Source organism: Pecten maximus, chromosome 1 (assembly GCF_902652985.1).
Source record: "Pecten maximus chromosome 1, xPecMax1.1, whole genome shotgun sequence".
NCBI classification, from domain to species: domain Eukaryota; kingdom Metazoa; phylum Mollusca; class Bivalvia; order Pectinida; family Pectinidae; genus Pecten; species Pecten maximus.
In genome coordinates, this window is record NC_047015.1 from 57,102,825 (window position 1) to 57,165,973 (window position 63,149).

Consider the following 63,149-nt stretch of genomic DNA (forward strand, 5'->3'; position numbering starts at 1 on the left):
CTAAACTGATGCGGTACAATGTAGTTTCAAACTCCGGTCAACAATTAGCGTCCTCGCTGTGGGAGAAGAATATAATTTGGTAAGTTGGTGACTTAAAGTTAAGTAGCTTGACAGATTGAAGGGACTTGTGAACCCATGTCATCGCAGACCTTCTTAAAGTACATCGGCCGATTTAAACTATGGTTCACATTAATATGTACCACATTACACTATTTGTCTATGACATTTATCTGGTTTTGAAGGTTGAAAATTTACCGTATAACTCTTTTTATAATTTATACATTTAACTGGTTTTGAGTGATAAACATGTACTGCGAATTTTGGGCTAGGACGGCTACAATACACTTGTTACTTTCTTCCAGGTCGATAAAGTTTTAAAATGTTTACCATATTTCAAACCGTCTTGTACATTAGTATCCATTTTCGTAGTAAAAAGAATATCGTGATAAAAGATATAGTAAGTAAGTGTATCGCGTTACAATTATGACTTCTTTGAAACCGATGAACCAATTTCAATAAAATTTGACAGAAACATACTGTGAATTATAATCACCACCCCAGACATAAATCCAGAACGGGATTGTTTACTAGCAGACTGACGGGTCACGGATGACGTCGAGGTTTTGAAAAGTCAATCGCGATGATGTTGGTTGGCTTATTATTAAAGTACGTTAAGTATATATCAAGTGTCGGTGTCCTGTTTTCATAACGTTATGTACAGACAAACAACACTTTAATAAACTCAAGTACCAGCTACATCCGTGCCAGCATAGCTACATGTACTCTAACTTAACAGTTGTTTACTTTCTCCGAAATATAAAATTCGTTCGACTTTTTCCTGTTTTTCAATGATACGATCGATCTAATTTCAATCAATACGAATTACAAATACAACGGAAGTGACGTACATGTACGAAACACGCGATGAGGCTTATCAGGAATAGGTGTCAATCACGTGAGACATCTAGCAGGATTCAGACATGCGCAATACAAAATACCCTTATTCTAACATTATTTTTACACGGTATATTTATCAGTATGGACAGTGAGTGTGATTTTTATATTGGACAAACGGCCATGGTATAACTATTACATGCCAAGTTGTTATTTATTCGCGGAGCAATGTTGATCCAGTATTTTACAAAATTCAACAAGAAAATCTTATATACTTAATAAGAGATCTTATATAATATATATCTTATATATAAATATAGAGATATCTTATAATATGATTTTAAGATATCTCATATAATTTTCTTTATACATGTATGTATAACAAAAAAAAAAAAAAGGGTAAAAAACTTAGTGAGATAAAATTCCTTATTACATTCTAATTTGTTTAAATATGGTATAGTAAATAGCCCTATGTGCACTTTCTGTAACTCTGAAAGAGAAACAATAATTCACTTGATGTGGGAATGCCAGGAAGTGCAAAATCTATTACAAAATTTTGAATCACTGGTAGATGCACTCTATATTCCTTTTGCAATAAATAAACAGTCTTTTCTTTTTGGACTCACAAACAATAGTATTAATGCAACAGTTGATAATATAGTAATTCTTATCATCAAACAATACATTTATAGAACGAGGTGTCTTAATAAATCCTTAAATTTCAACGCATTGGCAAACAACATAAAATATTACTACAATACGCAGAAATTCATATCAAACGGTCAGAATGATATTTTCAAAGCAAAATTCGCGAATACTTGGTGTAAATGGAAAAACCTTATTTGTCTTGATATTTATTAGCCAAAACTTATTTCTGACAGTTTACAAACACTATTATTTTCTATTTGTAACTAAAGCTATGCCATTATGAATATTACTCCCCACATCTCTACCCTAAAGGAAACTCTTTTAATTTCTATCTCTCTACAGAAATAAATAATTTACTCTATGTACATCTATTCAAATTAACCGCAACTATTCTCCTTGTTTCTATCACTATTTTTTTTCTTTCTTTCCTCCTCCTTCCCTTCTCTTAAATATGTTATGTTCCAGTGTGAGTGGATATGCTAGTATGTATGCATGGGTGTATAGGTGTAAATGAAACAATAAATGAATATTGATACAATGATAAAGTTTTAAAATGGTGTACGTGAGGATATATGTGTGTATGTAGGAATATATATTACGTACTCTATGAGTGAATGAGAATGCAATTGTAAAAATATGAACTTTAATGTAATACTGTCGCTGTGTGTTATGTGTATGTGATTATACATGTATATGTATTATACACCAAGATTTCAAAATAAAAAATGAATTATAAAAAAATATATATCTATTAAACATGAAGAGATTTTTTTTATTTTTTTTTTGTGTGTGTGTTTTTATTTCGAAAACTATATTTTTTGTCATAACATCAACACCTTTTGTTTGGCAGTTTTCTTATTTTGCGGAATTCTACTGATTGATAGCATCCGAAATCAACATTTCCCGGACGGTATAAAAACCAAAAGTATTGTCAAAAGAAAAGAAAGAAATAAAAGCCAAAAGGTAACCCCATTTCAATATATGTACTTACAGATATGGTCCAAGCGAGATATCTTCTGAACAGTCTTTTTCAGTTTCTGTAGCTCTGAGCGTACCGACAAAGGTGGCGCTTGTTCTAAGACTGGAAAGGCCTGATGCGTGTCTGTCTTCTGAACAACTTTGAACGCTGTGCGCGAATCACGTCGTGTCGATGGTTATAAAGGCCATATGACAACGCATGTAAGTCCATAATGCATTGCGTCTCCGTCCAATCAGATGTGCGCGGTGTTATCACGTGATTACTTAAGTAGATGATTAGTAAGCATCTGTCGAGTGTTTGATTCGTGATAAAAGATGATTCACCAATGCTTGGAAAACGGGCTGCATGTAAGCGAACTTTGTAAATAGACCTTATCTAAACGAGTTCTTGACTATTCGAATTCGTGAAATAAATTGAGGAATTATTGCAACTGAACTAAATATGGACTTATTGTTATATTTGGCTGACAAAGTTCGTTCATCCATAACCTCTACTCGCATGATCACTAGTTCAATAGCTTGTTCGATCGACGTCCTTTTTTGCATATCAAAGTGGGCTGTGTTGAGAATAATGTTAAGTTTGATTTTGATTAGTATGATTATCGTGTGTAATAACTACATATATGTACAGTACGAGGAGGGTGATTTGGTACTCAAACGCTCACAGCGCGTTTGCGCCCGTCGAGCGATGGGGATTAAAACCCCGCTGCAATCCCGCCGTAATCCCGCGCAAGCGATGTCGCTGCGATCCCGCTCACGCAGCGATTCCGCTCTGACAAGGCAGCAGCCCCGCTCAGCCAGCGATTCAGTTCCGGAAGGCCTACAAACCCGCTCAGCCAGCGATCCCGCTCCGGCGGGCCAGCTAACCCGCTCAGCCAGCGATCCCGCTCCGGCGGGCCAGCAAACCCGCTCAGCCAGCGATCCCGCTCCGGCGGGCCAGCAAACCCGCTCAGCCAGCGATCCCGCTCCCGTAACATGGACACAAGAAATCCTGCAATCTTTTTTTTTTTTTTTTTTTAAATATAACGATGAATAAGAAGGAACTCATATTTATTTCATCAGAAACGTTCGCAGAATGTAATGTAACGGTTACAAAATATGTTTCGTATTCACTTGCTTGAGTTGTTCTCTGCTTGTGTAAGTATCAAATCAAAAGTAATTTGGTAGCGTAAGTAATGAAGTTTAGTTTAACAAAAATACATTGTATGGATCTTAAAGTATAATCATAGAAAAGGGTTAAACACAAAGTTATTTTTTATACAACATCTTGTATCTAAAAATGTTCATACGGAGAGGGGGGCCGCGGTGGCCGAGTGGTTAAGGTGTCCCGACACTTTAACACTAGCCCTCCATCTCTGGGTTGCGAGTTCGAAACCTACGTGGGGCAGTTGCCAGGTACTGACCGTAGGCCGGTGGTTTTTCTCCGGGTACTCCGGCTTTCCTCCACCTCCAAAACCTGGCACGTCCTTAAATGACCCTGGCTGTTAATAGGACGTTAAACAAAAACAAACCAAATCATACGGAGAGTAGCGTAGTGCAAAATGCAAATGTACATATGATTTTAATTAGATTGAGTATTCTGATATATTTCTAAGTTGTTTTGTCTTTTTGGTGTACATACAGTACATGTACATGTTAGCTGGATCGTATGAAAGAGGAACATGACGCAATTTGGCCTGTTTCGACCTAAAGGTGACCATTTTCAAATAAAAAGTAGTTCTCAGATTTGATATTCGCTGGTGTCAATAACATGGGGGAAGACGTAGTTGATGAAATATTTAAGTTTGGATGTCAATTATACTAACTACATGAATAATAGAAAACAAAACCATCAGTTTATGCAGCATACGGAAGATTAAGAGATCAAACCACCAACATTTATCTATTTTGCATACATATGTACATATCTACAAGTTTCGAAGCTCACAGCGATGACAACTGAGCAAAATATGAGTGCAATATATATGTTTATATCTATTTTGGTATACGGTGATGTAGATTCGCAATAAGTCACGTGATATTTCACATGTACTCTAGTTAAGCTCTCGCTAGCGCTGTGCGCGAACAATCATTTATCTTATATATACATTTGTGCGTGGTATATCCACTTAAAGTATCGTAGTTATGTATGATATATCAAAATAAAGAAGGCAATTCGTTCTGTCAGTGGAACATTTTCTTTGATATAGGCGGGATTTGAAATGTGGTCTAATTGTACGATCGCCAGCCGTTATGTAGCCATGCCCGTCTGAGTTACCTACAAATGTATTCAATGCTCGGTAAACGTCGTAGTATGCACAATGCACGCGCAATGTACAGGGTACCGAGACAGTTTTTCGACGGCTGGCGATGGGGAGTGTAGGACAAAAGCCCCCCCGGACATTAGCCCCCCCCGGACATTAGCCCCTAGGACAAAAGCCCCTCCGGACGAAAGCCCCCCCGGACAAAAGCCCCTTCATTATAAATTTAGCTGGTATACTTTATATAAATCTGTACTTTTGAAAAACAAAAACTGTATATATACTGCTGTTTTTATCTCTGAAATTTGTAATATACTGCAAATATTGATAATCAAAGAAATGCCTACAAAACATGTTGCTCTGTGTTGTAATTTTTTAATTTTAGGAATGATTAAGATCAAAGAAACAATATAAAAACAATTTATACCTGTGCAAACATAGAAATTTCACTGTTGATACACATGAAGCCATTAATGATATATTTCCTTCGAGGAGAATACAACATCAATGAAAAACATACCAAACACCTGTGTAACAGCTTATTGTTTATGTAACAGTAAAATCAATGAAAAACCTACCAAACACCTGTGTAACAGCTTATTGTTTATGTAACAGTTCAAGTAGTTGTTTACATTGCAGAAGCCACTGGTGACTGAAGTCACTTACATATATATGTAGCACTTAATATAACCACTGCTAAAACATATATTGTAATTTAAAAAAAAAAAGAATAAATAAAAACATAAAAAATATAAAAAAATATATAATTTTTTTTATGAAGGGGCTTTTGTCCACTTTTTGATTAGTGTGAAGGGGCTAATGTCCGGGGGGGGGGGCTTTTGTCCTAGGGGCTAATGTCCGGGGGGGCTAATGTCCGGGGGGGGGGGGGGGGCTTTTGTCCGTACCTCGGCGATGGGCAGTATACACTGATACATGTAGGCTTAGTTTGTTGTTCAATCCATTCATATATATATATATATATATATATATATAATATTTATGTAATTCTCTGAATGAAATATTTGAAATGAACTGTGGTCATCCTTATCATTTACATAAGCTGAGACGGTAAAATGTACTGTATTGTAAACTTATTAATCTGTATATCACCCGTTTGATAGGTAACCAGTCTTGACATTTTTCATAAAATGAAAACACATTTGTTTTGAACAACCGGACCCATAACGTATGTCTCATATATACATTATACATGTACATGTACATTTGTATGTGCTTGTTGAAACAAATACATGTACATGATTTATTACGGATAATGTTGTTATTATGAATAGTATTATGTGTATATATATGTAAATTGTATATGCATGTTTGGGTAAAATATCCAAGTTCGTCCTTATTAAAGTAATATGAAGATCAATAAATACAGATGTAAGTGTATCACGATATCGATCTATATAGGCTATGTCTGATGTCCAATCCTATTGACTTAACATCTCGTCAATAAGATGTGTTGAAATTAAAAATATGGATACTGAGTGTTCTATTTTCTTACGAAACCTGACATAAATAGTTACCCTGATTTTTATTTAAACATATTTTTATTGTAACTTATATTTATATATAAGAGATTGGGCAAAAACCACCTTTCCCGACACAAGTATACATGAAAAAAATACAGCAAGATGGCATAATATAATATTTTTTAATATAATATTATTTTTTAACATGTTTACAAATTGGTTTAGCGGGAGAGAGAGAGAGGAGGGGGGGGGGGGGGGGGGGTATATATAAAGATATAGTGAAAGTAATTGCTCTTATTTCAATGCACGTGTATATCTTGATATGTTGCAACCATTAAACCAATACGTACAATGTACATATCATAAATGTATAACTTTCAACAATACAAATTACGTACCTAATTTAAATCTAAAATATATAAATGATTTAAGAATGATTAATACAATTATCATCGCATACGGATTTAACGGGTTTTACTTCCGCTATTACGGCCTCAAAAGGAAAACGGCAGGTGCCTTATTCTAAAAGACCTAAATGTAAGAGGTGAGATACAGGTAGACTAGTAAACATGGAGCATAGGCTAAATCCTTATGTAACAACATTCCGCCCGCAGGTAAAAAAAAGCTGTAGGGGTCCGATGGGGTCACTGCGATACAGGTATACTCGCTATTGTAATCAAAATCTGTGATTGGCAGATGTTAACAGCAGGTGAAAACATTTCTATAACGGTAACTACACTGTACACGACCGGTATTTGTCCTGTGTATAGAGGATTTATCTATATCACATTGATTAACTCCAATCATGATTTGTAAATGACGCGATTTTAACCACGTGGTCTCCATACACACAGTTTTATTTGGATACTATAACACATGGAAATGTGTTACACGAGGAACATTAACATTGTATCACACGTACATATATATGAATAAATAATCCAGGTACAAAAACATAATATTCATAGGATTATATTACATACACGTAATCAAAGAAGAGATTTTTTTAGAAAAAAAGACAAACCATTTAGAACTTCCGTTTATAATTATGACCTTAAACAGACCTTTAGTTTAGTTTTATTTGGATTTGAGCGGTAATAATTTAGAATATGTAATTTCTTTGCCAATTTTCAATGATTGCGTTTTTACAGGAAAACATATAATGATACTCATCTCCTACATTCTCTGAAGACAAGGTTCATATCTTCTCCTGAAACTCTTTGTTACCTACCAGTTTCAATGGAAAACTTCAATTACATGTACGTACACTATCTAATACAATTAGAGTTAATCTAATCTCAGGCTTCATCGGACATAAAATGGACTGGTCAATAGCTCGGTGAAGGAGGAAATACTTCACATTGTTTGGGTGTTAGGTCTTGATAATAATGGTGACTTTCGCATAGTCAGTACGTATTTTTTTTTTTTTTTTTTTACTTCCGAAATTAAAAGGACAGGAAATATTCCCATGTTGTCGTTATAATTTATTAAAATTTGTTTAAAATGTGTTTTTGTTGACGTTTTTATCACATACACATGACAGATGACACAAATGTATTGTTTTTCTCACAAAAAAGAAAGAATATTGGACTACACACACAATCAGTTTGTGGTCTATATAGTTTAAACTGTATTTTATTTGACAATTTCCATTTAATAGCATATATACAACATAAGATATACATACATACGTATATACTATTATGCTCGGTCTTGTAATCAAAGACCGTACTACATGTATTTCTTTGCTGGCAAAAAGAGATCGGGAAGGCAATCGATTATCCTTTACAAAAGTGTTCGATATCTCACAAAATAATTTTGTACCAGGCTGCTAAAATGGTAACAATTTTTTCAATTCTTTATTAGTTTTGCGAGTATACATCTCATCAACATCATACGATTACAAAAAATATAATTCAAGTCAGCTCGAGTAGAGCAATGCACTTGTGACGATTTTTTTTTTCTGATAAGAAAGTAATTAAATGATTAGCTACTATAGTTGGGAAACTATTAGCACTGATTTCGATATCTACCGGTAATAAACATGTAAGTGTATGTCCGTGATATTAGCCATGCAAGAGATGACCCCGATGGACACATAAATAATGATAGTAATAAAAACACAATATCTTTAGGCCGTGGATTTAAAACTACGAAATGTTCAAATAATTGTGAAGTTTATGAAACTTACTACAGAAATTCAAAGATAATTTTCTCAAACGGACATGTTGCTAGCTAAATACTTCAAATGTCTACGTAAAAATAAGTCGAGATCAAAATAACGAGCCCCTTATGTGGCCTCTCCGAGGTCATGCACAAAACGACATCTATACAAAGGTCAGCTAAATCAGAATTGTAATAATGCTGCCGTGGACACGTGGCTCATTGTCCACTATTAAAATGGTTACCGGATTGAGCACATTTCCGTGTTCCCCATATCCCACTCGAGGTGCACAAAAATTCTGACCAAGATCCGACCGTCCTAAGTACTCTAGAAATGATGACAAAACCGTCTTTTGACCCGTCCCCATTCCGTAAGAATGAAATAATGCTACTGCGGACACTTGGTTCATTGTCCACCATTAACCGGAATAATTACCTTTTGTTTTCCCAAAGAAGGCGGTCACCAGTTAGCAGTCACAGGATACATTTACAATGTATTGACTCAGCTCCTAACACTAAATGACGACTATATCCAATATTACTGGATTTATGACTCGTGAGTGATCTTGCACATGCATGAAAATAGTCTATTTAAACTTTAATAACTACAATATTTCCTTACAAATAGTTTTTATCAAAATGGTCGACATCAAGTACACTGTCATATTGTACAACATTGCAGATATTATTCAACTTATAACATAGATTTCATGAGCAATACATTACACGTATGAATTTGTATCTCATAGTTGAGGTACATCATCCAATAAATACTTACGATGGACGATACAACTGAAAACATATACATGGTCATTAAAGTATAATTAATCGACACCAGGCTGTTGAAAGTCTGCCGTCATTACTGATTGAGCGGGTCCTATTCAATTCCGCTCGAGCGGGCCCGCTAAAAACCCGCCCGGCGAGCGGGTCCGATACAAGTCCGCTCGAGCGGGCCCGCTACAAGCCCGCCCGGCGAGCGGGTCCGATACAAGTCCGCTCAAGCCCGCTACAAAACCGCTCAAGCCCGCTGCGAACCCGCTCAAGCACGCTCGAAGCCCGCTCAAATCCCGCGGCAATCCCGCTGCAAACCCGCGCAAATTCTGAGCGGAGGGCTGCGCGGGTCAACGCTCTGTGAGCGTTTGAGTACCAAATCACCCTCCTCGTACTGTACTGCGCATGTCTGATTTTTGAGCTTATGCCATACCATGGCGTCCGTCGTCCGTCCGTCCGTCGTCCGTCCGTCCGTCCGTCCATCAACCAAATTGACTTCTTCTGAACCGCTGATCAGAATTTAACCCAAATTTGTAGGAAGCATCCCTAGGTTGGTGGGATTAAAATTAATACATGTTATGGGGCTGACCCCCCAGGGGCCCTAGGGGCCAAAGGAGTCCATTTGGCAATATTGATATAAACGACTTCTTCTCTGGACCTTAGCAATGTATGACATTGATATTTCAGTGGTAGCATCCTCTTTATGGCTGGAATTCAAATTTATACAAATGATAGGACTGACCCACCAGGAGCCGGAGGGGCGGGGTCAAAAGTGGTCCATTTGGCAATATTGATATTAACGACTTCTTCTCTGGACCTAAGCAAATGTATGACATTGGTATTTCAGCAGCAGCGTCCCTACGTGGCTCGGATTCAAATTTTAAAATGTGATAGGACTAACTCCCCATGGGTCCAAGGGGCACCACGGGGCCAAAAGGGGTCCATTTTTGCAATATTGACATAACAATCTAATTAAAATATAGATTGTCATTCTCGCTACGTTACATGAATATCTAACAACATCCCATAATGGGTCACGTCGGTGTGACCTTTCAGATGTGTGTATTTAACTTTCAGGGCGAATTGTTAATTTTTCGATGTGATCGAAGCAAAACATCTCGTCACAGCATGCATCTGAAGCAAACTATTTCGGCTTTGTGGACATGAAAATTCACTTCCAAGATTCTGGAAGTAGTCATTTGATATGCTAATCCAAAAGGTCACCCCGGCGTGACCCCTTATGGGATGTTGTTAGATGTGTATGTAACGTAGTGAGAATGACCATCTAGATTTTAATTAGATTGTTGACATTAACGACTTGTTCCCTAGACCTAAGCAATACACGACATTGATATTTCAGTGGTAACATCCGTAGGTGACTGGGATAAAAAAAAATATGGGGCCTGAGGGGCGGGCTCAAAAGTGGTTCGTTTTGCAATATTGATATTAATGACCTGTTCTTTCGACCCCAAGGGCGGGCAAAAGGGATCAATTTGACCATATCGCTTTAAAGGACTTATTGCATTTTTGAAACAATTGAGATCAAGAGATGAACACAGTCCTTATGTAAAAATAAGCCCAGAGGCCTCTGGGTCTCTTGTTTTACTATGGAGAGTGTAAGGCTGATCTTTACTCTGCTTTTCTCACCTTTCCTGTCTTTCTCCTAAGCAGTTGCAAGTGGAACCTACATATGTAATCTGAGATAAATTCTTCACTGAGAACTTCCGGAGAAATAATAATGTCAATAAACTCAAGATGGCTACCTGTCAGCCTATCGGCGATTTTTATTTCCCTAATAACTCTCAAAATTGAATTAACACAACTTGGAATGTAGGGGAGCCTACAAATGAAGTTTTCGAAAAATTCTTAAGACAAGGATTGTTTGTGGACGGACGACGGACGGAAAACGGACCACAGACGGAGGACGATTTGAATAGCCAACCATCTGATGATGGTGGAATAAAAACAGGAAACAGTTGTACACTTGATTTATAGTTGGGAGAAAAATGGAGAAAGGCCAAAACGGAACACAGCGATGATGACACCTATGTAGCAAGTACTTGAGTTTATTAAAGTGCTTTATGTCCATGTACATTGTCACGGCTTCATATTCATATCGTATTAACAGATATAGAATGACCACATGGCCAAAAATATATATACATTCCCGTGGTATGGTCCTGCAATTTTTGAACAGTATTATACTAAATAATGTAGACTTGATATCGCCATCAAATAATTTATACCATACCCGTGGTATAACCATACATTTTTGTACGGTATGATATTGATAATGCAGACTTCGTATGCCATCAAATATTATCTACAGTACATGTATCATATTATATAATGTAGTCTTAGTATTACCATCGAATATGATATGCACAGAAAACAAATGAAAAAGGAGGACATTTTAATAGTGTCCTGTCCGGGACTCGAACTTATGTTCTACGGCATAAAACTCTACGACTACGCCATCTTGGCACCCCTCTTAAGAGAACATTGGATGTCACCGTTAGTATTTATAGAAAATTCCGTGTCGGCCAACAATTCTTGATTGTACATGTACATTATTCTCGACAAAAAAAACAGCAACAACAACAATAAAACAAACAAAAGACACACAAAACACAAAAACAAAAAACAAAAACAAAACAAACAAAAAACAAAAATGACGAATGCTAATGCGATATAGATTTACATGTGCAGAGTGAATTCATTATATGTACACGATTAGCTAGTAACATACAAACTACAATTAGTAATATGGTGATGTAGTGATATAAAAACTGGAATAGATGATAAAGTGGTTTTAAAAACCTGGAATAAGTGATATAGTAGTTTTAAAACCTGGAATAAGTAATATAGAGATTTCAAAAAGCGGTAATGAATGATGTAGTGGTTTTAAAAAGCCCGAATAAGTGATAAAATGGTTTTAAAAAGCAGGAATAATTGATATAAAGATTTTAAAATAACTGCAATAAGTAATATGAACAGATAATTATTTAAACTATCATATACCACACTATATACAGGATATTCGTTTTGCAATCCTGTTTTTCTCAGTTCAGTTGACTTTTAAATGAAGAGCCCCAGGCCAAGCAAAGGTATCTACAATCTTTTGGCGATATTCTACATACCAAATTTCTGAGTTATTTATTATGTCATGTTTAAGAAATTTGTATTTTTCCGGAGTTATATCAGCATGTTTTGCTGCAAAAAGTACTATTCTTTATTTCCCATTGGAACATAAGACTGCTCCTAAGCAATTATACACTGAAAGTTCTTCTAGTTCTTTTTTGCCAAATATAAAACATTTCTTCTTTTTTTATTTATTTTACTCTTTGACTATATGATTGTAATTCGATCGATCGTATTATTGAAAAACAGGAAAAGATGAACATTTGATTTAATAATTCCGAGAAAGCAAACAATCGCAAACTTCGAGCACAGCGATGATAACCCGGATGTACATATTGAAGTCATTTGATTTGCTAGTCCAAAAGGTCACCCCGACGTGACCCCTGATGGGATGTTGTTAGATGTTCATGTAACGTAGTGAGAATGACCATCTAGATTTTAATTAGATTGTTGACATTAACGACTTGTTCCCTAGACCTAAGCAATACACGACATTGATATTTCAGTGGTAACATCCGTAGGTTGCTGGGATAAAAAAAATATTGGGCCTGAGGGGCGGGGTCAAAAGTGGTTCGTTTTGCAATATTGATATTAATGACCGGTTCTTTGGACCTCAAGGGCGGGCAAAAGGGATCAATTTGACTATATCGCTTTAAAGGACTTATTGCATTTTTGAAACAATTGAGATCAAGAGATGAACACAGTCCTTATGTAAAAATAAGCCCAGAGGCCTCTGGGCCTCTTGTTTTACTATGGAGAGTGTAAGGCTGATCTTTTCTCTGCTTTTCTCACCTTTCCTGTCTTTCTACTAAGCAGTTGCAAGTGGAACCTACATATGTAATCTGAGATAAATTCTTCACCAAGAACTTTCTGATAATGTCAATAAACTAAAAATATTTACCTATCAGCCTTTCGGCGATTTTTATTTCCCTAATAACTCTCAAAATTGAATGAACACAATTTGGAATGTAGGGGAGCCTACAAATGAAGTTTTCGAAAATAATCTTAAGACAAGGATTGTTTGTGGACGGACGACGGACGGAAAACGGACCACAGACAGAGGACGATTTGAATAGCCAACCATCTGATGATGGTGGAATAAAAACAGGAAACAGTTGTACACTTGATTTATAGTTGGGAGAAAAATGGAGAAAGGCCAAAACGGAACACAGCGATGATGACACCTGTGTAGCAAGTACTTGAGTTTATTAAAGTGCTTTATGTCCATGTACATTGTCACGGCTTCATATTCATATCGTATTAACAGATATAGAATGACCACATGGCCAAAAATATATAAACATTCCCGTGGTATGGTCCTGCAATTTTTGAACAGTATTATACTAAATAATGTAGACTTGATATCGCCATCAAATAATATATACCATACCCGTGGTATAACCATACATTTTTGTACGGTATGATATTGATAATGCAGACTTCGTATGCCATCAAATATTTTCTACAGTACATGTATCATATTATATAATGTAGACTTAGTATTACCATCGAATATGATATGCACAGAAAACAAATGAAAAAGGAGGACATTTTAATAGTGTCCTGTCCGGGACTCGAACTTATGTTCTACGGCATAAAACTCTACGACTACGCCATCTTGACACCCCTCTTAAGAGAACATTGGATGTCACCGTTAGTATTTATAGAAAATTCCGTGTCGGCCAACAATTTTTGATTGTACATGTACATTATTCTCGACAAAAAAAAAACAAACAAAAAAAAGCACAAAAAAAAAACCCAAACAAAACTCCCCCCCAAAAAAACAAACATAAAATGACGAATGCTAATGTAATATAGATTTACATGTGCAGAGTGAATTCATTATATGTACACGATTAACTAGTGACATACAAACTACAATTATTAATATGGTGATTTAGTGATATAAAAACTGGAATAGATGATAAAGTGGTTTTAAAAACCTGGAATAAGTAATATAGAGATTTCAAAAAGCTGGAATAAATGATGTAGTGGTTTTAAAAAGCCCGAATAAGTGATATACAATGTTGTTGTTTAAAAATGCAGGAATAAGTGATATAGTGGTTTTAAAAAGCAGGAAAAATTTATATAAAGATTTTCAAAATAACTGCAATAAGTAATAAGAACAGATAATTATTTAAACTATCATATACCACACTATATACAGGATATTCGTTTTGCAATCCTGTTTTTCTCAGTTCAGTTGACTTTTAAATGAAGAGCCCCAGGCCAAGCAAAGGTATCTACAATCTTTTGGCGATATTCTACATACCAAATTTCTGAGTTATTTATTATGTCATGTTTAAGAAATTTGTATTTTTCCGGAGTTATATCAGCATGTTTTGCTGCAATAAGTACTTTTCTTTATTTCCCATTGGAACATAAGACTGCTCCTAAGCAATTATACACTGAAAGTTCTTCTAGTTCTTTTTTGCCAAATATAAAACATTTCTTCTTTTTTTATTTATTTTACTCTTTGACTATATGATTGTAATTCGATCGATCGTATTATTGAAAAACAGGAAAAGCTGAACACTTGATTTAATAATTCCGAGAAAGCAAACAATCGCAAACTTCGAGCACAGCGATGATAACCCGGATGTACATATTGAAGTCATTTGATTTGCTAGTCCAAAAGGTCACCCCGACGTGACCCCTTATGGGATGTTGTTAGATGTTCATGTAACGTAGTGAGAATGACCATCTAGATTTTAATTAGATTGTTGACATTAACGACTTGTTCCCTAGACCTAAGCAATACACGACATTGATATTTCAGTGGTAACATCCGTAGGTGACTGGGATAAAAAAAATATGGGGCCTGAGGGGCGGGGTCAAAAGTGGTTCGTTTTGCAATATTGATATTAATGACCTGTTCTTTGGACCTCAATGGCGGGCAAAAGGGATCAATTTGACTATATCGCTTTAAAGGACTTATTGCATTTTTGAAACAATTGAGATCAAGAGATGAACACATTCCTTATGTAAAAATAAGCCCAGAGGCCTCTGGGTCTCTTGTTTTACTATGGAGAGTGTAAGGCTGATCTTTTCTCTGCTTTTCTCACCTTTCCTGTCTTTCTCCTAAGCAGTTGCAAGTGGAACCTACATATGTAATCTGAGATAAATTCACCAAGAACTTTCGGAGAAATAATAATGTCAATAAACTCAAAATGGCTACCTGTCAGCCTTTCGGCGATTTTTATTTCCCTAATAACTCTCAAAATTAAATGAACACAACTTGGAATGTAGGGGAGCCTACAAATGAAGTTTTAGAAAAATTCTTAAGACAAGGATTGTTTGTGGACGGACGACGGACGGAAAACGGACCACAGACGGAGGACGATTTGAATAGCCAACCATCTGATGATGGTGGAATAAAAACAGGCAACAGTTGTACACTTGATTTATAGTTGGGAGAAAAATGGAGAAAGGCCAAAACGGAACACAGCGATGATGACACCTGTGTAGCAAGTACTTGTGTTTATTAAAGTGCTTTATGTCCATGTACATTGTCACGGCTTCATATTCATATCGTATTAACAGATATAGAATGACTACATGGCCAAAAATATATATACATTCCCGTTGTATGGCCCTGCATTTTTGAACAGTATTATATTAGATAATGTAGACTTAATATCGCCATCAAATAATATATACCATACCCGTGGTATAACCATACTTTTTTGTACGGTATTATATTGATAATGCAGACTTCTGATGCCATCAAATATTATGTACAGTATTATATTAAATAATGTAGACTTAGTATTACCATCGAATATGATATGCACAGAAAACAAATGAAAAAGGAGGACATTTTAATAGTGTCCTGTCCGGGACTCGAACTTACGATCTACGGCATAAACTCTACGACTACGCCATCTTGGCACCCCTCTTAAGAGAACATTGGATGTCACCGTTAGTATTTATAGAAAATTCCGTGTCGGCCAACAATTCTTGATTATAAATGTACATTTTTCTCGACAACAAAAAACAAACAAAAAAAAGCACAAAAAAAACCCAAACAAAAACTCCCCAAAAAACAAACAAACATAAAATGACGAATGCTAATGTAATATAGATTTACATGTGCAGAGTGAATTCATTATATGTACACGATTAACTAGTGACATATAAACTACAATTAGTAATATGGTGATTTAGTGATATAAAAACTGGAATAGATGATAAAGTGGTTTTAAAAAGCTGGAATAAGTGATATAGTGGTTTTAAAAAACTGCAATAATTGATATAGTGATTTAAAAAAGCTGGAATAAATGATGTTGTGGTTTTAAAAAGCCCGAATAAGTGATATAGTTGTTTAAAAAAGCAGGAATACGTGATATAAGGATTTTTAAAATAACTGCAATAGGTGATATGTACAGATAATTATTTAAACAAACATATACCCTACTATATACAGGATATGCATTTTGCAATCATGTTTTTCTAAGTTCAGTGGACTTTTAAATGAGAACCCCCACGCCCAGCAAAGGTATTTACAATCTTTTGGCGATATTCTACATACAAAATTTTTGAGTTATTTGTTAAAATTGGTAATTTTTAAGAAATTTATATTTTTCCGGAGTTATAGCAGCAGGTTTTGCTGCAAAAAGTACTTTTCTTAATTTCCCATTGGAACATAAGACTGCTCCTAAGCAATTATACACTGAAAGTTCTTCTAGTTCTTTTTTACCAAATATAAAACATTTCTTCTTTTTTTATTTATTTTACTCTTTGACTATATGATTGTAATTCGATCGATCGTATTATTGAAAAACAGGAAAAGCTGAACACTTGATTTAATAATTCCGAGAAAGCAAACAATCGCAAACTTCGAGCACAGCGATGATAACCCGGATGTACATATTGAAGTCATTTGATTTGCTAGTCCAAAAGGTCACCCCGACGTGACCCCTTATGGGATGTTGTTAGATGTTCATGTAACGTAGTGAGAATGACCATCTAGATTTTAATTAGATTGTTGACATTAACGACTTGTTCCCTAGACCTAAGCAATACACGACATTGATATTTCAGTGGTAACATCTGTAGGTGGCTGGGATAAAAAAAAATATGGGGCCGGAGGGGCGGGGTCAAAAGTGGTTCGTTTTGCAATATTGATATTAATGACCGGTTCTTTGGACCTCAAGGGCGGACAAAAGGGATCAATTTGACTATATCGCTTTAAAGGACTTATTGTATTTTTGAAACAATTGAGATCAAGAGATGAACACAGTCCTTATGTAAAAATAAGCCCAGAGGCCTCTGGGTCTCTTGTTTTACTATGGAGAGTGTAAGGCTGATCTTTTCTCTGCTTTTCTCACCTTTCCTGTCTTTCTACTAAGCAGTTGCAAGTGGAACCTACATATGTAATCTGAGATAAATTCTTCACCAAGAACTTTCTGATAATGTCAATAAACTAAAAATATCTACCTATCAGCCTTTCGGCGATTTTTATTTCCCTAATAACTCTCAAAATTGAATGAACACAATTTGGAATGTAGGGGAGCCTACAAATGAAGTTTTAGAAAAATTCTTAAGACAAGGATTGTTTGTGGACGGACGACGGACGGAAAACGGACCACAGACGGAGGACGATTTGAATAGCCAACCATCTGATGATTGTGGAATAAAAACAGGAAACAGTTGTACACTTGATTTATAGTTGGGAGAAAAATGGAGAAAGGCCAAAACGGAACACAGCGATGATGACACCTGTGTAGCAAGTACTTGAGTTTATTAAAGTGCTTTATGTCCATGTACATTGTCACGGCTTCATATTCATATCGTATTAACAGATATAGAATGAATACATGGCCAAAAATATATATACATTCCCGTTGTATGGCCCTGCATTTTTTTAACAGTATTATATTAGATAATGTAGACTTAATATCGCCATCAAATAATATATACCATACCCGTGGTATAACCATACTTTTTTGTACGGTATTATATTGATAATGCAGACTTCTGATGCCATCAAATATTTTCTACAGTATTATATTAAATAATGTAGACTTAGTATTACCATCGAATATGATATACACAGAAAACAAATGAAAAAGGAGGACATTTTAATAGTGTCCTGTCCGGGACTCGAACTTACAATCTACGGCATAAACTCTACGACTACGCCATCTTGGCACCCCTCTTAAGAGAACATTGGATGTCACCGTTAGTATTTATAGAAAATTCCGTGTCGGCCAACAATTCTTGATTATAAATGTACATTTTTCTCGACAAAAAAAAAAAGAAAAAAAAGCACAAAAAAACACACAAAAAAACTCACAAAAACAAAACAAACAAACAAACAAAAAATGACGCATGCTAATGTAATATAGATTTACATGTGCACAGTGAATTCATTATATGTACACGATTAACTAGTGACATACAAACTACAATTATTAATATGGTGATGTAGTGATATAAAAACTGGAATAGATGATAAAGTGGTTTTAAAAAGCTTGAATAAGTGATATAGTGGTTTTAAAACCTGGAATAAGTAATATAGAGATTTCAAAAAGCTGGAATAAATGATATAGTGGTTTTAAAAAGCCCGAATAAGTGATATACAATGCTGTTGTTTAAAAATGCAGGAATACGTGATATAGTGGTTTTAAAAAGCAGGAATAATTGATACAATTGTATAAAGATTTTCAAAATAACTGCAATAAGTAATATGAACAGATAATTATTTAAACTATCATATACCATACTATATACAGGATATGCTTTTTTCAATCCTGTTTTTCTCAGTTCAGTTGACTTTTAAATGAAGAGCCCCATTCCAAGCAAAGGTATCTACAATCTTTTGGCGATATTGTACATACCAAATTCTGAGTATTATTATGTCATGTTTAAGAAATTTGTATTTTCCGGAGTTATATCAGCATGTTTTGCTGCAATAAGTACTTTTCTTTATTTCCCATTGGAACATAAGACTGCTCCTAAGCAATTATACACTGAAAGTTCTTCTAGTTCTTGTTTGCCAAATATAAAACATTTCTTCTTTTTTTTTTATTTATTTTACTCTTTGACTATATGATTGTAATTCGATCGATCGTATTATTGAAAAACAGGAAAAGCTGAACACTTGATTTAATAATTCCGAGAAAGCAAACAATCGCAAACTTCGGTCACATCGATGATAACCCGGATGTACATGTTGCACGTCCTTAGTTTATCAAAGTGGTGTTTGTATGTATATCACGTTATATATGAAAACAGGACAATGACACTTGATCTATATAATATATTAATTGTAAAGTTACCAAATATATACATCGTAACCTTGCAATGACTATTAAAATCCCTGACGTCGTCCGTGATCTGTCAATCTGGTTGTAAACAATCCCTTTCTGGATTTGCGTTTCATATGATATTGTAATAATTTGATTTTATGCTCGTCCTTTCTGCAAAATAAAACGAACTTTTTGTCGCCTTATAAAATAAAAAAGACCCTACAAAGTCATCAGGGATATCAATTGTCACGACAGGAACCCGAATAGACCTAGAATATTAAGCCTAAGTCGTCCGTCCACACGGCCTGCTGGCCACCCGTAAACAATTATTGTAATTGATATTTCTTGAGAAGTGCTGAAAGGAATTTTGTTTAACTTTATGATTATAAAGGCTTCGCTCGCTTCCTAATTGTGCAGAGTGTATTATGAGTCTGATCCAAAAAAAAAACAAAAATACCACCAGACGTCCATCGTTGATTTTGACATTTGAAGTTTGTAACGCTTTTCCTAGTGAAGTGCTGGGAGGATTTTACTTAAACTTCAGATTAATCCGAAGGTTACAGATTTTCAAAAAACCTTCGCATTAACTTCAGATTTACGTTTTAGGTCATCTGATCCAAACGGTCAGGATCCCTTGGGTGGATTACTTCCAAATTTGGTTTGAAGCATCATCGGGGAGGGCAATCATATTTTATATAATTGAGGCTGGTGTGACTCCTGGGGCCTGAGAGGCGGAGCTTCAAAAAGGGAACTTTGATGAAAGTTTGCTGTAAAATCATACTCCTCCTTAACTCTTTGGTGGATTTCAACCAGAATGGTGTGAAACATCATTGGGGGGGGGGGGGGGCGGTCATATTTTATGTAAATGTGGCTGGTGTGACCCCTGGGACCAGAGGGGTGGGGCTCAAAAAGCGGAACTTTTTTTTTGATGAATTTTTGCTTTAAAATACTACTCCTCCTAAACCCAAAAGTGGATTATTACAAAACTTGGTGTGGAACATCGTTGGAGGAGGACAATCATATTTATATAAATGAAGCTGGTCTGACCCCTAGGGCCTGAGGGGCTGGGCCCCCAAAGGGGAACTTTGGTGAATTTTTTGCTATAAAATCCTACTTCTCCTTAACTCTTTGGTGGATTTCAACCAAATTTGGTGGGAAACATCATTGGAGGAGGGCAATCATATTTTATATAAATGAGGCTGGTCTGACTCCTAGGGCCTGAGGGGCGGGGCCCCAAAAGGGGAACTTTGGTGATTTTTTTGCTATAAAATCCTACTTCTCTCTAACCCTTGGGTGGATTGATACCAAATATGGTGAGAAACATTCTTTGGGAAGTGTGGTCATATTTTAAATAAAGTCTAAAGATGTGCTGTACATACTAGGAAATTCCAATTACACATAAATGTAATATATTCTTAGTTCACTCTGGTCTTAATATCTAACAAATATCCAGGTCCCGTGGTCTTAAATTCTAACGAATTTCCAGGTCCCTGTGGCCTAAATATCTTACAAATTCCCAGGTCCCTGTGGCCTAAATATCTAACAAATTCCCAGGTCCCTGTGGCCTAAATATCTTACAAATTCCCAGGTCCCTGTGGTCTAAATATCTAACAAATTCCAAGGTCCCATGGTCTTACTATCTAACGAATTCCCAGGTCCCTGTGGTCTTACTATCTAACAAATTCCCAGGTCCCTGTAGTCTAAATATCTAGCAAATTCCCAGGTCCCTGTGGTCTAAATATCTTACAAATTCCCAGGTCCCTGTGGCCTAAATATCTAACAAATTTCCAGGTCCCTGTGGCCTAAATATCGAACAAATTCCCAGGTCCCTGTGGTCTAAATATCTAACAAATTCCCAGGTCCCTGTGGTCTAAATATCTTACAAATTCCCATGTCCCTGTGGCCTAAATATCTAACAAATTCCCAGGTCCCTGTAGTTTAAATATCTAACAACCCTGTGGTCTTACTATCTAACAAATTCCCAGGTCCCCGTGATCTAAATATCTAACAAATTCCCAGGTCCCTGTGGTCTAAATATATAACAAATTCCCATGTCCCTGTGGCCTAAATATCTAACAAATTCCCAGGTCCCTGTGGTCTAAATATCTTCTGAAGTTCAGTATGTAACCATTTTCATATGCCCGTCAGACTTTGACGTTGTACGTCCGTCACTTCGTCCGGGCGGACGGCGTATATTTTCATTTGTCAAGGTATTCCGTTCATTTTTCAACTAATCTTTTTGGAATTAGAGACATCACATAGACATAGCCTAACATAAAATTATATACATGTGCCGCTACATAAATCAATAACATTTACCAACTTTCTTTTCATTATATTAGACGTGATGTCACATTTGTTGTTTTATACCCCTCCTCGATTTTGTCCACTTCAACAATGACATTATGTAAGTAATGGATATGGGTCAAGAATGAAATATGGCTGGTTCAGGATATAGTTTTGAATTTGAAATGTAATGTGAATGTGTATTATGCAACCTTTTATAGCATGCATGAACTGAAATTGAAAAACAGCGTCTGCAATTCATAAACCTGGGTGTGGCGATTGGAAATAGTGTATTAGTGACACTGTCAGGCCAGGTTGTTAAAGTGAGAAAGAACGTCACCAATTAACAATCCAGTAACTTTTATTACATAAAAACAATGATTGATATTTACAAATGGCGTCTAGACCTATAATTATTGGGATTATACCAAGTGTTTGTGGGTAAAACAGGTTTTGGACGATCCACTTGAAGAGGTAGGGGAAGTCAGGTTATCCACAACCGCGGTTATGTAAATGTGTATTGATACATGTTCTAAAATCTCGGACTTAGATAATCATGTCTTATATTACTAACATTTTCTTATGAATGTTACAACAAATCGGTGAAAGGATAACGCAAACATATTATAACATTGTTAATAAAATATATCTCAACAGACATTGTCGGGAATAACGATCAATATCAAGTTAATATTGTTTAACCTACTGATATAAATTGTCAGTATCCTCACACAAGGTTGAGACGCTCAGTCACTTTAATACTTGAGGAGTTTGATTTCCGACTGTCCTGTATGTAATTCGAAATAAGACAACAACACATCAATCTTCAGCATCCCTAGTGATATCTTACCTGATCTTATATCGTCTTTTGTCACTGACATACCGGTATCTAACCTGATGTAATATCGTCTTCTGTCATTGCCATACCCGGTATCTAACCTGATGTAATATCGTCTTCTGTCACCGACATACCGGGTATCTTACTTGATGTTATATCGTCTTCTGTCACTGACATACCGGTATCTTACCTGATGTAATATCGTCTTCTGTCACCGACATACCGGGTATCTTACTTGATGTTATATCATCTTCTGTCACTGACATACCGGGTATCTAACCTGATGTAATATCGTCTTCTGTCACCGACATACCCGGTATCTTACCTGATGTTATATCGTCTTCTGTCACCGACATGCCAGGTATCTTACCTGATGTAATATCGTCTTCTGTCACCGACATGGCAGGTATCTTACCTGATCTTATATCGTCTTCTGTCACCGACATACCCGGTATCTTACCTGATCTTTTATCGTCTTCTGTCAGCGATATACCAAGTATCTTACCTGATCTAATATCGTCTTCTGTCACCGACATACCAGGTATCTTACCTGATGTAATATCGTCTTCTGTCACCGACATACCAGGTATCTTACCTGATCTAATATCGTCTTCTGTCACTGACATACCATATATCTTACCTGGTGTTATATCGTCTTTTGTCACCGATATACCAGATATCTTACCTGATGTTATTCGTCTTCTGTCACCGACATACCGGGTATCTTACATGATGTTATATCGTCTTCTGTCACCGAAATACCAGATATTTTACCTGATGTTATATCGTCATCTGTCACCAACATACCAGGTATCTTACCTGATGTTATATCGTCTTCTGTCACCGACATACCAGGTATCTTACCTGATGTTATATCGTCTTCTGTCACCGACATACCAGGTATCTTACCTGATGTTATATCGTCTTCTGTCACCGACATACCGGGTATCTTACCTGATGTTATATCGTCTTCTGTCACCGACATACCAGGTATCTTACCTGATGTTATATCGTCTTCTGTCACCGACATACCAGGTATCTTACCTGATGTTATATCGTCTTCTGTCACCGACATACCAGGTATCTTACCTGATGTTATATCGTCTTCTGTCACCGACATACCAGGTATCTTACCTGATGTTATATCGTCTTCTGTCACCGACATACCAGGTATCTTACCTGATGTTATATCGTCTTCTGTCACCGACATACCAGGTATCTTACCTGATGTTATATCGTCTTCTGTCACCGACATACCAGGTATCTTACCTGATGTTATATCGTCTTCTGTCACCGACATACCAGATATTTTACCTGATGTTATATCGTCATCTGTCACCAACATACCAGGTATCTTACCTGATGTTATATCGTGTTCTGTCACCGACATACCACATATATTACCTGATGTAATATCGTCTTCTGTCACCGACATACCAGCTGTCTTACCTGATGTTCAATCGTCTTCTGTCACCGACATACCGGGTATCTTACCTGATGTTACATCGTCTTCTGTCACCGACATACCTGGTATCTTACCTGATGTATTATCGTCTTCTGTCATCGATATACCAAGGATCTTACCTGATGTTATATCGTCTTCTGTCACCGACATACCGGGTATCTTACGTGATGTTATATCGTCTTCTGTCACCGACATACCAGGTATCTTACCTGATGTAATATCGTCTTCTGTCACCGACATACCAGGTATCTTACCTGATGTAATATCGTCTTCTGTCACCGACATACCAGGTATCTTACCTGATCTAATATCGTCTTCTGTCACTGACATACCAGATATCTTACCTGGTGTTATATCGTCTTTTGTCACCGATATACCAGATATGTTACCTGATGTTATTCGTATTCTGTCACCGACATACCGGGTATCTTACCTGATGTTATATCGTCTTCTGTCACCGATTTACCAGATATGTTACCTGATGTTATTCGTATTCTGTCACCGACATACCGGGTATCTTACCTAATGTTATATCGTCTTCTATCACCGACATACCAGATATTTTACCTGATGTTATATCGTCTTCCGTCACCGACATACCAGGTATCTTACCTGATGTTTTATCGTCTTCTATCACCGACATACCGGGTATCTTACCTGATGTTATATCGTCTTCTGTCACCCACAAACCATTCATCTTACATGATGTTATATCGTCTTCTGTCACCGACATACCCGGTATCTTACCTGATGTTATATCGTCTTCTCTCACCGATATACCGGGTATCTTACATGATGTTATATCGTCTTCTGTCACCAACATACCCGGTATCTTACCTGATGTTAAATCGCCTTTTGTCACCGACATACCGGGTATCTTACATGATGTTACATCGTCTTCTGTCACCAACATACCCGGTATCTTACCTGATGTTACATCGTCTTCTGTCACCGACATACCCGGTATCTTACATGATGTTATATCGTCTTCTGTCATCGACATACCAGGTATCTTACCTGATGTTATATCGTCTTCTGTCACCGACATACCAGGTATCTTACCTGATGTTATATCGTCTTCAGTCACCGACATACCGGGTATCTTACCTGATGTTATAACGTCTTCTGTCACCGACATACCAGGTATCTTACCTGATGTTACATCGTCTTCTGTCACCGACACACTGGGTATCTTACCTGATGTTATGTCGTCTTCTGTCACCGACATACCCGGTATCTTACATGATGTTATATCGTCTTCTGTCATCGACATACCAGGTATCTTACCTGATGTTATATCGTCTTCTGTCACCGACATACCAGGTATCTTACCTGATGTTATATCGTCTTCAGTCACCGACATACCAGCTATATCTTACCTGATGTTATGTCTTCTTCTGTCACCGACATACCAGGTTTCTGACATGATGTTATATCGTCTTCTGTCAGCGACATACCAGCTATATCTTACCTGATGTTATGTCTTCTTCTGTCACCGACATACCAGGTAACTTACATGATGTTATATCGTCTTCAGTCACCAACATACCCGGTATCTTACCTGATGTTATATCGTCTTCTGTCACCGACACACTGGGTATCTTACCTGATGCTTTATCGTCTTCTGTCACCGACATACCAGGTATCTTACCTGATGTTATATCGTCATCTGTCACCGACATACCGGGTATCTTACCTGATGTTATATCGTCTTCTGTCACCGACATACCAGGTATCTTACCTGATGTAATATCGTCTTCTGTCACCGACCTACCGGGTATCTTACCTGATGTTATATCGTCTTCTGTCACCGACATACCAGCTATCTTACCTGATGTTATATCGTTTTCTGTCACCGACATACTAGGTAACTTACATGATGTTATATCGTCTTCATTCACCAACATACCCGGTATCTTACCTGATGTTAAATCGTCTTCTGTCACCGACATACCAGGTATCTTACCTGATGTTATATCGTCTTCTGTCACCGACATACCAGAGATCTAACCTGATGTTATATCGTCTTCTGTCACCGACACACTGGGTATCTTACCTGATGCTTTATCGTCTTCTGTCACCGACATACCCGGTTTCTTATAATTACCTGGTGTTATATCTTCTTCTGTCACCGACATACCAGGTATCTTACCCGATGTTAAACCGTCTTCTGTCACCGACATATCGGGTATCTTACCTGATGTTATATCGTTTTCTGTCACCAACATACCCGGTATCTTACCTGATGTTAAATCGTCTTCTGTCACCGACATACCGGGTATCTTACATGATGTTATATCGTCTTCTGTCACCAACATACCCGGTATCTTACCTGATGTTAAATCGTCTTCTGTCACCGACATACACGGTATCTTACATGATGTTATATCGTCTTCTGTCATCGACATACCAGGTATCTTACCTGATGTTATATCGTCTTCTGTCACCGACATACCAGGTATCTTACCTGATGTTAAATCGTCTTCTGTCACCGACATACCGGGTATCTTACCTGATGTTATATCGTCTTCTGTCACCGACATACCGGGTATCTTACCTGATGTTATGTCGTCTTCTGTCACCGACATACCAGGTTTCTGACATGATGTTATATCGTCTTCTGTCACCGACATACCGGGTATCTTACCTGATGTTATATCATCTTCTGTCACCGACATACCAGGTATCTTACCTGATGTTATATCGTCTTCTGTCACCGACATACCGGGTTATCTTACCTGATGCTATATCGTCTTCTGTCACCGACATACCGGGTATCTTACATGATGTTATATCGTCTTCTGTCACCGACATACCGGGTATCTTACCTGATGTTATATCGTCTTCTGTCACCGACATACCAGATATCTTACCTGATGTTATATCGTCTTCTGTCACCGACATACCAGGTATCTTACCTGATGTTATATCGTCTTCTGTCACCGACATACCAGGGTATCTTACCTGATGTTATATCGTCTTCTGTCACCGACATACCAGGTATCTTACCTGATGTTATATCGTCTTCTGTCACCGACATACCAGGTATCTTACCTGATGTTATATCGTCTTCTGTCACCGACATACCGGGTATCTTACCTGATGTTATATCGTCTTCTGTCACCGACATACCAGGTATCTTACCTGATGTTATATCGTCTTCTGTCACCGACATACCAGGTATCTTACCTGATGTTATATCGTCTTCTGTCACCGACATACCCGGTATCTTACCTGATGTTATATCGTCTTCTGTCACCGACATACCAGGTATCTTACCTGATGTTATATCGTCTTCTGTCACCGACATACCAGGTATCTTACCTGATGTTATATCGTCTTCTGTCACCGACATACCAGGTATCTTACCTGATGTTATATCGTCTTCTGTCACCGACATACCAGGTATCTTACCTGATGTTATATCGTCTTCTGTCACCGACATACCAGGTATCTTACCTGATGTTATATCGTCTTCTGTCACCGACATACCAGGTATCTTACCTGATGTTATATCGTCTTCTGTCACCGACATACCAGGTATCTTACCTGATGTTATATCGTCTTCTGTCACCGACATACCAGGTATCTTACCTGATGTTATATCGTCTTCTGTCACCGACATACCGGGTATCTTACCTGATGTTATATCGTCTTCTGTCACCGACATACCAGGTATCTTACCTGATGTTATATCGTCTTCTGTCACCGACATACCAGGTATCTTACCTGATGTTATATCGTCTTCTGTCACCGACATACCAGGTATCTTACCTGATGTTATATCGTCTTCTGTCACCGACATACCAGGTATCTTACCTGATGTTATATCGTCTTCTGTCACCGACATACCAGGTATCTTACCTGATGTTATATCGTCTTCTGTCACCGACATACCGGGTATCTTACCTGATGTTATATCGTCTTCTGTCACCGACATACCAGGTATCTTACCTGATGTTATATCGTCTTCTGTCACCGACATACCAGGTATCTTACCTGATGTTATATCGTCTTCTGTCACCGACATACCAGGTATCTTACCTGATGTTATATCGTCTTCTGTCACCGACATACCAGGTATCTTACCTGATGTTATATCGTCTTCTGTCACCGACATACCAGGTATCTTACCTGATGTTATATCGTCTTCTGTCACCGACATACCAGGTATCTTACCTGATGTTATATCGTCTTCTGTCACCGACATACCAGGTATCTTACCTGATGTTATATCGTCTTCTGTCACCGACATACCAGCTATATCTTACCTGATGTTATATCGTCTTCTGTCACCGACATACCAGGTATCTTACCTGATGTTATATCGTCTTCTGTCACCGACATACCAGGTATCTTACCTGATGTTATATCGTCTTCTGTCACCGACATACCAGGTATCTTACCTGATGTTATATCGTCTTCTGTCACCGACATACCAGGGATCTAACCGGATGTTATATCGTCTTCTGTCACCGACATACCATGTATCTTACCTGATGTTATATCGTCTTCTGTCACCGACATACCAGGTATCTTACCTGATGTTATATCGTCTTCTGTCACCGACATACCAGGGTATCTTACCTGATGTATATCGTCTTCTGTCACCGACATACCGGGTATCTTACCTGATGTTATATCGTCTTCTGTCACCGACATACCAGGTATCTTACCTGATGTTATATCGTCTTCTGTCACCGACATACCTGGTATCTTACCTGATGTTATATCGTCTTCTGTCACCGACATACCAGGTATCTTACCTGATGTTATATCGTCTTCTGTCACCGACATACCAGGTATCTTACCTGATGTTATATCGTCTTCTGTCACCGACATACCGAGTATCTTACCTGATGTTATATCGTCTTCTGTCACCGACATACCAGGTATCTTACCTGATGTTATATCGTCTTCTGTCACCGACATACCAGATATCTTACCTGATGTTATATCGTCTTCTGTCACCGACATACCAGGTATCTTACCTGATGTTATATCGTCTTCTGTCACCGACATACCAGGTATCTTACCTGATGTTATATCGTCTTCTGTCACCGACATACCAGGTATCTTACCTGATGTTATATCGTCTTCTGTCACCGACATACCAGGTATCTTACCTGATGTTATATCGTCTTCTGTCACCGACATACCGGTATCTTACCTGATGTTATATCGTCTTCTGTCACCGACATACCAGGTATCTTACCTGATGTTATATCGTCTTCTGTCACCGACATACCAGGTATCTTACCTGATGTTATATCGTCTTCTGTCACCGACATACCAGGTATCTTACCTGATGTTATATCGTCTTCTGTCACCGACATACCAGGTATCTTACCTGATGTTATATCGTCTTCTGTCACCGACATACCAGGTATCTTACCTGATGTTATATCGTCTTCTGTCACCGACATACCGTATCTTACTGATGTTAATCGTCTTCTGTCACCGACATACGGTATTTCCTTTTTAAATCGTCTTCTGTTCAAACGGTTTTGTTAATCCTTGTCACCGACACCCGTATCTTTACGTTAATCGTCTTCTGTCCCGACATACCGGTTCTTACTGTTATATCTCTCTGTCACGACATACCAATTTACTGTAATGACCCCGTTATTACCTCCTTTTACCTATGTCTTCTGTCACGACAACCAGTATCTACCTGATGTTATATCGTCTTTGTCACCGACATACTAGTTCTTACCTGATGTTATATCGTCTTCTGTCACCAAATACAGGTATCTTACCTGATGTTAATCGTCTTCTGTCCCGACATACAGGTATTCTTACCCATGTTTTATGTCTTTGTACGACTCGATATCTTACCTGATGTTATATCGTTTCTGCACCGACATACGGTATCTTACCTGATGTTATACGTCTTCTGTCACGACATACCAGTTCTACTTGATTTTACCTGATGTATATCGTCTTCTGTCACCCGACATACCAGGTATCTTACCTGATGTTATATCGTCTTCTGTCACCGACATACCAGGTATCTTACCTGATGTTAATATCGTCTTCTGTCACGACATACCAGGTATCTTACCTGATGTTATATCGTCTTCTGTCACCGACATACCAGGTATCTTACCTGATGTTATATCGTCTTCTGTCACCGACATACCAGATATCTTACCTGATGTTATATCGTCTTCTGTCACCGACATACCAGGTATCTTACCTGATGTTATATCGTCTTCTGTCACCGACATACCAGGTATCTTACCTGATGTTATATCGTCTTCTGTCACCGACATACCAGATATCTTACCTGATGTTATATCGTCTTCTGTCACCGACATACCGGGTATCTTACCTGATGTTATATCGTCTTCTGTCACCGACATACCAGGTATCTTACCTGATGTTATATCGTCTTCTGTCACCGACATACCAGGTATCTTACCTGATGTTATATCGTCTTCTGTCACCGACATACCAGGTATCTTACCTGATGTTATATCGTCTTCTGTCACCGACATACCGGGTATCTTACCTGATGTTATATCGTCTTCTGTCACCGACATACCAGGGATCTTACCTGATTTATATCGTCTTCTGTCACCGACATACCAGGTATCTTACCTGATGTTATATCGTCTTCTGTCACCGACATACCAGGTATCTTACCTGATGTTATATCGTCTTCTGTCACCGACATACCAGAGGTATCTTACCTGATGTTATATCTTCTTCTGTCACCGACATACCCGGTATCTTACCTGATGTTATATCGTCTTCTGTCACCGACATACCAGGTATCTTACCTGATGTTCATATCGTCTTCTGTCACCGACATACCGGGTATCTTACCTGATGTTATATCGTCTTCTGTCACCGACATACCAGGTATCTTACCTGATGTTATATCGTCTTCTGTCACCGACATACCAGGTATCTTACCTGATGTTATATCGTCTTCTGTCACCGACATACCAGGTATCTTACCTGATGTTATATCGTCTTCTGTCACCGACATACCAGGTATCTTACCTGATGTTATATCGTCTTCTGTCACCGACATACCAGGTATCTTACCTGATGTTATATCGTCTTCTGTCACCGACATACCGGGTATCTTACCTGATGTATATCGTCTTCTGTCACCGACCTACCGGGTATCTTACCTGATGTTATATCGTCTTTTGTCACCGACATACCAGGCTATCTTACCTGATGTTATATCGTCTTCTGTCACCGACACACTGGGTATTCTTACCTGATGTTATATCGTCTTCTGTCACCGACATACCAGGTATCTTACCTGATGTTATATCGTCTTCTGTCACCGACAGACCAGGTATCTTACCTGATGTTATATCGTCTTCTGTCACCGACATACCAGGTATCTTTCCCTGATGTTATATCGTCTTCTGTCACCGACATACCAGGCTATCTTACCTGATGCTTATATCGTTTTCTGTCACCGACATACCAAGGATCTTACCTGATGTTATATCGTCTTCTGTCACCGACATACCGGTATCTTACATGATGTTATATCGTCTTTCTGTCACCGACATACCAGGTATCTTACCGATGACTTCTGTGATATCATATCTTACTGACGTATATTCTTCGTCACATACCAGGTATCTTACCTGATGTTATATCGTCTTCTGTCACCGACATACCGTATCTTACCTGATGTTATATCGTCTTCTGTCACCGACATACCAGGTATCTTACCTGATGTATATCGTCTTCTGTCACCGACATACCAGGTATCTTACCTGATGTTATATCGTCTTCTGTCACCGAATACCAGTATCTTACCTGATGTTATATCGTCTTCTGTCACCGACTCCCAGTATCTACCTGATGTGTATCGTCTTCTGTCACCGTACCAGTATCTTACCTGATGTATATATCGTCTTCCGTCACCGACATATCCAGGATATCTTACCTGATGTTTATCGTCTTCTGTCACCGACATACCGGGTATCTTACCTGATGGTTATATCGTCTTCTGTCACCGACTACCAGGTATCTTACCTGATGTTATAATGTCTTCTGTCACGACATACCACGATATATTACCTGATGTTATATCGTCTTCTGTCAACGACATACCAGGTATCTTACCTGATGTTATATCGTCTTCTTTCACCGACATACAGGTATCTTCCTGATGTTATATCGTCTTCTGTCACCGACATACCAGGTATCTTACCTGATGTTATATCGTCTTCTGTCACCGAACATCCAGGTATCTACCTGATGTTATATCGTCTTCTGTCCACCGGACATACCAGGTTCTTACCTGATGCTTATATCGTCTTCTGTCACCGACATTACCAGTATATTACCTGATTTAAATCTCTTCTGTCACCGACACTCCTATCTTACCTGATGTTATATCGTCTTTGTCACCATACCCGACTTACCTGATGTTTAGGTTCTTCTGTCGATACCGGTATCTTACTTATGTGTATCGTCTCTGTCACTGACTAACCGATTTTCTACCTGTGTATATCTCTTTGCCCATACGGGTATCTTCTGATGATATCGCTTTTACCATAATATCATTTTTACGTCCTGTTCACATATGTATTCTTCTGTCGATACAGGTCATTTCCAATATGTATATCTCTTCTGTCCGAAAAGTATTTACCTATTATCTTCTGTCACGACATACAGATATCTCTACGTTAATCGTCTTCTGTCATCGATACCGGTCTTACCTGTACCGTATATCTCTTACGTCACGACTTACCACTATATGTATCTTCTTCCTGACAGTACTACCAGTCTCTTCTGATTTCAAATCTCTTCTTATACATCCGGTATCGCTGCTGTATTCTTCACCGACATACCAGGTATCTTACCTGATGTTATATCGTCTTCTGTCACCGACATACCAGGTATCTTACCTGATGTTATATCGTCTTCTGTCACCGACATACCAGGTATCTTACCTGATGTTATATCGTCTTCTGTCACCGACATACCAGGTATCTTACCTGATGTTATATCGTCTTCTGTCACCGACATACCAGGTATCTTACCTGATGTTATATCGTCTTTCTGTCACCGACATACTAGGTAACTTACCTGATGTTATATCGTCTTCTGTCACCGACATACCAGGGTATCTTACCTGATGTTATATCGTCTTCTGTCACCGACATACCAGGTATCTTACCTGATGTTATATCGTCTTCTGTCACCGACATACCAGGTATCTTACCTGATGTTATATCGTCTTCTGTCACCGACATACCAGGTATCTTACCTGATGTTATATCGTCTTCTGTCACCGACATACCAGGTATCTTACCTGATGTTATATCGTCTTCTGTCACCGACATACCAGGTATCTTACCTGATGTTATATCGTCTTCTGTCACCGACATACCAGGTATCTTACCTGATGTTATATCGTCTTCTGTCACCGACATACCAGGTATCTTACCTGATGTTATATCGTCTTCTGTCATCCGACCTACCAGGTATCTTACCTGATGTATATCGTTCTTCTGTCACCGACATACCAGGTATCTTACCTGATGTTATATCGTCTTCTGTCACCGACATACCAGGTATCTTACCTGATGTTATATCGTCTTCTGTCACCGACATACCAGGTATCTTACCTGATGTTATATCGTCTTCTGTCACCGACATACCAGGTATCTTACTGATGTTATATCGTCTTCTGTCACCGACATACCAGGTATCTTACCTGATGTTATATCGTCTTCTGTCACCGACATACCGGTATCTTACCTGATGTTATATCGTCTTCTGTCACCGACATACCAGGATATCTTACCTGATGTTATATCGTCTTCTGTCACGACATACCAGGTATCTTACCTGATGTTATATCGTCTTCTGTCACCGACATACCGGGTATCTTACCTGATGTTATATCGTCTTCTGTCACCGACCTACCAGGTATCTTACCTGATGTAATATCGTCTTCTGTCACCGACATACCAGGTATCTTACCTGATGTTATATCGTCTTCTGTCACCGACATACCAGGTATCTTACCTGATGTTATATCGTCTTCTGTCACCGACATACCAGGTATCTTACCTGATGTTATATCGTCTTCTGTCACCGACTTACCAGAGATCTAACCTGATGTTATATCTTATTTTGTCACCGACATACCAGGTATCTTTCCCGATGTTATATCGTCTTCTGTCACCGATACACTGGGTATCTTACCTGATGTTTATATCGTCTTCTGTCACCGACATACCGGGTATCTTACCTGATGTTATATCGTCTTCTGTCACCGACATACCGGGTATCTTACCTGATGTTATATCGTCTTCTGTCACCGACATACCAGGTATCTTACCTGATGTTATATCGTCTTCTGTCACCGACATACCAGGTATCTTACCTGATGTATAATCGTTTTCTGTCACCGACATAAGGTATTTACCTGATGTTATGTCTTCTGTCACCGACATACCAGGTTTCTCTGACGTTTATTCTCTGTCACCAAACCAGGTATCTTACCTGATTTATGTCTTCTGTCACCACTACCGGTATCTTACCTGATGTTATCGTCTTCTGTCATCGATACCTCGTATCTTATATGTTTATGTTTCTTCTTCCTCTACCAGATTCCCTTCTCATGTTTTATGTTCTACTCCGTACACTGTTACCGACATCGTTTTACTAGTTTCTTCCTTGCATACTCTCTTCACCGTTACATATCTTCTGTCACAACTCCAGTATCTACCTGATGTTTCTCTGTTCACCATTACAGCTATCTTACCGAGTTATATCGTTTCTGTCACCGACATACCGGTATCTTACCTGAGTTTCTATGTCTTGTCACACCATACCGGTATCCTTATATTCATGTTTATGTCCCATACCACAGGTATCTTACCTGATGTTATATCGTCTTCTGTCACCGACATACCAGGTATCTTACCTGATGTTATATCGTCTTTCTGTCACCGACATACCAGGTATCTTACCTGATGTTATATCGTCTTCTGTCACCGACATACCAGGTATCTTACCTGATTGTATATCGTCTTCTGTCACCGACATACCAGGTATCTTACCTGATGTTATATCGTCTTCTGTCACCGACATACCAGGTATCTTACCTGATGTTATATCGTCTTCTGTCACCGACATACCAGGTATCTTACCTGATGTTATATCGTCTTCTGTCACCGACATACCAGGTATCTTACCTGATGTTATATCGTCTTCTGTCACCGACATACCAGGTATCTTACCTGATGTTATATCGTCTTCTGTCACCGACATACCAGCTATATCTTACCTGATGTTATATCGTCTTCTGTCACCGACATACCAGGTATCTTACCTGATGTTATATCGTCTTCTGTCAACCGACAATACCAGGTATATTACCTGATGTTATATCGTCTTCTGTCACCGACATACCAGGTTTCTTACCTTATGTAATATCGTCTTCTGTCACCGAGATACCAGCTATCTTACCTGATGTTATATCCTTTCTGTCACCGACATACCAGGTATCTTACCTGATGTTATATCGTCTTCTGTCACCGACATACCAGGTATCTTACCTGATGTTATATCGTCTTCTGTCACCGACATACCAGGTATCTTACCTGATGTTATATCGTCTTCTGTCACCGACATACCAGGTATCTTACCTGATGTTATATCGTCTTCTGTCACCGACATACCGGGTATCTTACCTGATGTTATATCGTCTTCTGTCACCGACATACCAGGTATCTTACCTGATGTTATATCGTCTTCTGTCACCGACATACCAGGTATCTTACCTGATGTTATATCGTCTTCTGTCACCGACATACCAGGTATCTTACCTGATGTTATATCGTCTTCTGTCACCGACATACCAGGTATCTTACCTGATGTTATATCGTCTTCTGTCACCGACATACCAGGTATCTTACCTGATGTTATATCGTCTTCTGTCACCGACATACCAGGTATCTACCTGATGTTATATCGTCTTCTGTCACCGACATACCAGGTATCTTACCTGATGTTATTCGTCTTCTGTCACCGACATACCGGGTATCTTACCTGATGTTATATCGTCTTCTGTCACCGACATACCAGGTATCTTACCTGATGTTATATCGTCTTCTGTCACCGACATACCAGGTATCTTACCTGATGTTATATCGTCTTCTGTCACCGACATACCGGGTATCTTACCTGATGTTATATCGTCTTCTGTCACCGACATACCAGGTATCTTACCTGATGTTATATCGTCTTCTGTCACCGACATACCAGGTATCTTACCTGATGTTATATCGTCTTCTGTCACCGACATACCAGGTATCTTACCTGATGTTATATCGTCTTCTGTCACGACATACAGGTATCTTACCTGATGTTATATCGTCTTCTGTCACCGACATACCGGGTATCTTACCTGATGTTATATCGTCTTCTGTCACCGACATACCAGGTATCTTACCTGATGTTATATCGTCTTCTGTCACCGACATACAGGTATCTTACCTGATGTTATATCGTCTTCTGTCACCGACATACCAGGTATCTTACCTGATGTTATATCGTCTTCTGTCACCGACATACCGATATCTTACCTGATGTTATATCGTCTTCTGTCACCGACATACCAGGTATCTTACCTGATGTTATATCGTCTTCTGTCACCGACATACCAGCTATATCTTACCTGATGTTATATCGTCTTCTGTCACCGACATACCAGGTATCTTACCTGATGTTATATCGTCTTCTGTCACCGACATACAGGGTATCTTACCTGATGTTATATCGTCTTCTGTCACCGACATACCAGGTATCTTACCTGATGCTATATCGTCGTTCTGACCACCACCTGATCTTACTGATGTTATATCGTCTTCTGTCACCGCCTCCGGTATCTTCCTGATGTATTCGTCTTCGTTCACCGATACCAGTATCTTACCTGATGTTATATCGTCTTCTTCACCGACATACCAGGTATTCCTGATGTTATATCGTTCTTCACCGACATACCATTCTTACCAGTTTATATCGTCTTCTGTCGACTACCAGTTCTTACCTGATGTTATATCGTCTTCGTCTCACGCCGGTACTACCTACTTAATGTCTTTATCGTCTTTTCACCAAAGTTCTTCTTACCGCTTTTCACAATAATTTTCTGTCACGACTAAACTCGTTACCCTACTTATCTTCTTTCGTCTCCGTCACCTACCGAGTATCTTACTTGTATCTTCTTCCCGACTACCGTTTTATCTTATGTCTTCTGTCACCGACCAGTATCTACTGATGCTTAATGTCTTCTTGTCACAACCGGTATCTACCTGAGTAATCCTTCTGTCACCGACATACCAGGTATCTTACCTGATGTTATACCGTCTTCTGTCACCGACATATCGGGTATCTTACCTGATGTTATATCGTCTTCTGTCACCGACATACCAGGTATCTTACCTGATGTTATATCGTCTTCTGTCACCGACATACCCGGTATCTTACCTGATGTTATATCGTCTTCTGTCACCGACATACCAGGTATCTTACCTGATGTTATATCGTCTTCTGTCACCGACATACCCGGTATCTTACCTGATGTTATATCGTCTTCTGTCACCGACATACCAGGTATCTTACCTGATCGTATATCGTCTTCTGTCACCGACATACCAGGTATCTTACCTGATGTTATATCGTCTTCTGTCACCGACCTACCAGGGTATCTTACCTGATGTATATCGTCTTCTGTCACCGACATACAGGGATCTTACCTGATGTTATATCGTCTTCTGTCACCGACATACCAGGTATCTTACCTGATGTTATATCGTCTTCTGTCACGACATACCAGGGTATCTTACCTGATGTTATATCGTCTTCTGTCACCGACATACCAGGTATCTTACCTGATGTTATATCTCCCTCTGTCATCCGACATACCAGGATATCTTACCTGATGTTATATCGTCTTCTGTCACCGACATACCAGGTATCTTACCTGGATGTACTATCGTCTTCTGTCACCGACCTACCTGGTATCTTACCTGATGTTATATCGTCTTCTGTCACCGACATACCAGGTATCTTACCTGATGTTATATCGTCTTCTGTCACCCGACATACCGGTTATCTTACCTGATGTTTTATCGTCTTCTGTCACGACATACCAGGTATCTTACCTGATGTTATATCGTCTTTCTGTCACCGACATACCGGTATCTTACCTGATGTTATATCGTCTTCTGTCACCGACATACCAGGTATCTTACCTGATGTAATATCGTCTTCTGTTCACCGACATACCAGGTATCTTACCTGATGTTATATCGTCTTCTGTCACACATACCGGCTTCTTACCTGATGATGTTATATCGTCTTCTTGCATCACGACACTACCAGGTATAGCTTACCTGATGTTATATCGTCTTCTGTCACCTGACATACCAGCTATCTTACCTGATGTTATATCGTCTTCTGTCAACCGACATACCAGGTATCTTACCTGATGTTATACGTCTTCTGTCACGGACATACCGGGTATCTTTACCTGATGTTATCGTCTTCTTTCACCGACATACCAGGTATCTTACCTGATGTATATCGTATTCTGTCACCGACATACCGGGTATCTTACCTGATGTTATATCGTCTTCTGTCACCGACATACCAGCTATCTTAACCTGATGTTATATCGTCTTCTGTCACCGAATACCAGGTATCTTACCTGATGTTATATCGTCTTCAGTCACCGAACAACCCGGTATCTTACCTGATGTTATATCGTCTTCTGTCACCGACATACCAGATATCTTACCTGACGTTATATCGTCTTCTGTCATTGACATACCAGGTTTCTTACCTTATGTAATATCGTCTTCTGTCACCGACATACCAGGTATCTTACCTGATTTTATATCGTCTTCTGTCACCGACATACCAGGTATCTTACCTGATTTTATATCGTCTTCTGTCACCGACATACCGGGTATCTTACCTGATGTTATATCGTCTTCTGTCACCGACATATCAGATATCTTACCTGATGTTATATCGTCTTTTGTCACCGACACACTGGGTATCTTACCTGATGCTTTATCGTCTTCTGTCACCGACATACCAGGTATCTTGCCTGATGTTATATCGTCTTCTGTCACCGACATACCGGGTATCTTACCTGATGTTATATCGTCTTCTGTCACCGACATACCAGGTATCTTACCTGATGTAATATCGTCTTCTTTCACCGACATACCAGGCATCTTACCTGATGTTAAATCGTCTTCAGTCACCGACATACCAGCTATCTTACCTGATGTTATATCGTCTTCTGTCACCGACAAACCAGGTATCTTACCTGATGTTATACCGTCTTCTGTCACTGACATACCAGGTTTCTTACCTGATGCTATGTCGTCTTCTGTCATCGACATACCAGTTATCTTACCTGATGTTATATCGTCTTCTGTCACCGACATACCGGGTATCTTACCTGATGTTATATCGTCTTCTGTCACCGACATACCGGGTATCCTACCTGATGTTATATCGTCTTCTGTCACCGACATACCAGGTATCTTACCTGATGTTATATCGTCTTCAGTCACCGACATACCCGGTATCTTACCTGATGTTATATAGTTTTCTGTCACCGACATACCAGATATCTTACCTGACGTTATATCGTCTTCTGTCATTGACATACCAGGTTTCTTACCTTATGTAATATCGTCTTCTGTCACCGACATACGGGTATCTTACCTGATGTTATATCGTCTTTTGTCACCGACATACCAGGTATCTTACCTGATGTTATATCGTCTTCTGTCACCCACAAACCATTTATCTTACCTGATGTTATATCGTCTTCTGTCACCGACATACCGGGTATCTTACCTGATGTTATATCGTCTTCTGTCACCGACATACCAGGTATCTTACCTGATTTTATATCGTCTTCTGTCACCGACATACCGGGTATCTTACCTGATGTTATATCGTCTTCTGTCACCGACATATCAGATATCTTACCTGATGTTATATCGTCTTTTGTCACCGACACACTGGGTATCTTACCTGATGCTTTATCGTCTTCTGTCACCGACATACCAGGTATCTTACCTGATGTTAAATCGTCTTCTGTCACCGACATACCGGGTATCTTACCTGACGTTATATCGTCTTCTGTCACCGACATACCAGGTATCTTACCTGATGTAATATCGTCTTCTGTCACCGACCTACCGGGTATCTTACCTGATGTTATATCGTCTTCTGTCACCGACATACCAGCTATCTTACCTGATGTTATATCGTCTTCTGTCACCGACCTACCGGGTATCTTACCTGATGTTATATCGTCTTCTGTCACCGACATACCAGGTTTCTTACCTGATGTTATACCGTCTTCTGTCACCGACATACGGGTATTTTACCTGATGTTATATCGTCTTCTGTCACCGACATACCAGAAATCTTACCTGATGATATATCGTCTTTTGTCACCGACACACTGGGCATCTTACCTTATGTAATATCGTCTTCTGTCAACTACATACCAGGTATTTCAAACCTAAGTCTTTTGCCAGAATACAGTTAGCTCGGATCTTTATATTTATTCCATTTACATTATTTTACTTTATTCTATTTGATATTGAAGAATTAGTTTTCTGTCGATTTTGTACTGAAATGAAAAACAGCAACACCGATTCAAAATTCAGTTATATTTATTACATAAAAATGATCATATTTACAAATGCAGGTACATGACCCTGACCTATATTTACCCTATTTCACACACTTGTTATTTCACATGATATATCTCAGATTTACAATTTTGGGTCATACCAAGTTTTTGTAGGTAAAACAAATCTGGAACTATCCACTGCAGGTGGTAAGGGAAGTCAGTTTACACACAGAAACCAGATACTAGGATGTCGATTTCAGATTTCATTTCAGTAGATGCAACATAACAGGTCTAGACTAGACGCGACATAACAGGTCTAGACAGTGTCGTGACCTACTCACATATCTACAATGGTGGTATCATGAATATAAAGTAGTAACATGTAAAACAAGGTTGGGACGAAGGTAGGGGTAACCAGAGTTTCCTCTGGCCCTGACACCATGTCTTGTGTAGGGCCACAGCGCACTACTTTATGAAAACGTGGAATTCTCCGACACAGTTTTGTGTCACTAAGAAAACTGACGGAATAAAACACCTAGATAGGACTAAATGGGTGTTCTGGGGTAAATAAATATCTTATTTATCCATATATGTAAGGTAGGTGTTATGTCACGCCCGATTTTACTGATAGAAAAATGTTAGATTAATGTAATTAAAGTCCACTTATATAAATTGTCTGTATCCTCACTCAAATTTAAGTTAAGTCGCTCAGTCACTATAATACTTGAGGAGTTTTAGTCCCATCTTTCCTGTATCAAACTCTAAGTTTGTCCACAACACATCATCCTTCTGTATACCGACTGCTCCTTGAGATCCTTTGTTTGTATGAAGTGTTTTTATGTACTTCCCTGCTCCACTTATCAGTTCTATTGTTTTCCTTTTCCATTCAGCAATAACAATATTACCCTTACTGTCATATACAACAGCGATTGGACCAAACGTCCTTGATCTCACCTCCCCCCGGGCCTCTATCCCCTCCCCCCGGTAGTGGACCAGAGGCTGGAGTGTTGGGTTGTACACAATGATGTGACGCCTGTAGTTTCCTGGATCACTGCCGTCTCCACTGATAAGTTTACTACTCACTACAGCTATGTTACCTGTAACACAACATTGCGTGATGGACCGTACGACCCCCGCCCCTAACTTCTCCAAAATGGCTTCTTGTAACACCCTCCCGTTGGATGTGAACATCATAACCTTGTACCCCTTTTGTTTACCCTCTGTACCCACTACTACCCGACCTTCCCTGGTCATACACAGACTGCCTGGGTTAGCATCTTTAATATTGAACCTTTTAACTACAGAACAAGAACTAGATATTTCACAAATAGTCCTACTGTCCCAACAACAGAACCACAGACGACCTGTGGTTGGGTCCACACTGATGTTTCTGATGTTGGTGTTGTGTTGAAACGTCGTTATGACCTGACCTTTGTTGTCTATGAGCTTAAGTTTGTTGCTGGTAAAGCTACACAGCCATGTACGGCCAGCAGGTGTCGGACAGATTGATGTGATTTGATCCGGGTATGCAAATTTTGACACGAGAATAGGACGGTCACAAAGTTTGTATTGGACTACTCCAGTGGACGCCTGACCACTCTCTGTAGACTGTTTTGGACGGACTTTTTCAGTGGACGCTTGACCAGTCTCTGTAGACTGTTTTGGACGGACTACTGGAAGTTGGTCGGAGTTACCACTATTTGTTGATTCTGACTGGCGAGTATCGATTTTTATTGTCCCCATGGCTTGCTTCAGGTGACTTCGTCTATCAATTCCTGGAGTAAAATCTGCCATGTCTAAATCAGGTGGCGGTGGGATGTCTGAATCCATTTCCCGGATTTCTGATACCGAGTCGTACATGAGTACAGTTGTTCCTGATTGAACAGTCTGCTTATACTCGGAACAGAGTTTCTTCAAATCATCCAACCTCTCCTCTAGGTTTGTGATGTGTGACTGAATGATGTCCGTGGACACCAATTCCATCTTATCATATATTGAAATATAATTATCTGCAATCTCGTCCAGCTGCAATTTACATTCACTGTCATTTTCAGAGACGTCTTTGCGAAGTTTATCGTACATAGGTTTACATGAAGACATTCTTGTTTTAGATAAAACGATTTCCTTGTTCAGTTTCGGAATGTTTACGTTGTCAGTTTCATTGACAAATTCCTGAATAATGTGCTGCTTTTGTGATTTTATGTTTGAAAGTTCAAGAAAGCTGTCCACATGTTCTTTGTGAATTGATAATGAACATGTTAAGCAAATGAAAACTTTACAATCCTGGCACAGAAAAACTACATCATTGTCTTTGTGGTCGTGGCACTTTTTATTCCCTTTCACTCTGATTGCCATCTGTGCCTGACTTGTTGATTGCTCTGACGACAATAGCCGTTGTCTTTTCATCTTGGCGTACTAAATTGTCGAATATCAATACAAAGACAACGGCTATTGAAGATCTTCTGGTAAGTCTGTAAAACAAAGAAATGGCAAAATTAGTAACATGTATCTTATGAAACTGTATAAGGTATAGTTATATGGAATTCTTGGTAGAAGTTGTCTGTGTGAACAGAATTTAGCGCTCAAATACACGTCGGAGTAGAATAAACAGGCATATCGTTTATCCATACACATCTGTCTAAATCTCCCTTCCAGAGCGAGACGGTTTAAACACGAATATATCAGTCAAGGGTTCGTAATGTCATCAGAAGCCTTGGCTAGCGAAGATGTATAGAAGGAAGCACGACCAATCATGTGAACATGCGGAGACAGAGATCGGGGAACTAATTGGGGAAATAGGGGAACCGGTTTTAATATATTTTACCAAGATGAAAATATTTTACCCAAATTCGACATAGCCCAACCTTTGAGGAAATGGGAAACCCCTGTTGACAGAGGTGCCGGTCCTGATAGGCAAACATTTTGAAATCCCTTTTCTACTGCTTCTACCCCTTGAACAGGAAAGGCAATATAGCAAATAAGTACCGTGCCGTTAACGTGATATAAGATTTCTGTCCAGTAGGCACAGAGGCGAGGCCGAAGAGAAGATATGTTCCGTCTTTTTTGTAGGCAGTGACGGCATTGTTTCAAAATTAAGTCAGAGCCATGCTAACAGAAAGGGAGACTAATTTCATATAAATGATTGACAAGAATTTCGTTGGGACTGAAGGATGGAGTCAAATAGGAAAAATAAAGCACCTTCCCTAAATCTTTTCTTCTGTATGAGTATGTCCTAATTTGATTTTTAAGCATCCTTTAGTGAAGAGGAACAGCACATAAAGTCATACCACGGGTTGATACTTTTGCTAAACAACGGTTAGCAAAGATTAAATGTCATTACACCGTTGTTTTAACGGTATACACAAACACCACTATAATCTAGTAATGGATGCATCCGTACCATCATCGCCGTGTACCATTGTTGCAATTGTTCATTTTCAGCGAAATACTAAATCAAGTGTTAAGCGTTTTCCTGTTTCCTGTTTTTCAATAATACGGCGGCGATCGATCGAATCACAATCAATACGGAGTTCAAATGTAACGGAAGTGACTATCAAATAAGGGATGAGACATTAATCACGTTAGGCATCCAACAAGGTACAGACATGCGCAGTATACGTTTTTGATTACTATCTTTGAATATCATTTTGAAAATTGATCGATATGCATAAGCGGTGGCGAATTTTATGTCGGACAAACTTATTAAAAAATAACCTCTTCACTGCCAGATTTTAAATTTGCAAAAATTACTGACGTCAATAATCTATGAAGCTACACTAACCGTCCTGTACTGACAATTACTACAGCTATGTTATTGACTTTTAACTATTTCACGACTATCATAAACGATCAGACTTATCAGAAATACATTTGTTATATCCTAGCCGATCCATGCAGAAACCACAATAAACAATATATAGTTTCTAATGGAAATTACGCTGCCTTTGTCCAAAGCTTAGATAAAAGAAAGAATCTAAAACGTAACTAAAGGTACCTAACCGATTGTGTTAAAATGTCGTTATTGAAATAAAATTTTACAAATCCTCTCTCTCATACATTCTTCCTCGTATAAAAACCCCCATTCTACAATCACATTCATTACGTAGAGACCCTCCACCATGTATTCACTGCACGCAGACCGTTTCTCACACTCAACATTCAGAATATCCATCGCAAAAACTTCTCCTGGAATAAAACATTGCCTTATCCGTCCTCTAGTACACTCTCTCATACATATCCGTCCTTCCACTCGGAGTCTCTCTTACACACACCATTCCTTCCACACAGACTCTCAATAATACATTCCATCACCCATACCCTTCCTTTCACACTTCCTCATACATATGTGTCCTTCCACTCGGACTCTCTCTTACACATACCATTTTCTCACACAGACACTCCCTTACACATACCCTTTTCTTTCACCCTCCCTAACACACATCCGTCCTTCCACACAGACTCCCTAATACATTCCATCACCCATACCCTCCTTACACAATCCCTCATACATATCCGTCCTTCCATACAGACTCCCTAATACATTCCATCACCCATACCCTTCCTTACACAATCCCTCATACATATCCGTCCTTCCATACAGACTCCCTAATACATTCCATCACACATACCCTTCCTTACACACTCCCTCATACATATCCGTACTCCCACTCGGACTCTCTCTGACACAAACCATTTTTTTCCAAACAGATTCTCCCTAAAACATACTCTTCCTTTCACCCTCGCAAACGCACATCCGTCCTTCCACTCGGACTCTCTCTCTTAAACACACCATTCCTTCTAAAGAGATTATCCCTAACACACACGACGACCTTCCTTTACATACCCTTCCTCATACATATCTGTCCTTCCACTCGGCCTCTTTCTTACACACGGCCTGCCTTACGCACACATGTGAGAACATACCCTTCCTTCCACACAGACGTCTAGACTCTCACTTACGCATCACTTGTATACATCGATCCTCCGGACCCTTACATTCCTCTACACAGACCCTCCCTAACTCACCCTTTCTTGCGCAAAGAAAGGCATCATCGCACTCTTTCATACACACCATTCCTTGCACACGAAGCCTTCATCTTGCAACTCTTCTCAAGCACAGACCTTCTTATATAAATCCACACAGACACGCCCCCTACACACTCTTCTCTCACATACAGAACCTTCCTCATTCACACCCTCGATTACACACAAATGCTCTTTCACACATCTTTTTCTTACACACAGGCCCCTTCTCATACACAATTTCCTTTCCAAACTATTCTTTCCTCACTGACACTCATTCAGAAATTTTCCCTCGCATAAACAGCCTTAATCATTTTTACGCATCGAATTAGTCTCCGACGAAAACACTGACTTTAGTCCTATATTGCATTATGCACTAAATTCACGATTTTCCTTATCATGCTCAAAAGACAATAATTTATTTTTATAATTGGATAAACGTAAAAAGAGGCGCCAAAAGATGACTTCGCCAAATTGAGAACATTTACAATATTTGTTAGTTTAATGTCCCGAAGGAGATTGATCACTTTGATGTAATAATGGGGTTTGAAAATATCTTCAACACAAACAGCGATTAAGAAATGTGTGTGCAACCCCACTTTTCAATCGCGAAATATCTTTATCTGCAATGAGGAATATAAAATTGAACCAGACAGTTCTTTTGTCTTCCTTGTAGTAATTGAGCCTATGTGGCCAAAGAAAACGGTATAAGTCGGCGGACATGAATGAGCTGAAGTGAGTATGGTGTATTGAACAATAATGTACAAAACAGGTAAATATTTCGAATGAATTGGAATGAAAGACCGTGTATACCTAGGCATTATGACTCATTTGGACAATGGCTTATCATTATGCAACAATCAAAGGTACATGTCTACATTTCATAATGAATTTATCTGTGAACCCTACAGTTCAGAACTTTGATCTTTGGAAAAATTTGTACTTACATGTCTAAATGAAATGTATTTCAAAACGTCAGTTTCTTTGGCTCCTGGGAGTGCCGGGGAAGCTTGTTCCGAGACTGGACTGGAAATGAATGCTGACTTGTGTCTTTTGAACAACTTTTAACACTGTGGGCGAATCGCGTCGAGTCGATGGTTATAAAGGCCATATGAAAGTACTTCGACAACGCCTGTAAGTCCATAATGCATTGCGTCTTCGTCCAATCAGATGAATGAGATGTTGTTGTCACGTGTTGTGTTCAATTCGCCAGGAAGTGTATGACTCACCAATATTACCAGGAAAGCAGACTGTATGTAACCGAATGTCGTAAATGGTTGTTAATGTAAACTGCAAAAAGATTGCTAGAACGTTCTATCAGAATTCCTGAAATAAAAGACAAGAATCATTGCAAAAATGTTTTATATCCATTCGTTTGTTTTTTGTTGTTTTTTGTTGTTTTTTTGTTTCTATTTGTTTTTGGTTTTTGGTTTTTATTGTATAGCGTCCTATTAACATCCAGGGAATTTCAGGACGTGTCTGGTTTTGGAGGTGGAGGAAAGCCGGAGTATCCGAAGAAAAACCACCGACCTACGGTCAATACCAGGCAGTTTCGAACTCGCCACCCAGAGTTGGAGGTGATAACGTGTCGAGACATCTTAACCACTCGGCCACCGTGTCCCCTTAATCGTTCGTGTATATGAGGTTATAGGGAGTGTGAACCACGTGACCTTAGGCTTATTTGATATGGACTACAATAGTTTAATGGATTGTGGTAGTGAATTTTGTTTATGTCCTTATATGGCAATCGGGTTCGACCTTTAAATACTCCCCTGTGACGTATCCGGCTCTGTTTCACTAATATTGTATGATATGAGTTTATTATTTCCTGATCAGATTCCGTTACCACTTATATGAAGTTATTGAAAGCAAATACAATTGATATGCTTCGTAAACAAACATCCACACATAGCATTGTTATTTATTTCAGTAAATTTCCTAATTTTACATTATGAACCATACAGTATATTTAGGTGCATGCATTTAAATATCTATGAAGTAACGATATGATTTTCACGTATGGTTATCATACCTCTTTCAGCATGAACTCGAGGGCATAATAAACAAAACTTGATACGGTGTAATTATATCTTAATTATAAAATTTCATTCAAAGGTAAAACATATTGATCACAATATCTCTCTTTGATAACCTAGTATACATTTCTCTGAATCCCATTCCACAAAAGCTTCGATGTCACTGTAAATGTAAACTTTATTTATTTTACAGCAATTGCGAAACAAGTTATATTAACTTATATTAATCTCGTTTGTTGGCTCTGATAGAAGCGCGCGAGGGGTCTTACTGTGGGAGGAAACCGGAGTACCCGGGGAAAACCCACGTGGTCGGGCAGGTAACCCCATACCTTTTCACTTCCGATCGGGGAATCGAACCCTGGCCGCCTAGGTGAAAGGCAAGTGTGCTACCACTGTGCCACCCGACCATCCGATGTTTATGTATTTCGTGGGTAAAAGTATTATCATAGTGAAAGCGGTATTTGTATTTCAGAAAAAAATAACTTATAAGTATTACGTTATTGATAGAAAAAATCATATTTTTTATCGTTTTGAACAGGTATGCTTATTATCTGTATATTTAAGACGTTGACAGGGTATCTACCGCTAAGAATACATGAAATGGGCCTCATACTGTATATTTGTTAAATTTCGCGGGGATAATATTTTACGGTTGTCAGAGTCGGACCTAGATCACGGATACAGAGTTTAGCGCGCTCACATCTTGTAAACACTGATATAGATTTGTTTGTGTATATACTTATTCGCTAGGTATTTATTTTCGCATCATATGCAATGACTGAACCTCTAAAATAATCGCTTTTGGGGTTAATTCTATAAACAGGATTAAAAGACGGAAGGTAGTAGATTTTTAATGCAATTGTTCTATTTAAATTTAGAAGATAGAAAAAAGGCCCAACTGTTTAGAAGGTGATAATCGAGTGTGAAGTATTTTAGTATTGTTTAAAAAACACAATGGCTTATTATTTTTTAATCGGTCAAAGTTTGGCGGGAGAACAGGTACAATCGGGAAAAACGATGTTATGTTTGTAAACTCGTTCAATCTGTTACATATTCCAAATACTTATGAATTGAATAGGTTTATAAACTTGTAATCTTAAATTCAAACATTTAAACAGTTTAAGTTCTTCGTACTTCACGCCTGTGGTGGTGTCACATGACTTCCGGTTCTTTCTGTAATAATATGTACTTCACATATATTCCAGATAACAACTACTTGTATATTGTTATGATCACAAGTGTTTGTAGTTCTAAATGGGGACTATTGTTCGACCGGATTTGACTCCATATACGAATAAACGTTAATGATTTTGACCTTGACATGAAAATTTGCTGTTGTGAATATTATCACACAAATATGGCATTAAGGAAAGCATTTTAATCGTCAAATAAGGTTTAGTTAAACTCTTTGAACATGACAAGAAGACTGTTTTAAGATACATTGTTCAGTCCCTGAGTTTGAGGTAAAGAATGCTGATCGGGGGGGGGGGGGGGGGGGGGGGGGGGGGGGGGGACGCGCCCAAACTCCACAATTTAACTATGTGTCGTCTTGAAAACGTCCTTCTTACTATGATCAGAGATCTTAATGGTATGAAAAAAGAACACTTTTATTCGCTAAAATACCTCAAAATATATTTTGTGTTATGTTCTGAAAACTCTGAAATTCTGAAAAACTATTTGCATTTCAAAACAAAATAAGTGTGCATACGCGTCAAACTCCACAATTTAACTATGTGTCTTGAAAACGTCCTTCTTACTATGATCAGGGATCTTAATGGTATGAAAAAAGAACACTTTCATTCGCTAAAATACCTCAAAATGTATTTTGTGTTATGTTTTTATTCTGAAAAACTATTTGCATTTCAAAACAATATCAGTGTGCATACCTTTAATAGTCTCTAATCCGGTCAAACGTAAACAAAATAAGTGTGCATACCTTTAATAGTCTCTAATCCGGTCAAACGTAAACAAAATAAGTGTGCATACCTTTAATAGTCTCTAATCCGGTCAAACGAAAACAAAATAATTGTGCATACCTTTAATAGTCTCTAATCCGGTCAAACGAAAACAAAATAAGTGTGCATACCTTTAATAGTCTCTAATCCGGTCAAACGAAAACAAAATAAGTGTGCATACCTTTAATAGTCTCTAATCCGGTCAAACGAAAACAAAATAAGTGTGCATACCTTTAATAGTCTCTAATCCGGTCAAACGAAAACAAAATAATTGTGCATACCTCTAATAGTCTCTAATCCGGTCAAACGAAAACAAAATAAGTGTGCATACCTTTAATAGTCTCTAATCCGGTCAAACGAAAACAAAATAAGTGTGCATACCTTCAATAGCCTCTAATCCGGTCAAACGGATGCTCCTCTAATCGACATTTGTTAGCATAACGGCATTATTGTTTTTATGTTAGATATGTGCGTAACTAAATAATTGTTTTCTGCTGTAAGATACAGGCACAATGCTTTTGTTCGTTTTTGTTTGTTTTTTGGGGTTTTTTTTTAACGTCTTATTAACAGCCAGGGACATTTCAGGACGTGCCAGGTTTTGGAGGTGGAGGAAAGCCGGAGAACACGGAGAAAAACCATCGACCAACGGTCAGTACCTGGCAACTGCTCCACGCAGCTTTCGAACTCTTAGGTGGAGGGCTAGTGATAAAGTGTCGGGATACCTTAACCACTCGGACACAGCGGCTCCTATTGCACAATGCTTTGATGTATGAATCTGCAGAAATAAATACTGTAAAAAAATATTTCAGATTTTGGCTACAATATCGATTAAGAACATATTATTATTAGCATATGATAAAGCAAAAATATGACACATATTGAAACGAAACCTTATACGCAAAGGAAAAGAGATAAGTAATACGTTCCTAATTGGTATATGTATATAACCGGAGAAATATAATAAATGTCAAATAGTATCATAGAGCAAGAAATAAGATACGAGAATATTGTTAAATACTTCGTTTTGTAGCGAAAATAAATGAAAAAAAGAAATTGAACAAGTAAGTTAACAAATAATGGAGTATACAATATGCACGTGTATTTGATGTACGTGTTGTATGTAGGAAATTCAAATGATCACGTGACCGCATTTCACCGAGCTGATTGGACAAATGGGGGAATATTTCTGGATATTTCGATAAATGGTGACGGTAAACTTTGTTTATGCAAATCTATAGAAACTCCAACTTTAAATATTTCCCTGTAGTGTTTTGATGTCATGGTATGACCTACATTTGTTATTTCCTCCTCAATTCCTGTTAACACTTAAATGAGGTGATGCTGCCATTGTTATTGAAAGCAAATACAATGTTTGCAGCCTAAAACACTTGACAAACATGCACTCATAGCATTGTTAATAATTTCAGTATATTAACCGTATACCGTACCGTATACGTGATATATATTGGTCAAATTACATGACATTGTATAGGAATATGGGGCCGCGGTGGCCGAGTGGTTAAGGTGTCCCGACACTTTATCACTAGCCCTCCACCTCTGGGTTCTACGTGGGGCAGTTGCCAGGTACTGACCGTAGGCCGGGGGTTTTTCTCCGGGTACTCTGGCTTTCCTCCACCTCTAAACCTGGCACGTCCTTAAATGACCCTGGCTGTTAATAGGACGTTAAACAAAAACAAACAAACAAACAAACAAAAGTATAGGAATAATGCAATCAGAATACCAACGAAAGTCAAGACTCGAAAAAACGTACCGGTCACTGACATTGATTGGCGATAGATATTGTTGTGTTTATGATGAGATTACATAATATCTAGTAACAGTAAAGTCATATGGTCCAGGGGAGATAATCAAATGAAAAGAAAAGCAAGACGTTAATAAAATACATTAAATAATCAGAGTATAATGTTGAGTGTACAGCAGTATAGTATATATTGACCAGTAATCCGAAATCCTGTGATGCACCTTTCCTTTTTTTAGCCTTTTTTTCTGTGACTTCTAAGATTTATGTAACAGCGTCATCAAACTGGAAAAAAATGTTGACATAGTCAAATTTATTCTCATTATAAAGAACAGCCATATCAAGATTTCAATATAACAGAATGTTGGCGTCATAGGCCAGAATGAAGTCTAGTAATACATTGAATTCTGAATTGTTAATAGGTTGGGCAAAAAAAGAGATTGCGAGGCAAGGACCTCGCGACCTCGCCTCGCCTCGTTACTTCGCGATCTCGTGACCTCGACTTTACGTCGAGATTGCAAGGTCGCGAGATTATGAGGTTGCCTTACCGGCCATCATAGCATTTACTCTTTTAATGGATGGTAATAAAATGGAAGAGGGCAATTATGATTGTCAAATAAAGATATTTCTTTGGATTGGTGTGCGACAGGTTCAGCTTCATGTCATAAGGCCACGTTTTTTGTATAAATCTTGGCCAATCAAGAGGGACAAGAATGAGTCTACTGTAAACGTAATAATTTTCGCGGGGGGTTAATTTTGTGATTTCAATATGTAAACTATACGCGGGGGTAATTTTCTCTATCGGTCCACTTTCGCTTGTAGTTTAAGATTATTGATATTGATTTCAAAATACGCGTTGGGGAATTTTCGCGTACAAAAGGAGTCCGTGTAATTAGCGTGAATTCCCCCCTCGCGTAAATTTCAACGTTTACAGTATATAGAGTTTAGTACATTATATTTAAAAGAAATGGTTCATAAACGTTTCTAGTGGTATGAGAGTGGATGTCAGAGTGATGGAGGGGTAGTATATTTGCTCAATTGGACGAAGTGTGACCGAGTGGCATAGTGGTCACATACATGCTTTTCATCTAGGCGGATTGGACTGGATATCATATCGGACATTATGAAAAGGCCAAAGGTCACCTGCCCGACCAAGTCGGGGTTAAATAGGAGAGACACTAAGCATGCACAACCTTGAGCAATGTTTAATTTTGTGATTTACATGTATTTTTCTAGCAAATATAGGGTCCCAGTGAGTCTCTAAATACTTTCTTTGATGATTAATTAATTTATTGTTATACTTTACAATCACAAACAATCACAGAAAATGATAGCACATGTGTGATCACAGAAAAGGATAACACGTGTAATCACATGAAATGATAACACATGTGTAATCACAGAAAATGACAGCACGTGTAATCACAGAAAATGACAGCACGTGTAATCACAGAAAATGACAGCACGTGTAATCACAGAAAATGACAGCACGTGTAATCACAGAAAATGACAGCACGTGTAATCACAGAAAATGATAACTCGTGATCACATATTAATATCACACGTGAAATCACAGAAAATGACAGCACGTGTAACCATAGATTAATAACACATGTATTCTGCACGTGTATATATCTAGCTATATATACCTTCTATATGTGTGATAGTGTTTTACCTGTTAAGTCGTTACCCGTGTTTCACGCGAGCCTCCCGTTCTGATTGTATTTTAATTCAATGGAAACCGGAAAACAACTGAACGCTTGACTTATATTTCTGAGAAATTTGGGATTGTTCAAAACAGATCACAGCGATGACGTCACGGATGTAGCGGCGATTGGAGTTTATTGAAGTGGCTGATGTCTGTCGATAACGTTATGATAACATTATTCTGGCTACAGACATGTACACGTACATATATTTGTACTTATCTAAGTAGGTATAACCAATCTATGTACATATATATACACGCCCTATGACCCTTTATTGTGTACGGTAATATCTGTCAGCATGGCCTTCTTATAAGTGTCTAACACAGACACACAATTGAATTAAACAAAAACAAAACAAAAACAAACAAAAAACAAAACAAAAAACAAAAAAAACAGGGTGATTTTTAAATCGTGACCTGACCGGGTTTCGAGCGTAGACTCTCAGACACCAGTACGTAGACTCTAAGACACCAGTACGTAGACTCTAAGACACCAGTACGTAGACTCTCAGACACCAGTACGTAGACTCTAAGACACCAGTACGTAGACTCTAAGACACCAGTACGTAGACTCTAAGACACCAGTACGTAGACTCTAAGACACCAGTACGTAGACTCTAAGACACCAGTCATAGACTCTAAGACACCAGTACGTAGACTCTAAGACACCAGTACGTAGACTCTAAGACACCAGTACGTAGACTCTAAGACACCAGTACGTAGACTCTAAGACACCAGTACGTAGACTCTCAGACACCAGTACCCAGACTCTAAGACACCAGTACGTAGACTCTAAGACACCAGTACCCAGACTCTAAGACACCAGTACGTAGACTCTAAGACACCAGTACGTAGACTTTAAGACACCAGTCATAGACTCTAAGACACCAGTACGTAGACTCTAAGACACCAGTACGTAGACTCTAAGACACCAGTCATAGACTCTAAGACACCAGTACGTAGACTCTAAGACACCAGTACGTAGACTCTCAGACACCAGTACGTAGACTCTAAGACACCAGTACGTAGACTCTAAGACACCAGTACGTAGACTCTAAGACACCAGTCCGTAGACTCTAAGACACTAGTACGTAGACTCTCAGACACCAGTACGTAGACTCTAAGACACCAGTACGTAGACTCTAAGACACCAGTACGTAGACTCTAAGACACCAGTCATAGACTCTAAGACACCAGTACGTAGACTCTAAGACACCAGTACGTAGACTCTAAGACACCAGTACGTAGACTCTAAGACACCAGTACTTAGACTCTAAGACACCAGTACGTAGACTCTAAGACACCAGTACGTAGACTCTAAGACACCAGTACGTAGACTCTAAGACACCAGTACGTAGACTCTAAGACACCAGTACGTAGACTCTAAGACACCATTACGTAGACTCTAAGACACCAGTACGTAGACTCTAAGACACCAGTACGTAGACTCTCAGACACCAGTACGTAGACTCTAAGACACCAGTACGTAGACTCTAAGACACCAGTACGTAGACTCTAAGACACCAGTACGTAGACTCTAAGACACCAGTACCCAGACTCTAAGACACCAGTACGTAGACTCTCAGACACCAGTACGTAGACTCTAAGACACCAGTACGTAGACTCTAAGACACCAGTACGTAGACTCTAAGACACCAGTACGTAGACTCTCAGACACCAGTACGTAGACTCTAAGACACCAGTACGTAGATTCTCAGACACCAGTACGTAGACTCTCAGACACCAGTACCCAGACTCTAAGACACCAGTACGTAGACTCTCAGACACCAGTACGTAGACTCTAAGACACCAGTACGTAGACTCTCAGACACCAGTACGTAGACTCTAAGACACCAGTACGTAGACTCTAAGACACCAGTACGTAGACTCTAAGCCACCAGTACGTAGACTCTAAGACACCAGTACCCAGACTCTAAGACACCAGTACGTAGACTCTAAGACACCAGTACCCAGACTCTAAGACACCAGTACGTAGACTCTAAGACACCAGTACGTAGACTCTAAGACACCAGTACGTAGACTCTAAGACACCAGTACGTAGACTCTAAGACACCAGTACGTAGACTCTAAGACACCAGTACGTAGACTCTAAGACACCAGTACGTAGACTCTCAGACACCAGTACGTAGACTCTCAGACACCAGTACGTAGACTCTAAGACACCAGTCATAAACTCTAAGACACCAGTACGTAGACTCTCAGACACCAGTACGTAGACTCTAAGACACCAGTCATAGACTCTAAGACACCAGTACCCAGACTCTAAGACACCAGTACGTAGACTCTAAGACACCAGTACCCAGACTCTAAGACACCAGTACGTAGACTCTAAGACACCAGTACCCAGACTCTAAGACACCAGTACGTAGACTCTAAGACACCAGTACGTAGACTCTAAGACAACAGTACGGTTTACCCAGAAATAATCGCGGTTGGTACAAGTGCGCTAATTGACATCTCTCTAACGAGATGATTGGATGTCCGGGTGATAACGAATTATTACAATGTAGAACAGGTCTGTTATATCATAGAGATTCCACAAGAAGAGACGGTTGCTTATCGTAATTGTCTAGCTCGAGTTCGTCTGTTATTAGTTTGAGAAAAGACGCTAATCTTTAGTGTCGTGATCAATGCGATATCTTACTTCCGTGCGTATTTTACGTATTTTCACATCATAGAATTTTATTTCCTACGTCTCAAACCTTTAAAAGAGTTGGAAGGGAGGTAACTCGAATCAAATATTTGACAAACAAATAAAGATGAACTATCTGGGCTAGCCTTCAAAATGGTTTGTTTTATTGCCTATTGTAGATGATTCTGAGAAATTACGATTATGATCATTTTAAAATGTTTTTATTCTGTGAAATATCTATACAATATATGCCATGATTGTCACAACACCTACATCTATAAATGTTTTATATTTCTGCGTTATGTATCAGAGAGTGGAAGTAGCTTGTTGGCAAATCTTCTTGCCAAGAAGCAGCATGAGAAATATATGGAAACGTATTTGGACCTTCTTTTGGTGTGATAAAACTTACTTAAATTGACTTAAATAAAACGACATGACGAGCATTTATCATGACTTGGCGATATGTTTTGTTCGACTTGGCAGTAAAGAACACAGAATGTCGAGATGAACCATCGCGATAATTGTTTCGAAAGTCGACAGACGACTTAGTGCAAAATCGACTTGTACCGATCTAGACATAAAGACGACTTAATAAAGTCGCCCGTATAACAAAAGTTATAACACCATGTCGACATGATCAAATTGACTTGTCTTTGAAACATAAAGAAGTCGACATCATGATGTTGTCTTGTTGTGAAATCACTTGGTAACTTCCTTCGTGTACAGTCATCATTGGTGATGTCCATGCATGAGTGTATAGCTGGATGTTGGCGACGCTGATAATAAAGATGGAATTATCAAAGGTAGGTTCAACACTGTTAATGCAGTACAAATAAGTATATGCATGATACAAGTAATTTACATAGTTTGCCAAGGATTTTATTATCATGAACGTAATGAAAATACAATGTATTTGATGAAAACAATATGAGTGAATTACTATAACTAAGCTTTATTGTTTTTGTTTGTCTATTTATATTGAAGATCGATAAATTCTTGATTTGTTACAAAAAAGAAAGAAATATCTACATATGCAAAATTATTTTCCTGTAACTGTTCTAAATGTTACCTTTTACCGTCTTATATGTGACTCTAATATAACACAGTAACATATAACAAAGTAAAAGGTAATATCGTCATAATCCCCTTGTATTCGCATTAAGCAACAAACAAAAGGTCACATTTTCTGTATTTCAAAGCAAAATAGGGGAAAATTGAATGAGAACAAAACTTGTTAACTTGCACAAAATGCACCTGCATATATTACTAGTATGTTGCTCTAGAGTTTGCATTGTTTTAGAAAGTTAATAAACAAAAGGCTGCATTTCTGGTTTAAATTAAACGTATATGTGTTCTATATTAACACAAAGGATGGCTATGTTTTAAGTTAGAAATAAGCCTCAAACTGTGAAATATGTGTGAGAATGAACAAATCTCGGCCCTGACGGATACTGTTCATTCTCACACATATTACACAGTTTGAGGCTTATCTCCATCACTTAAAATGAGGTTTTCTTTGTGTATATCGTGCATTATTTATAGCTGTATGTGTACTAAGCTTATAAAGGTGCTTATATATATCAAAATAATGTGGTTCTATTTTCAGTACCTGATATTTCTGTGTTGTTTAATGCGGTCAGAGGCTGTTATTCCATACCCAGGCGATAATGCACAAGTTGAAGACCTAGTCAGATACTACTTCGGACTTTTGTATAATTCACGCGAAATATGCGGTTTTCTTTTGTTTGTTCATGGAGTTCTCATAAGTACGTCAACACTGAAAAGAATGAAATTAAGACTTGGATTAAGGAGACACGCATGTGAAGTTCCATTACAAATAATAATACAGAAAATTATTGATATGCACCGAGATGGTTTTTGCAATTTAGGTTACAAAGCAATGTGGAGATTACTAAATGTTGTCCATGGGATAAGAGTAACTCAGAACACAGTAAGAGCATGTTTAAGCATCATGGACGTAGAAGGAGTGTATCTGAGATCAAGACGTTGCTTAAGACGGAGATTATATTATAGCAAAGGTCCTAACTACCTCGTACACATCGATGGATATGATAAGCTTAAACCGTTTGGTGTTGCTATTCATGGAGCTATAGATGGATTCTCAAGAAAGATATTGTGGTTAAAAGCTGGATTTTCTAATAACAATCCAAAATTAATTGCAAACTTATATCTTAAGTTCATCATCACGCTGGGAAGGGTTCCGCACATTGTAAGAGGAGATGCTGGTACCGAGAATGTATTAGTAAAGGACTTGCAAACGAGTCTCCGAATGCATCACGGTGATGAAATGGACGGCATTAGAAGTTACATTACAGCCAGATCAAGCGGTAACCAACGAATTGAACGTTTATGGGGTACCTTAAGAACTACATTCACTGACTTTTGGAGAAATAAATTCCAAGACATGAGAGATAGCGGCATGTTGGATACAACAAATCCTCTGCATATTGAATGCATACGATTTTGTTATTTACCCATCATTCAAGAACAATTGGATATATTCGTCTTGAACTGGAACTCTCACCGAATCAGAGCCCAACGACAACTCCGAATACCTCACGGAATCCCAGATGTACTTTACCATCAACCTGATATCTACGAAACTTCTGATTGCTCTCATCCACTTCCTTGTAATTTGGAGACCATAGACGAAATCGCAAGTGAATACACAACAGAATATCCGTCTCGGGGTTGTAAAGATGAGTTGCTGCAAATTCTTGAACTTGCAACTGGAATGGCTAGAGACGAAATTCCTCGTATTCAAACACTAAGGGATGCTGATGAGTTCTTGATTGCTTTGATACAGATGTTTGATCAATTTAATGGACCTCAATAAAGAATGATTACGTTCATAATATTGGAACAATCTACATGCTAACCTTTCAGGATTTGAGTGTCGATCTTATTTTGATGCATATAGATAAAAAAAGATATAATGCATTCGAATCTCTACTTCATTAGATAGCTTTAAGTGTTAATGTTTTGATTGTTAGATTACTTACATGTGATTAATTATCAATTTCTTAGTATGCGTGATTAAATAATTGATAGACGTTGTATGGAAACATTGTTTGTTTCTTTTTCATGATACATTGATACCTATCACTAAGGTCATCTGACTCGGAGGTTCAGGATGACAGATAGCCATCTTGCTCTGTCCGTCGTCGTCCGCTGCACGAACACTTTTCGTTCAAACGACGTCTTCTCAGTAACAAAAAAGCTCTTTAAAGTTGTGTTTAGAAAGTAGGTACCTGGAATTAAGTGCTACTTGAACGGCCCTTATGAGAAGTTATCTACAACTATTTGCAAGGTTATGTATCTATAACGCTGATAATGAATTTAAAGCATGGTGAGGTAAGGGTACTAAACCAAGTTTTATAAGAGCGCAGCTCGAAGGGCCGCGAGCGGAGCTCTGTCTATGACTGATAAGTGGTACCTCTAAAAAGAGTTGCCTCCCTTTCCATACATACGGACAAAGATGGTCTAATGGTCCAAAACCGGAAGTAGTATTTCATGGTGAAATAGACTGGATTACCTGCATTAGTACCAATTTTCTCCGCTAGACTGCGCTCATTAATACTAATTTCAAAGAATTTCGCGTAGTTGTATTTTTGGAGCGACGCCTAGCGGAGAGTAGAAAAAATACGGCAGGCAATCCAGTCTAATGATGAAATAACCTTAAACCAAAGTCACCGGAAGTTGCTATCTTTTAAAAAAACTTAATTGGAGTATGGAAATATTTTAGCCACATTTCTTTTGCTTTAAATTAAAAAAAAAGAAAGTATGACTAATTTGCTTTTGTTTTTTATTTTCGCATTGAAATTGCGTCGGAAACAAAAACGCATACGAGATAACGCTGTTTGTTGCCATGAGTGACGTCATTAAATACAACGTCAAAGATAGACTGGATTGCCTGCTGTAGTTTTTCTTCTCTCCGCTAGGCTTCGCTCCGAAAATTAGTATTAATGAGCGCAGCCTAGCGGAGAGAATTGGTACTAAGGCAGGTAATCCAGTCTACGTCAAAGATGACGCTACTATTTCCAGAGAATTTCGATACAGGCAATCAGTTTGATCAGTTCTGCAGTTGACAGTACGAATGCTAATCCGAGTAACGCTGTTTTAATTAGTTTAAAAGATTACATATGTAACTGCGCTCTTCCAAGGCTTTGCCTTCAATCATATTAAACTTTGTATATATAAAATTCAATTTTCCTTGCAACAAGCATTTCTTTTGACTGAAAAAATAACGTTATCATCTCATCAATCTCTCCCAGGGTGCATTGCGCTCTGCTACATTCACCTCTGTCAACGTCTCACCAGAATTTCAAGATTCTTGTAAAACGTATTTCAGACCATTGATAATATTTTTAAAACATTTCTTAACTTCTTTCTGTTTGGTTCATTTATAAAATATTTCTAATTGTTCGTGAAAATAACCAGACCGTTAGAATATTTACATAAACGTTATGGATTTTATATCGCGGACGGGTATTTGTGAGCCAATTGTCACGATTTGCATACGCCGGCCGCTGTGTTATGTGACGTCATAATGCACATAACAATACATAACGTCGCGATTTGGCGTACTTTGTGAGACGTTGACAGAGGTGAATGAGGCATAGCGCAAGGAACCCTGGGAGAGATTGTCATCTCATTACGTAAAAATGACGTCACCATTTGTAACGTCGTTTTTCATTGGCTGATACAATATGGCGCAGTGATTTCTTTAAAAATATATTCGCTGAACAAATTGGAATTTTCACAGAATTTCGTGTAGTAAATTAAATTCTAAGGATTAAATTGAACATATTTTTATGTTATGAAGCTGTAATACAAAAATCAGAGTGTACTCTTTTTCATAAACCGCTTACTCTGATTTTTGTGTTACATCTCCATAACATAAAAATATATTCAAGCTAATCCTTAAATATCCAGGAAGCACTTTCAGACCATTAAAATGTAAAGTTTATAAAATAAGATGACAAAACTACTTTCGATATTTTTGAAGATGTCTGCCATTCAAATGTGAAAATAGGGGTGAATTATATGAAAAAGTTTGTTTGGGCAACTTTTTGTGTGAATCTTCTTAACGGGGAAGAATTATCCAAACAGAAGATCATTTATCATGTATATATCCAAAAAATTACTACTTACTTGCGGTACATGTTTTAATTGCTGATTTCATCTCTGCATTCGATATATTGGATAATTCATATTATCCCACAACTTGGCTGTTATCCAGTGAATTCGCCCGTTTAATATTTTTCGTATTTGTAACTAGTTACATATGAACCTTTGTGACGTTGTGACAGAGTCAATGACGTGCTGTCAAGAACAATGACGTGACATTGGAAACAATTACGCGATGTTATGAAATGAAGATGGCGGAATAGAAATATCTGCCTATTCCAACACGATTTGGACTTTCATCTATCAAAAGAGAAACCTATTAAGTTATGCGATAAAAAATATCTCAAATGAGCTTTCATTTCATATTCAATTTTATGAAACTCGTCTCGAAGTTATTATTTTTGCTCGCCACAGGCTCGCAAAACAATAAGTAACTTCAAGAGTCGTTTCATAAAATCGAATACGAAATGAAAACCCATTTGAGATCCTCTATATATCGTCTACATTAAGCAGGTTTGAGCAAACTTTGTAGCCCTACATCCAAGCTTGCTACTGGCCTAATATCAGGTCTCTGGGCATTTTGGTTCATGAGAAGAAGTCGTTTGAAGATTTTAGACTATTTGATCCCTGTGACCTTGAATGAAGGTCAATGTCATTCATTTGAACAAACTTGGTAGCGGTCCATCCCAGCTTGCTACTGGCCCAATATCAGGTCACTAGGCCTCTTGGTTCATGAGAAGAAGTCGTTTGAAGAGTTTAGCCTATTTGACCCATGTGACCTTGAATGAGTGTCAAGGTCATTCATTTGAACAAACTTTGTAGCCCTCCATCCAAGCTTGCTACTGGACCAATATGAGGTGTCTAGGCATTTTAGTTAATGAGAAGAAGTCGTTTAAATGGAAAAAGTTGACGCCGGACGGACGGACGGACGACGGACACCGCACCATGGCATAAGGGCAAGTGAGCTAATGAATATTTTACATTTTACAATATGGTTTGCCCTCGTTTGACCGATTTTGAGTTTCAGGTATGATATTGTGACTGTGTCGATAATGAATAATATTTGCCAACTTACTTGGAACGTTTGCATTTTTGCAATTTTGACATCAGTACCTAAACAGATTTCGGCCTTTAATGTTGACTGGTGCATAAAGTACTATTTTGTCAACCTAATATCACATCAAAACATGGCTTCTACCACAACAAAAAGATTGTGAGATTCTCATCTGTGCAACTCTTTTTAGAGATGACGATAACCTCGGAAAATCCAGTCCAGCTGTAAGTCATTGTGGACACCATTCCCAGTTTCATTTCGTGGACTAATTGAAGCTGTTGAGATGGAGGTGCGATGATTGGGGTTCAACTTTCTTTAATGTTTCTTTGCATTATTTTCACAGAGGTTTTTATTCTGCAATAAATAATATGAAATACCGACATTGTAATCTTAGCTGACAAATGTCACTGGTGATGGTAGCATATTGATTATTATTCCCTAACCTAACCTTCAACACAAACTCCTTAACCTTAACCCCAACCTTTAAATTGATCAATCCTAAACCCTAATTCTAAACTCGAAAAATTATGATCTACTTTTACCGTATACTCTACTTTACCCGCCTTTATCACAGTCATGTGATATCCAGCCTTCTTTAAAGATCATTCTATGGTTTGACGTTTACAGTGGTAAGCAAACAACCACTTGTTTTGGCTTTCATAGTTATCAGGATGATTGTTCTGCATCTTCTGCCAGCAGTTGATCACTGTAGGTTTAGTTCTTTCTGGTCACTAACAAACGACTGCATCATATCTCCAAAGTCTTGTTGAAATAACATTTGGGAAGACAATTTGTTTTGCAGCGTGGATGTTAAGTGCATTGTATGAGAGTCGGCTCAAATTAAGAAATTGAAACACCATTCGTTGCAAACCATGATTGATCGAAATTTTTAGTTAAATATGCTCTTGTTGCAATAGACTAGGAGTTACAAAACAAAATAGGAACAAAAGTTGCATAAACGAAAAAAGAAGCCATTCATCGTCCGTT

At 38.3% G+C, this 63,149-nt stretch overlaps 3 protein-coding genes across 3 annotated transcripts in view; 1 reads left to right on the forward strand and 2 right to left on the reverse strand.

The window, feature by feature from the left end:
• The window catches only part of LOC117339022, a 5,960-nt gene extending 3,279 nt beyond the window's left edge, over positions 1-2,681 (reverse strand). Inside the window, exons 1-2 of the mRNA XM_033900388.1 lie at positions 2,534-2,681; positions 1-56 (exon numbers count right to left, since the gene is read on the reverse strand). The exon at positions 1-56 is cut by the window's left edge and continues 43 nt beyond it. The gene's annotated coding sequence lies outside the window, so the exon portion shown is untranslated. The remainder of the gene's footprint in view (positions 57-2,533) is intronic.
• A 38,165-nt stretch (positions 2,682-40,846) lies between these two features.
• Positions 40,847-46,931, reverse strand: LOC117339031. Its single transcript, XM_033900398.1, has 2 exons — positions 46,794-46,931; positions 40,847-43,295 (listed from the first exon to the last, which is right to left on the reverse strand). The coding sequence occupies exon 2, from the start codon at positions 43,228-43,230 to the stop codon at positions 41,533-41,535; it is 1,698 nt and encodes a 565-aa protein (XP_033756289.1). The 5' UTR covers positions 43,231-43,295; positions 46,794-46,931; the 3' UTR covers positions 40,847-41,532.
• Positions 46,932-56,650: 9,719 nt separating this feature from the next.
• Positions 56,651-58,843, forward strand: LOC117339039. Its single transcript, XM_033900407.1, has 2 exons — positions 56,651-56,760; positions 57,564-58,843. Exons 1-2 carry the CDS (start codon positions 56,722-56,724, stop codon positions 58,812-58,814), a joined length of 1,290 nt encoding a protein of 429 aa, XP_033756298.1. The 5' UTR covers positions 56,651-56,721; the 3' UTR covers positions 58,815-58,843.
• Positions 58,844-63,149: the final 4,306 nt, after the last annotated feature.

Coding starts and splice junctions, on each gene's coding strand:
- LOC117339031 (XM_033900398.1), bottom strand. CDS start 43,230: ATGAAAAGACAACGGCTATTGTCGTCAGAGCAATCAACAAGTCAGGCA.
- LOC117339039 (XM_033900407.1), top strand. CDS start 56,722: ATGTTGGCGACGCTGATAATAAAGATGGAATTATCAAAG. Junction 56,761..57,563: donor TAAAGATGGAATTATCAAAG/GTAGGTTCAACA, acceptor TTCTATTTTCAG/TACCTGATATTTCTGTGTTG.